At 39.9% G+C, this 72,089-nt stretch overlaps 2 protein-coding genes across 2 annotated transcripts; one reads left to right on the top strand and one right to left on the bottom strand.

The window, feature by feature from the left end:
- LOC109223210 (transmembrane 9 superfamily member 1-like) lies at positions 31,240–39,504 on the top strand. Its single transcript, XM_019387429.1, has 12 exons — positions 31,240–31,568; positions 33,051–33,240; positions 33,325–33,429; positions 33,592–33,609; positions 33,702–33,796; positions 33,890–34,042; positions 34,493–34,627; positions 36,389–36,555; positions 37,152–37,246; positions 37,350–37,723; positions 38,669–38,942; positions 39,068–39,504. Exons 1-12 carry the CDS (start codon positions 31,494–31,496, stop codon positions 39,133–39,135), a joined length of 1,749 nt encoding a protein of 582 aa, XP_019242974.1. The 5' UTR covers positions 31,240–31,493; the 3' UTR covers positions 39,136–39,504.
- On the bottom strand, positions 40,554–47,453 carry LOC109223209. Its single transcript, XM_019387428.1, has 2 exons — positions 47,199–47,453; positions 40,554–40,871 (listed from the first exon to the last, which is right to left on the bottom strand). The coding sequence occupies exons 1-2, from the start codon at positions 47,370–47,372 to the stop codon at positions 40,707–40,709; spliced, it is 339 nt and encodes a 112-aa protein (XP_019242973.1). The 5' UTR covers positions 47,373–47,453; the 3' UTR covers positions 40,554–40,706.

Raw genomic sequence — 72,089 nt, 5'->3', positions numbered from 1 at the left:
TCTAAACTATAACTACTTGTTTACTGCTTTATCTAGCATGTCTAAATCTTGTTTGTTCAATATGTAGTCAGCATGTCTAAATTATGAATGCTTATGTAATGTTTGTCTAGCATGTTTGTTTAAATTCCTGCCTGCTCTTCTTTACTGATGAGATTATACTTAATCTCTTGGGGCTTCGATTGATCCTAATTATGTGCATGATTCTCTCCAATACCCCCTTCTTTCAACATGGTTTTGCTATACCCCTGCTATGAGTCTCAACTACCGACTGTCATGACCAACCTATTAATTCTATAAAGCTCTTGAGAATTCTGTGCATTTTGTTGTTTATGTGTTTCCCTATACGTTGATGTGTGTTCTATGTGTCCCTAACCCCTCTATCCCTGTGTGGAATCTGTTTGCCAAGTGTTTTGAATCTGGTTGTTCTGTGATTTGTGTTCTAATTTCGAAAGTGTTTTAATACTTTTCTCAAACTACTTTACCACCAAACTGGTTCCTATTTTAGAAAACCTTTTCACTCCTGGAGTCATCTCTATACTATTTTTTCCAAAAAAATCTTTCAAAACTATGTCAAGCACTCTCACTTTACTCCTAAGTCAATAGGTTCTGCCCCTCCAGTGTGTGTACTGCCTTGGGATCCTCTTGAGATTCCTTTGAACTCTGGTACACTTGGGCTGGCCATTCCACATTGCACATATTTAGTCCCTATTGTGAAAAGTCTAGGTGTGAGCACTGGCCGGGATCCTTGAGGTCCTTAGGGAACTCTGACACACCTGGACACGAATTTGGCAATGAAATCCTTGGCATTTGAGACTACTGAAGGCCTGGTACTCCCAGGTTTGCTTTGGGCCTGCATCAGGCTCCCTATAGTTTAATCTATATTTTTTTATGTAATTTATTCAATTCTAGTCTGTAATAATCTTTGTAAACAGATATTGGGGTAACTAGTGAAAATGGAGGGTAGTTATTCAATTCTAGGCTTTGCATTATGCAAATCTGCATTAGAAATCGTGTTCTAGGATTGCTGTGTCTATTTGCATTCAAACCATGCCAAACCTGTGCACTAGAAGTCCTGTTTTTAGGGTATTCACGTTTACGACTTCAGCATATTGCATGTTATAGATTACTACTCAATTCCTAGTTCTGCATCAGTACTGTCACTTAGAAATCCTGCTGCTAAATAATCCTGCCTAATAAAAATAGTCATCCCTGTGTGCATTAGATATCCTGTTCATAGGACTCTGTTTGCATATGTTTTGGATCCTGTCTATTTCGACTAAATAAATAACTGTTCATGAAAAGGTTTAAAAACGGCCTCACACATAGGTGTCATATTCTGATGTAAACTGGTATAAATTACCTGTTATAATCTGTATCACCTAGATCAGCATGCCTATAGGTTGAATAATTCCAAATTGTTTAAACAGCTCCTGTAACTATGATTGCATATAGTTCCGCGCCTAGGCAAGCCTTAGGTGATTAATGTCCTTATATAAAACTGATAACTGTGTGATGATTGTTTATAAACTGCTTAAGTCTAACAGATTTTGAAAACCAGTAGGCAAGCCGGATAGGATTCTGCCACTTGCCTTAAAACAAACGCTGCATGTTCTATTCTGTAATGTTCATCTAAATATAATGTTCCTAGGCTTTCTGAATTTCTTTAAAATCAGTTGTTTGAGACGTGCTCCTTATTTGCCTATGTGTATGTGGAGGTAAATATGAGCCTTTCATCTGCTTCCACAATTAAAAGTCCTATGTGTTATTTGTTGTCGCCTAGACTTTTCCCTTTTAATACCTTAGGATTGTCTAGAACTGCCTAAGTCTAGAGGTCCTAAACTCCCCCGGGACCACAAGGAAGGGACGGGTAACAGCACGCTTAGAGTTCGTTAATCAAAACTCGCTTATATAACCGCTAAGGGGTGGGATAATGGGTAGTAAAAGGATAAGATGACTTGTGCGCTAATGCAACGTGTAACCCCTCTCACCGAGGAGTGATTACCGGGCATTTCACGGATATGATCCTATAGGATAAACAACTTAAGACCTCCCTTATCCCTTTTACATATGTGTGCTTAGATTGTTTATCTGTTAAAAGTCTTCATTCCTTTACATATGTGTGCTTAGACTGCTTGTTTGCTAATTGACTAATTCATAACGTAAGTTCGGCCGGCCACCGTTGTGGACCTCGAGGGGTGCCTTTTCGAGCCGCTACCCTAATCTCTAGTAATGCAAACTGGTTACATGATTTAATTGCTCTAGGTGCCCTAACGCACCTTAATCCATTAGGTGGCGACTCTTCAAACACCCAATTCCCAAAAGGAAACGAGTTGTTTCCCCACGAATGTCGAAACCCAGACTTCCCCGTGAAAGGGAAAAACGGGGGCGCGACAGCATGACGACTCTGCTGGGGATATTCTAGGCTCTTACCATATCGAACTTATTTTTTGAATTAGTCTTGAACATGCTTTATCCCGTGCACCCTCCCCCTTTATTTGGTTTTAACTGCTTATTTATGTTTTCCTTTATTTCCTGAAACTGATATATCTCTTTGTTTTCTTTCTCTGTAACCTTCTTTCAATTATCTAAATACTACATTTACCGTTTTTTTACGTGCAAATACTTGACAACATGCTATTTATTGTTGCATAAATCATGCTCCACATCATATTCCACTCGCGCGTATCAAATCCTATAGCAAAGCTTGATGAGTGGTTGCGCTCTTCCAATTTATTACCCTTAAATTTGGAAAGGCTTATTTGCGGTAAAACTAGTCGATCAGCGGTGCAGTCGATGGTTCTGTGCCTTTCTCCATCAAGTTGTCCGCTTGAGGCTACCATTCTAGACCTCCATAGTAACCTTACTCTTATTGTAATTGTGCATGAATCATGGTCAAACCTAGTGAGATTAATATGTTGTCCACATAATAATCCTTTAAGACGAGCCTTACCCAAAGTCCGCCGGGGTTTCCATAATCCCAACGGACATAACCACGTTCTGTGAATTAATTTGGAGAACTAAATACCAATATGCTAATCACGAATGTACAAATAGTCGAGTCTGGTGGGGGAAAAGGGCCTAACCTTTTTGTTTTACAGAAAATGAGGCACGAGGTCCCCAAATTCGGCATGGTCAGCAACATTCCACCATTACTACTAGATTGGTGGGAGGACCTTTCCTCAAGTGACAAGAAACACATGAGAAAGCACTTGGGCAATTTACCATCTTTGCTAGACATTCAGCCAAACAATATGCTGATCGAGGCTGCAACTTTGTTCTGGGACAGTGAAAGGGTTGTGTTCCGTTTCGGGGATATGGAAATGACACCACTCTTAAAGGAAATTGGGGGACTTGCGGGACTGACTTGGGATAGCGCTGGGTTATTGGTACCGGAGAACCGTACTGGTAAAGGGTTCCTAAAGATGATGGGGTTGAAGAAAAATGCTGACTTTGAATGCCTGAAGAGATCCTACATACCCTTCGAATACATGTATGAGAGATATGGCCATAGAAAGGCCTACCGTACCTTCCACAACGAGCTTTCTATCACTTCTCTGGGACACATCCATCGCAGAGTGTTTGTGTTCATTGTGTGCTTCTTGGGCCTGATAGTGTTCCCGATGAAAAGGGGAAGAATCCATACTAGATTGGCCATGGTTGCCAAGACTTTGATGGAAGGGATCAATGGACAGACATACACTATAGTCCCCATGATCATAGCCGACATCTACAGGGCTCTGGAGTGCTGTCAAAGGGGGATCAAGCATTTCTAGGGTTGTAACTTGTTGGTGCAGTTGTGGTTATTAGAACATCTTCAAAGGGGCCAGTATCGCCAAGAACTCCCGCGAAGGGCTTGGAACGACCATATTGCCTTCCATCACCCCAAGCGGATGACTTAAACTCCGGACAGGTTTTCTCAGCCGAAAAGTGCCAAAGAGTGGGTAGAGTTCTTCGACAATCTGACCGAGGAACAAGTGCAATGGATGTTTGAATGGTTCCCAACAGACGAGTTCATCATCAGATCCAGGGACGCTCCACACTTAGTGCTGATTGGGTTGAGGGGAATATACCCTTATGTCCCTATCCGAGTTATGAGGCAAGCAGGTAGGAAGCAGGTTGTACCAAGGGTTGCCAAGATGAGTCACTTCAGAGCAGACTTTCAGGACGACGACGTCCCTTACAAGTGCCAAGCTCAGCACATGTGGCACTGCAAGATCGTTGTGGAAAAGAACACCTTTGAGCCAGACAGGTATCACGCTGTGTGTGAACCTCTCTACCCAGAATGGTTAGAAGACAACCTAAAGGGAATGGTGAGGCTAGGAGCCGGTCAAGGGAATAGGATCATAGAAGAAGATGCTGAGGCTCAAGTCAAATACAACAGACTGCGCAAGAGGGTCCACGACTCTGAGAATGAGCACCGGGAAATACATGAGACAAATATGAGGCTGATTAACGAATAGAAGGAAATGGCTGTCACTTCCAACAGAAGGTTGGAATATCTGGAGCGAGGTTTAGTGGAGCTGGAGGGCAAAATCATAAAGAGGATTGAGGATTTCCAAAATGCTGAAGGAAGCGAAGGAGGACATTTGGCTAGAGCCAACCTACTGCTGGGTCTGCGCGAGCTGGGAAACCTGTATGATGGAGTCAGGAAGATCGAATGTGGGGAAGGTCCTTCTGGGACCAAGTAGGCTAGATTTATTCGTTTTCCTAAATCTAATAAGGCCAAATGCCAATAGTGACTTACTTTTTCTATTATCTTAGTGTCGTTTTGGGATTTGTCTATTTTTATATTAATGAAATGAGGCATTTATTGGCATCTAAGTTCTCCAAATCAACTTGTCACTAGGCCTACCTCGGGCACTACGAGGCTCTCTAATTAGGACGCTAATTTCATCTTTCCACAATACATGTTTAAATACTGCAAGTACTCTTTTCAGAACCATTACTGACTTGGCTACCTTTTATTTTTCTTTTTTTCTTTCGATTATTCCCATTCCCCAAAAAGGTTGGTTCGTGCATACTAGCATCATCAGCTTATCACACCAGATCTAGAGGCCCTTCTCCTCCTCCTCCTCCAAGCAATACGAGAAGCAGAGGAAAAGCTAAGATGGATGACTTAAGTGGTATTCGAAAGGAAAATGCGGAGAATGCAGAAACTTCAGACGGTCGGAGTACTCTGGCACCGAATGACTTGGTTTTGCGGTTGGAACAAAATAGACTAGAGCTACAGGGAGAACTTGAGCAGGTCCGCAACTTAGCAAACCTATCCCTCACCCTGAATGTCCCCGATGTCTACCAACAAAACACCAAAAACCCGACACTTCCCCAAAATACACTGAACCAACACCACAAAACCCTCCTGCACCGCATCAATATGCAACTCCACCTCAAAATCTCAATCCCTTGCCGATACCAACTCTGCCACAACACCACCATCAACCAATCCAGCACCCACCAACCACTACTTATCACACTCCCCAGAACACACCACAACCTATTCCCGACCCTCAAAACTCAACCAATGATCACCACTACACCCAGATTCCAGGCACTCACCAAAACAATCCTATATATGTGGAAACCGTACCTCACTCCACTCAACCAACCTCCTATACACTAGAGTCCACTGTAAAGGACCTGCACCTCAAGAACATGGCTGAAGAACTCAAGAAATTAACAAGTCGGGTTCAGGGTGTCGAAGGAGGCAAAGGGATAGAAGGTTTGAATTATGAAGACTTATGCATACAGCCGGATGTAGAACTGCCAGAGGGTTACAAACCTCCCAAGTTCGAGATGTTTGATGGTACACGTGATCCCAAGGTTCATCTGAGGACCTATTGTGACAAGCTTGTCGGGGTCAAAAAGGATGAAAAGATCCGGATGAAACTCTTTATGAGAAGTCTCACGGGATATGCTTTGTCCTAGTACATCAGCCAGGATCCTAAGAAATGGTCCAACTGGGTGAGTATGGCATCTGATTTCATGGACCGATTCAGGTTCAACACAGAAAATGCACCGGATGTTTTCTACATCCAAAACCTCAAGAAGAAGCCCACCGAGACTTTCCGCGAGTATGCTACTCGATGGAGGTCGGAAGCGGCCAAGGTCAGACTATCTTTGGATGAGGAACAGATGAACAAGTTCTTCGTCAGAGCACAGGATCCGCAATATTGTGGAAGATTGATGGTTATCGAAAACCATAAGTTCTCTGATATCATCAAACTTGGTGAAAAGATCGAAGAAGGCATCAAAAGCGGGATGGTAACAAACTTTGAGGCACTGCAGGTGTTGATACCCAATTTTTCCCTATATTTTTTTACTCAAAATGCTCTCAAAATAGCATGTGTATGCATATATAAGCATGCCCCAAGAGTTCTGATATTTTTCCCTAATTTTTAAGATTTTTAAAATCAATTTATTGTCTATTTCTAGCAGTATAAAATCCAATAATTGCTCCCAGGATTATCATTTTGGGAATAACTTATCTATATTCTCATATTTACACAAAAANCTCATATTTACACAAAAATATAATTAAGGTGATTTTTTGCATATTTTTATATAAATTTAATTGGCATTTTTAAAGCTAAATTGCGTATAATTGCAATTATAGCCTATTTTACAATTAATAGCATTTTACAATTACAAAATTATTCCCAGTATTTTTAGATTAATGATTATATATTATTAATTAGTTCAGTGTTTTTAATTTGTTTTAAAAATCAGTTTAATTATTTTATAAAAATTAAAAGGGGAGAAATTGGTTATTTAATACATAGCCATTTCCAATTGCAATTGTAGCCTCAATTGACCCCAATTCCACCCCAATATTAAACGACCCAATTTTGATTTTGACCCGGCCCCTTAGCCCTATCTTAAACCCGTCCGGTTCTCTTTAAATCCTGACCGTTGATCGTTTGATAAACGGCTGTAACTCGTTCTTTCCTTTTTTAATTCCCCTAACCCCTCTAACCCTAATTCATTTGCACAAAGACGCCGCCTCTAAACTCCCTTCATCTCCCAAAAACCTCTCTAACCCTCCGAAACCCTAACCCTATTCCACCGATCTCCGTCTCACCTCTACCGAAATCCATGGCACCCCTGGCCATGGATGGCCTGTGCTCCCTCTCCCTCACCCTCAGCTTGAGTTACTCAAAGTTTGGAGGCCTGACTTCCACGGTTTCCTTTAGATCTATCTCGGATCTGCAAGATCTATGGCCTCTACGGCCATTTTCCGGCATGTTCAAGGCAATATGAGTCTCTTTAACTCAGGATCCGACTTTCCTCAAGACCTTCTCATTCTAGGGTTTTCTCTGCCATTTTTTAAGCCTTCTAAGGTTCTATACTCGTTCATTTCTTTTAGATCTGTGACATGCTTGGTCCTTGCTTGACGTTTTAGGGGTTTTCCCAAATTTTCTTTCTCAAAACCGTTCAGATCCAATTTTTAGGGTTTCTGGGAAAAGCTTCTTTAAAATGTTTTCTGAATCTTTTGCTCTCTCTTATATGTGTTTATACTCGCTTGTTTATTTCTTATTATGCTCAAGTTTGTTTTCTTATTTTGATTTTGCAAGATCTTTTTGTTGTTTCTTGTGCACATGTTAACTAGGTTGTTTGTCCTTTACTCTTTGCTATGTGTTTGTGCTCTTTGATTTTGTTTCACTTTACTGAGTTTTGTTGGTATTCCTGCTAAGTATTGCTCTCACCTGCTTTGTTTAAACTTCTGAGATCTGTTTCGAATTCCAAGATTTTCTCAAGCATGCCTTTGAATCAATGTGTTTGCTATCGCGTATGTTTGCCTCTCTCAATGATTTCTCACCTCTGATTCTATTTGAAACCCTAAAATTTGTAGGTTTCTCTTTGGGTAGATGGCACTAGGGTTTCACTTTGGAACCCTAGGTTTCCAGACTCACGGTGAGCCTGTAATCAAACTCAAATCCTACTTGCCTGTGGTTTTGAAACTTTCATTGTTAGACTCTTCTTTTGCTTAAACTGTATGCTTTATATATGAGGAAAACTTCCCTTTCAAAAGATTTCACCAAGAATTGATTTTGAAATTCCTTTAATCATGCTAGTGATTCATCACTGATTTATTTCGATTGAATCCCTTTTACCCTACTGGCTGTTTATTTTGATCCTTTTGTGTAAAAATCCTAGGCTTGTGATGTTTTCCTTAAAATACTTGGTCTTGTGTATTTCTTCTGTGATTCTGTACCAACGTTTGAATTATTTCCATAGCTATGACTCTTTCCTTAATTACTTAAGGTTTTTTGTGATTACAATTGGATCCGGGACCCTTTTGATTGATTTTCAAACTGATACCTTATTTTCACTTTATAAAGACACTACGATTCCATCTTTCCTTAATTACCAACTATGTATTTGACCCTATTTGTGCACTACATGGTTTCCTTACCTTTATCAAGCCTTAGTAAACTGATTTTTTCCTCCTTATTCCATTTCGATTAGCCGTTTGACCTAGACCCCTTAATTAAAGGAGTCTAGTTGTCTTGATACTAATTGATTGGTTTCTATGTTTGTGCACTCTTTGTCTGCCTTACTTGTTTTCAAAACTATATAAGGACCTAGTCCTCCCTCTTTCTATCATCAGTCAGTTCTCTCATAATCAGAAACACACGAAAATACACCACTCACACACTGAACTCACTTTTCGAGCAATACTATTTTTCTAATCCTGCTTTACTTGAGATCTTTTGGAACTGCTGTTTGCAATTCGGCTTTTTCAAGGCTATTTTTGATTACTTATTTTCTTTGAAACTGGTATGTCCTTTGTTTAAATATTCTGCTTCACCCCCTATGTGTTTACTTTACAACCTCAGGCTTCTGTTTACTCTATTGCTTACATGCTGTAATTTGTGCTTCATATCTCTTTTCTTTGCTTCTGTTTCTGTCATGAATCCTCCACCCCTATTCCCTTATATGTGCTGAGTTAAGCTCTTGGCCTGACAGTATCCTAATTACTTTCCAGGCCTTGGCTTGATCCACAATGGATCCTAACTCTCAATGTTTGACTAGTAGGCTGGTCAGGGGTGTGCCAGTATCCCAATTGCTGGGCATGACCACCAGCCTGCCATGTCTCTCCATGTTCCCTTCCCCCTATGCACTTACACTTACTCTTAGACTCTAAGTTCTGCCCCTCTTTTATGAGCCTTGATTTGGGACCTCGAGTTCCCTCTGAACTTGGACATCTGAGGGCTAGCATCTCCACACTGCACTATGTTCTTGATTCTGAAATGTTTTTGGGGTGTAAGCACTGCCCGGAGTCCCTTTGAGACTCTTGGGAACTTTGACACACTCCAAATATGAGAAAGTCTTTTGAAAATATGATCCTGGAAGTTGGTTTATCTCATATTGTTGGACTTTGAGTCTGAATTAGGTTGATTAGATGTAGCTGTAACCGTTGATGTAATTTTTACTTTCTTTTTGATTCATTCGGTCTGTAATAACTTTGTAATAACTATTGGGGATGGATAGTGAAAAGGGATGGGGGAATGAATGCATGTAAAGGGTAGAAAGCATGCCTATAGGATCTTTTATAATTCTGCATTTTTTGCGCTTAGGAAGCATGCCTATAGAATCTTCTATAATTTCTGCATTTCTTCATGTAGAAAACCTGCCTATAGGTCATTCACAATTTCTGTACTTCTGCATTTAGAAAACATGACTATAAGTTTTTCTACGCTTCTGCACTTCTGCATTTCCGCATTTTAAAGATCATGCCGATAGGTTCTGCATATAAAATCATGCCTTAAGTTTTTCTGCATATACACACCATTAGGCAAACAATCTTAGGCTTAATAATAACCAATTCATTCTAGACATCATGTCTATAGGACTCTTGCATTTATATAACTGTTTTAAAACTAATGACACTTAGAGATCATGCCTATAGGAGCAAACTAACTGAATCTGAATCGTCCATCTCGTTAGTAAGTCTAGAATCAGTGGTAAAGTAGTTTTAACATCTGCAGAACTTTTGTTTGTTTCTAAAATCAATAATCCTCCTTAAAATTAGTACGCCTTCTGCATTGTTAGATATCATGATCACAGATCTCACCTAGGCAAGCCAGTAGGTAATTGATTAACTGTATCAATTCTGATAACTACATCTAGTCAAGGCTAATTCGGACTCCTCATCTGAGAAATATGTGATGAATCAGCCTATCCTACGCCTTAATTTAATTAAAGACCTAACCAGTATTTGAAGTCATGCTATGTATTTGCATTTAAGTGAGGAGGCCTGTTTGAGCCCTAATTGCTGTTTGTCTCCCCCTATTTGACTATATGTTTTGATTGTCGCCTAGAATTTTATCCTTTCTTGAACTTCTGAAAAATCCCAATTCCCTTCCCTTTAGGACTAGTAGTTCCAATGCCTCCGGAACTGATAGGATCGGGACGGGTAATAGCATGCAATAAGTAACGATACCATTCCGCGCTTTAATACCTTAACGGGGTGGGAAGGGTAGACATGGAGATGATGATCACACGATAACACCATGAGTACGATTGGCTACCGGTGTTGTGTGGATGATCCATGTATTTTACAAACCTAGGACCCCCTTCCTTTATGTAATTATTTTAGATTGACAATTTTCAGTTCTTTAAAATTCTGTATTTTGTTTCAGTCCTCAAATTTGCCCCTTTAATTTTTGCATTGCCCTCTTTTCTAAACAAAATTTTCTGCTCACCCACTTTTGTATCTGATTGTTTATATTCATTATTTGGTCCCTTTTTTCTGCACTTAGACATTCTTTCAAACAACTAGGAAATCACCTAGTCCCCAATTTCAGCATGCTTAGTAACCATTATACATATCTACTCGAGGTTCTTATGTGAAATTGCCTTTCATGCTTACTTGTTTTAAACTCACAATTTTAGCATGGCCGGGAACCACACTAGTGGATCTTGAGGGGTGCCTAACACCTGCCCCTCGAGATAATTTATAGCACTTACCCAAACTCTGGTTTTCCAACTCAAACCCTTCTTAGTGTCCTAATGCACTTAATCATTAGGTGGCGACTCTTCAAACTCCAAAACCCAATTCCCAAAAGGGAAAAGAGTTGTCCGCCCAAATGTCGTAAACCCGATTTCGCCTTTTAAACGGAAAGGGGGCATTCGACAGCAGGCCACAAACAAAGCACTACAATCAGGCGGCATATCGAAAAAGAAAGACGTTGGGGCATAATGGTGGCTCAGGGCCCAAAGTCTCCACTCACATATCAAACACCTCCACCCACATATCAAACACCTCCACCCACATACCAAGCACCCCCACCCACATACCAAACACCTCCACCTACATATCAACCCCCATCCCCCAAATATTCCCAACCAGCCACTGTCTATCACACCTATAACTCCCAACCATCTCATTTCCAGTCACCTCCAACTCGTCAAAACTACCCAAGACCACGACCCAATTTTGACCGCAAACCACCCAGGCAATACACCGATATTGCGGAACCCATCGACCAGCTGTATGAAAGGTTAAAAGTCGCTGGTTACATTACTCCTATTCACGCTGTGGCAGTGGAGAACCCATCCCAATGGGTCAACCCAAACAGAACCTGTGCATATCACTCCGGTATGAAAGGGCACACCATCGACGAGTGTCGAACATTGAAAGCAAAATTTAGACACTGATTGACAACAAGGTCATACAGGCAAAAGAAGCCACACCCAATGTCCACAACAATCCTCTCCCGGATCGTAGGGGTGGTGGAATACATGTGATAGAGATGGATGAAGAATGGGATGCTGAAGGGTCAATCGGGCTTATTCAAGAAGGCGTTGACTTTAAACTTGTAGCCACACTCACCCCAATTGTAGTACAGACGCAGTCGCCAGTCGAGGTTGAGATAGCTGCATCGGTTCCATTTGAGGTAGAGGTAGCTCCACCTGCGGCCGCCCCTTTTTCCATTTGAAGTAGAAGTGGCCACACCTTTCACGGTGACAGTATCAACCACACCTCCTATTGATTCAAAAGCAATACCCTAGGATTACGTTGCTGAATCTAGGCGAAAAGGAAAGACAAAGATGGAGGAATCCGATGCTGCACAAGGAATGACTAGGACCAGAAGAATCTATACACCTGAACACTTGGGAGGACCAAGTAAGGATGCCACTACCAAGCAGCCTATTATTGAAACGGGACCAGATGACCTTTGGAGGAAAGTACAAGCAAGGGAGTACTCCGTCATTGATCATTTGAACAAAACCCCAGCTCAGATATCCATCCTGGCACTGTAGCAAAATTCGGAGGCACACAAAAATGCTTTGATGAAGGTGTTGAACGAAGCTTACGTGCCCAACAATATAACCTGCGGAGAGATGGCCAATATGGTAGTACAGGTGCTGGAAAGTCATAAGATAATCTTCCACGAGGATGAACTACCGCCTGAAGGGTTGAATCATAATCGAGCATTACATATCACGGTACAATTTGAAGACAAATTCATTGCCAGAGTTCTGATCGATGGAGGTTCAAGCCTCAACATTTGTCCGTTGGATACTTTGAAAAGATTGGGTAAAAGTTTCCATGAAATAAGGGCAGGAAGCATGAACGTGAAAGCCTTCGATGGGTCTCAAAGGGCCACGAATGGGGAGATTAACCTTTGTCTGCAGATGGGGCCAACTTGGTTTGACGTCCAATTCCAGGTGCTTGACATATCAGCTTCATACAATCTTTTGTTGGTCCGACCATGGATACATGCCGCTGGGGCTGTGGCTTCCACACTACACCAGGTCGTGAAGTTCAAATGAAACCATCAGGAGGTGATCTTTCACGGGGACGGGAGTAACCCTATTTACACCAGTCAAACCATCCCCTTTATCGGAAATAAAAGAAGGTTAGGAGGGGAAACCTATCATCACATCGAACATGTCAATGCCGTTGAGAAAGAAAAATGGTGGAGTAACAAGACAGAAAGCATACTATCATGGTCTGGGTATGAACCCGGCAAAGGTTTGGGAAGAATCTCCAAGACATCACCAAACCAATACAGCTGAAACGTCACGGTACTACTTTCGGGCTCGGATACCAATATACATGGCAAGAGTATGATGACTGGTCGCCTCCATGGCGTGGACCTTATTACCCTCTCGAGCAACCAGTGCTACATCTGGGTCAGACTTTTCACCAAGTTGATACAATATGGGGAACTACAGAAGAAGAAGCGTTAGCTGGGCTGAGGAATCTGTTCCCGGAGGACGAGGATATGGACTGTAGTGCAATAATTGAGGAGGAGGAGGATGAAGGCCTCACTATTCAGACTGTGGAGAAGGGAGTTGTTCTCAAGAACTGGACTCCCACACCATCCCGGGCCCGCCGAGTCCTTGGGTAGCTTGGAAATCAACTTAATTTTATTTCTATAGCCATGCTAGGCATCTAAGATTTTCAGTAATTTTGTTTTTAAAGACTTACTTGTTTCAAATAAATGCTCGAATCATTGACCCGTACTTGTTTTGAATGTTTTCAATCAATGCATTTCTATTTATCATTCATTATTACCTTTCACACTTTTCTTTCTACAATATTATTATCACTTTTTCTGATGAACCGGTGACTGTGACATATAATGAGGCAACGCAATATAAGGATAGTGACTCGGATGAAGAAGATGAAATACCTAAAGAAGTTGTCAGGGAGGTTGAGAACTTTGAGAATAAGCCTAAGTCCAACCTGGACGAAACCGAAGCAGTAAATTTGGGAGACGCTGAAACCGTAAAGGAGACTGGCATCAGCGTTCACTTATCACCGACAGAGAAAGAGGAGTACATTCGTTTCTTAAAGGAGTATGAGGACATCTTTGCATGGTCATATGATGACATGACCGGTTTGAGCACGTTCATAGTGGCTCACAAATTGCCTACCAATCCCATGTGTCCGCCAGTAAAGCAGAAACTCAGGAAATTCAAACCAGATATGAGCCTGAAAATAAAGGAGGAAGTTACTAAGCAGATCAAAGCCAAAGTCCTCAGAGTGGTTGAGTACCCAACCTGGTTAGCCAACATTGTACCAGTTCCGAAGAAAGATGGAAAAGTCAGAGTATGTGTTGACTATCGAGATTTAAATAGAGCAAGTCCTAAGGACGACTTTCCACTGCCAAATATACACATCTTGATCGATAATTGAGCCAAGCATGAGCTCCAATCCTTTGTAGATCGCTTCGCGGGTTATCACCAGATCTGGATGGATGAAGAAGACGCAGAGAAGATAGCTTTTATTACACCATGGGGGGGGGGGGTATACTGCTACAAGATGATGCCATTCGGTCTAAAGAATGCTGGGGCTACTTACATGAGAGCCATGACAACCATCTTCCATGATATGATACACAAAGAAATAGAGGTGTATGTGGACGACGTCATTATCAAATCCAAAAGGGTCGCGGATCACATAGCGGACTTGAAAAAGTTCTTGGACAGGTTAAGAAGGTACAACTTAAAACTGAACCCCGCAAAGTGTGCATTCGGGGTCCCTGCAGGAAAGTCACTGGGATTCATTGTCAGTCATCGAGGGATCGAGCTAGACCCGTCTAAGGTTAAGGCTATTCAGGAGTTACCGCTGCTTAGGAGCAAAAAGAATGTGATGAGCTTCCTAGGACGTCTCAACTATATCAGTCGTTGCATAGCACAATCCATAGTTATATGTGAACCCTTCTTCAAAATGCTGAGGAAAGATGCCGAAACAAGCTGGACCAAGGATTGTCAGAAAGCTTTCGACAAAATCAAGGAGTACCTGTCCACACCATCGGTCTTGGTCTCGCCAGAGCCAGGTCGACCTTTGCTACTCTATCTATCTGTATTAGATGGAGCCTTCGCATGTGTTCTGGGACAACATGACGAGACAGGGAAAAAGGAGCAAGCCATATACTACCTGAGTAAGAAATTCACACCTTATGAAGCGCGATACTCTCTGCTGGAACGCACTTGTTGTGCTTTGACCTGGACGGCCCAGAAATTAAGGCATTACTTCTGTGCCTATACCACGTACCTTATATCCAGGATGGACCCTCTGAAGTACATATTTCAGAAACCCATGCCGACTGGGAAGTTAGCCAAGTGGCAGATACTGTTAAATGAGTTCGATATCGTCTATATAACTCAAAAGGCGGTCAAAGGACAAACATTGGCAGACCATCTTGCCGAAAATCCCATGGGAGGAGAATACAAACCCTTGAAAACGTATTTTCCTGATGAAGAAGTGTCATTCATAGGAGAGGACATTACTGAAGCATACGACGGTTGGAGGATGTTCTTTGATGGCGCTGCAAATTTCAAAGGAGTGGGCATTGGAGCGGTTTTGGTATCAGAAACAGGTCAACATTATCCGGTATCTGCCAAACTCAGATTTCCCTGCACCAACAACATGGCAGAATATGAAGCCTGTATACTAGGGCTCAACATGGCAATCGACATGAATATTCAAGAGCTGCTAGCAATCAGTGATTCAGATTTGCTTGTGCACCAGGTACAAAGAGAATGGGCCACCAAGAATTCCAAGATATTGCCATATCTGCACCATGTACAGGAATTGAGAAAGAGGTTCATGAAGATAGAGTTTCAACATGTTCCTAGAATTCAGAACGAGTTTGCCGATGCCTTAGCTACCTTGTCATCCATGATACAGCATCCAGATAAGAATTTCATTGATCCCATCCCAGTGAGAATCCATAATCAACCGGCATATTGTGCCCATGTTGAAGAAGAAACGGATGGAAAATCTTGGTTCCATGACATCCAGGAATATTTGGCGAAAGAAGAATACCCGGAGCATGCGAACTATACTCAGAAACGCACGCTCCGGAGATTGTCCAATCATTTCTTCCACGGCGGAGGAAACTTGTATAGGAGAACTCCTGATTTGGGATTGCTGAGATGTGTCGATGCAAGAGAGGCTTCTAAGCTACTTGAGGAGATACATGCTGGGACCTGCGGCCCATATATGAATGGTTTTGTCTTGGCCAAGAAGATACTTAGGGCCGGTTATTTTTGGATGACCATGGAGACAGATTGCATCCAGTATGTCCGAAAATGCTACCAATGTCAAGTGCATGCCGATATGATAAAGGTGCCACCAAATGAGCTCAATGTAACAAGCTCACCTTGGCCATTAGCCGCATGGGGAATGGATTTCATCGGTCCGATCGAGCCCACTGCTTCAAACGGGCACAGGTTTATTCTAGTGGCCATTGACTACTTCACAAAATGGGTCAAGGCTGCATCCTACAAAGCTGTAACCAAGAAGGTCGTTGTAGACTTTGTCAAGGATCGTATTGTTTGCCGATTTGGAGTCCCCGAGTCCATTGTCACTGATAATGCCGCCAATCTCAACAGTGATCTGATGAAAGCCATGTGTGAAACTTTCAAAATTAGGCACAAAAACTCTACAGCATACAGACCTCAAATGAATGGAGCCGTAGAAGCCACCAACAAAAACATCAAGAAGATATTAAGGAAGATGGTAGAAAACCACAAACAATGGCACGAGAAGCTACCATTTGCTCTGTTAGGATACCGCACTACAGTTTGCACGTCAACCGGAGCAACTCCCTACATGTTGGTTTATGGTACCGAAGCTGTTATCCCAGCCGAGGTAGAGATCCCTTCTTTAAAAATCATACAGGAAGCTGAACTCAGCGATGAAGAATGGATAAGGAACCGCTATGAGCAATTGGCCCTTATAGATGGAAAAAGAATGAACGCAGCATGTCACGGTCAACTTTATCATAACAGAATGTCCAGAGCTTTCAACAAAAGGGTCAAACCAAGACAGTTTGCGCCAGGACAACTGGTACTGGAGAAGGTCTTCCCACATCAAGATGAAGCCAAAGGGAAATTCTCTCCCAAATGGCAAGGTCCTTATATGGTTCACAGGGTGCTAACAGGAGGAGCGCTCATACTTACAAAAATAGACGGAGAAATCTGGCCAAAACCAATCAATTCCGATGCAGTTAAAAGATACTATGTATAGACTATTTACATTTTTTCATCAGATGTAATTGAACTACGCTTGACCTGATTCCTGTTTAAAAGGGGATACGTAGGTAGCCTTGTGGGTTCGGTCATATCATAATAAAATTTCCATTTCCCCCATGATCAGAAACTGGGGCAGAATTTTGAGGAGGACCCTCAAAATTCCGGAGCAAGTTCAGCCAACGCCAGCATACGCCAGACGGTCAAAAATTGGTTAAGAAACTGGGGCAGAATTTTGAGAAGGATTCTCAAAATTCCAAAGAAGGTCCAACAAGTTTCGTCACTCGCAAACGGCCAAGGGATCATCTACCAAACTGGGGCAGAATTTTGAGGAACACCTCAAAATTCTAACACGAGAAAGCTGCAATGTCTCTGAAATGTGTTACAGTCACTGGTTCATCTTATTATACTGGATATTTCACCATATTTCTAAAATAACTCTATTTTTCATCAATAATTGCATATTACTTTCGAAAACTCTATTTCTGTAACAGCCAGGTTACCCAGGGAAACTCAAACAAGGCCTCCAGAACGGAGGAGAAAAGCCAGCAGGCAAAGGCACGAACCAACCTCCCCTTACAAAACTTACAATTTTTCTTTTAACGCAGGCATTTGATGTAATAGTAGCATTCGCAAATATGTATGCGCAGCAAAACCACTATCAATCAGGCCACCGGACACCGAATAGATCTCAAGCTAAGAAATACTCTACTCTTATTTGCTACCTGTTCTTTGCATGGGACTAAGCCCTGTCCCGAACCTTGCATGAGGCTAAGCCCTGCCTCCATATTTGCATAAGGCTACTCTTATTTGCTACCTGTTCTTTGCATGGGACTAAGCCCTGTCCCGAACCTTGCATGAGGCTAAGCCCTGCCTCCATATTTGCATAAGGCTATGCACTGCCTTCTCTTTACATGGGACTAAGCCCTGTCCCGCCTCTTGCATGGGACTAAGCTGTGTCCCGCATCTTGCATGAGGCTAAGCCCTGCCTCCTTTCTGCATAAGGCTAAGCTTTGCCTTCCAATCTTGCATGGGACTAAGCCCTATCCCGCATCTTGCATGAGGCTAAGCCCTGCCTCCATATTTGTATAAGGCTAAGCATTGCCTTCTCTTTGCATGGGACTAAGCCCTGTCCCGCATCTTGCATGAGGCTAAGCCATGCCTCCATATTTGCATAAGGCTAAGCACTGCCTTCTCTTTGCATGGGACTAAGCCCTGTCCTGCATCCTGCATGAGACTAAGACCTGTCTCAAATCTTGCATGTGACTAAGACCTGACTCCATACTTGCATAAGGCTAAGCACTGCCTTCTCTTTGCATGGGACTAAGCCCTGTCCCACATCTTGCATGAGACTAAGCTCTGTCTCCACCTTGCGTGAGGCTAAGCCCTGCCTCCATATTTGCATAAGGCTAAGCACTGCCTTCCAATCTTGCATAGGACTAAGCCTTGTCCCGCATCTTGCATGAGGCTAAGCCCTGCCTCCATTCTGCATAAGGCTAAGCTCTGCCTTCTCTTGCATGAGACTAAGCTCTGTCCCCACCTTGCATGAGGCTAAGCCCTGCCTCCATATTTGCATTTGCATGAGGCTCAGTTCTGTCTCCCCTCTTGCATGAGGCTAAGCCCTGCCTCCATATTTGCATAACCTGCCTTCCATCTGCATGGGACTAAGTCTTGTCCCGCATCTTGCGTGAGACTAAGCTCTATCTCCAATTTCTGCATAAGGATAAGCATTGCCTTCTCGTGGGACTAAGCATTGTCCCTCTTGCATAAATGTTGCTCTATTCCGACACTATCTATTTTCTCCTATTTCGGGCTAAGCTCTGCCCTCAACCTCACAAGACTAAGCCTTGTCTTGTTGACTTTAGCATCATATTATTGCATCTCATGGGCTAAAATATCGCCAACCTATCCAAACGCGCCATAGTCTAAAGGCATCATCCTCATAGCCGGAAGACACCATGCCATGGCCTGAGGATCTCTCAAATTTGCATATCATTATTCAAAGGCGACATGGTTCGGAGGCACCATTTTCATGGCCTGAGAACATCATTTCATGGCCTACGAATCTCTTATCTCACAATTCATGGCCCAGGACATCATGGTCTAAGGACGTCATCATTAACCGTCCAAAGACAACTTTTATGGTCCGAAGGGAATCTGCATCATGTTTAAATTGCTGCACAAATACATGTTCGTAGCATCTCTTTATTTGCAGGTGACCCTGTAAGCAACCGCCATCCCAGCAGGAGCGACCTCGCTCCAGTTCCTTCAACTATCTCAAACTTGACCGTTCACCATAACCACTCTTTCACCCATCCCGAAATCTCGTGTCCGTTTCTTGTATTGACTTCATTGTATATTCCGCCAATGGATCTAGAACTACACATGGCCTGATTCCTGTAAAACCAGGGATATGTAGGCAGCTCAAAGACCAGAGTCGGGCCTCTATCTTTGAAAACACCCCATTCAGTCAAAATTGGCCATCATTTCTTTACTCGAAAACTCTTTCATCCTTCCCAGGTAAAGAGGGGCATCTGTTGATACCTAATTTTTTTCCTATAATATTTTAAAGTACATATATACTTTCAAAACTGTGCATTAGCGTCAATTGATATCTTCCCATAATTTCTATATTTTATCCTAGTATTTTATTTACGTAAATAATTACAAATCGCATCACAAATGGCTTTATAGCATTTCATGACTTAATATTGCTATTTATAGTTATATTAAGTTCTAATTATTTCACAAATGGCCAGATTTACACCTTTTGGATACAATGCACTAATTTTGCAATTATAGCCCATGTATACATCACTGCATTATTTTACCAGAAATTGGTCCATTATATTTTTTAAAATATTGAATATTATTTTAAATGCATAAAAATCATTTTTTTGTAATTAGTTAATTATTTTACAAATTAATTTTATTCAATTACTTTGGGTATTTAATAAACAACCTCTTTTATTTCAATTTTAGCCTAAAACTAACCAGCCCAATACCCCTTATAAAATTAGCCCAAACCCTTAGGCCCAATTCCCTACCTGCCCGACCCAAACCCCTTGGCCAATCCTGGCCGTTGATCATTTTTTATCAACGTTCCAGGACTCCCCTACCTTAATTAAACCAAAAGACCCCCCTAACCCTAACCATTTCCCCCTTTCCCCGCCGTCACTCCTCTCTTCGTCTCTCAAACGCTCTCTAACAGAAACCCTAATTTCCCCCCGCCGTCACTAGCCTACTGCTGTTCTATGGTGGTTCTTCACCACCTCAGGCCTCTAATGGCCTCCTATATGCTATGGTATCTCCATCTCCTAGATCCTTGAGGAGATTCTCAAGGGACCAGGGCAAGTCTGCTTTACACCTTTGGGTTTTCTTGCCTACTTCAGGCCATTTGCTCGACCTTGAGTAAGATCTTTCTCATTTTCGTCTTAAATCCATGGTTTCCTAAGTCTGACCTCATCTCTGTTATACTTCTAAAAACCCTAATTTTTACCTTTGATCTTCTCAGATCTGTACAGATCTGAGACCGATTGAACGTATTTCACATGTTTCCTTGAAAGATTCCTGGTTTTTCAACTGATTTTTTCGTTTTTCCTAAAACTAGGTTTACCCTAAGTCATTTTCTCCAAAGATTTTCTGATTTTCGAATGTTAATCGTCTGTTCTTAAGTGTTATTGATTGATTTCCGCTAAGATTGTTTGGACCCTAGTCGATTTATGCTAAAGCCCCAATTTTCTTATACTTTTACTTCGTCTCTGGGTTTTTCCGTGTTACTCGTTGCATTGTTTCCTTCTGTGCTTTGACTTTCATGATTTCTCCTTAGTTTAATTCAGTATCTTGTGACTTTTTACCCTAGTTCATCTCTACTAGGGTTTCTAAGTCGATCTCTCGGCTAATTTATGTATGTTTATGAAATTTTATTTAGCCTATTTGTCTATTTGTGGAAACTGATACCCCCCCCCCCCTTAAATCAGTACTATTTTGAATTTTGATTTACTGATTTGCTCTGTTAAAACTTATGTGCTGATTCTTAATTTATTCCCTTGTTTACGATTTTAATTATTCTTCCTACCTTATTTAATTGCTTGTAATGTTACAGATTCTTCACGATTATTTCCTTAATTAGACTCCTATTTGTTTACCTCTTTCTTAGGTCTGATTTGATTTCTTTCCTTAAATGACTCCTGTCTTTTAACCGTTGAGTAGTTATCCTCAATTAAGGGAAAGACTATGCTGATTTTATGTGTAATTGATCCTGTGATTACCTTAATTGCTGAGTGTTGATTTCTTTTACCTTATTCTGCTCCGCTCCTAAACTGCTATATATACTCTCCTCTATTCTCACTTTTGGGGACACGGACATTAGTTCATAAACACACTTACACTTTAATACTCTCTTGTCTTCTCTGCTACTTGGGATATTCATTGATCTAGCCTGTCGTAAGCCAAGGCTAGATATTGCACTGCACCAGCTTCACACTCTGTGTTCTCTTTCCCTAACTGGTATGTCTCTGATTAAGTTTTGAAACCTCAAACTCTATGTGTTTCATTACTGCACTATTCCATTAACCATGAATCCAATATGTTTTCCCGTTTACTTCTTTGCTTAGCATGTTTAAAGTATTGTCTTGCTCAATATGTAACTAGCATGTCTAAACTATAACTACTTGTTTACTGCTTTATCTAGCATGTCTAAATCTTATTTGTTCAATATGTAGTCAGCATGTCTAAATTATGAATGCTTATGTAATGTTTGTCTAGCATGTTTGTTTCAATTCCTGCCTGCTCTTCTTTACTGATGAGATTATACTTAATTGTAAGGCCCCGTAAAAAAATTTGTGCTCAAAACCTAGCAGCTCGTAGGGTCAGGTTCCGAATATGTGTTGGGAATGTGTAAAACTTTTCTCGCCGCGGTTCGGACCCATTGTACTGATCTAAGTATTTAAAAATCAAAGAACCAAGTTTTTCCAGAAAAGTGTTATTTTGCGGTCCAGAATGCGGTCACAAATCATGTATGCGGACCGCATTTCTGCCGCAGATTGAGTCAGTGGTTTGGTTAAAATTAAGGTCAAAATGCGGTCCATTATGCGACCGCATAACTGATATGCGGACCGTATTTCTATCGCAAAGTGAGTCAATGTGTCAGTCAAATTTGAGGTCAAAAATGCGATGCATTACGCGACCGCAAATTGGGTATGCGGACCGCATTTCCGCCGCAGACCCAAACACTAGGATTGGATTTTTGGAGAACTTTTGCGGTCCATTCTGCCGACCGTATTTCATCTCTGCGGTCGCAAAGTGCGACCGCATATCTGACTCGGGTACCTATTTTTCTAAATTTTAAACCCGACCCCCTTTTTAATAAAACACCCCAACCCCTCATTTTAACGAGTTTTCTGAACAAAATAAGAGAGAGGAAGAGAGGGTTCTTCAGAGAGAAAGTCATCTTCATCAAATTTGATTCTTCAAAACTATCCGGGCCGGGAAATTTCAAAGTGATTATCTTCATCCCCATTCTTGCAGGTAAAATCCCTAACCCTTTTTCATTGATTTTCAGGTTTAAACTAAGGGGGGAGTCTCATGCATTGATTCTTGAAAATAATGGTTGAAAACATACATGCATGCCTTTTAAAACCTAAAATCTAGTAAGAGGAATTGGTTAGGAGTAAAGGATTATACAAGGAGGGTTGATAACCTAAATAAGTTTGAGTAGCAATTGTGAAATTCAATTCTAAGTTATATGTGTTAACTCGTGCACTATATTGACGTTGCTAGACTATTTGGTGAATTGAAAATAGGAGTTAAAAAGGGAATCCGGCTCCAGGTATGTATGGCTAACTTTGACCTTTGTAAAATCACCTTGTTTGGTGTACGAATATTTGGTATGTGATATCTACGTAGATTATGTGTGAAATTCTTGTGATTGGTATGATTTGAGTGTACATGGTTAAGTCTCCCGATATAATGGTGTAAATAATTGGCAATAAACCAAATGGGTGATTGTGAAAGTGTTATGTGGTAAGAGCTGAGAAACAAATGGTGGAAGGAAATCGTAAATGATGCAATTGGAACAACTGTGGTAATAACATATATGGCTTATCGTGGGCAATTATTGTTGTGACATAAAATGCATATGAGTTGTTGAATATGATGGGAATGGTGTTGTTGGTTATGGAAATTCTTTGTGAATTGTTGTTGTTATTCCTTGAGAATTGTTGTTGTAATTCATGAGAATTGTCGTTGTTGTTCTTTGTGAAGTGTTGTTGTTGTTGTGTTGTTTGTGAATTGTGATTGTTCGGTGGGATCGGGTTGCGCGCCGCAACACGAAGTAATAAGGTGTGGGTTGTGGTGATAAGGGTGGCCGAGGTAATAAGGGTGGAAAGTGATCGAAATCACTATTGAAATGAAAATATGAGAAAGTTGTGAAATCATTGATGTGAAAAATGTTGAAGGGGAAATGGAGAGATTGTAAACTTGTTTGGCTTGATTGTTTCCTTTCATGTGTATTTGATTGTTGATTCTATTACTGCTCGTTACTTGTGAATGGATTTGAGTTTACTTGGGGCAAAGTTTGTTCATACATACCAGTACAATTCAAATGTACTGACGTCCCTTTTGCCGGGGGCGCTACATTCGTGTTATGATTGTAGGTGGATCCATAGCAGGTACTCCAGTCCAGCGATCGTAGCTCCCCTTTACTTCCCGTCAGCTGAATTGGTGAGCCCCTTTCCTCTCGGGGCCTTGCGTGGCTCATGCCGCTTTTATTTCGGAGTCATGTTTTAATATTTGTGTAAGGTATAGCCGGAGCCTTGTTACCGGCAAGTATTGTATTATCCTTTTGTATCCTTAGAGGCTCCGTAGACAGTAAATGTGGGTTACGAACTTATGTAATATGTATTTTGTATGTTGGGCGATGTAAGTTGTAAACCACGCTAAGTAACCATGTTTGTTACTGTATATTTCGTAAAAAGGTGTTTTAATTATAATGGCTATTTATTTTGATTAATGAGTAATGAAAACACGGGGTAACACGTGGGATAGGAAAGGCACCCAGGTCCGCTTGACTGGGGCTACCCGGTCGAGCGCCGGTCATGTCCCTCGGTTTTGGGGCGTGACATTAATCTCTTGGGGCTTCCATTGATCCTAATTATGTGCATGATTCTGTCCAATACCCCCTGCTTTCAATATGGTTTTGCTATACCCCTGCTATGTGTCTCAATTACCAACTGTCATGACCAACCTATTAATTCTATAAAGCTCTTGAGAATTCTGTGCATTTTGCTGTTTATGTGTTTCCCTATACGTTGATGTGCATTCTATGTGTCCCCAACCCCTCTATCCCTGTGTGGAATCTGTTTGCCAAGTGTTTTGAATCTGGTTGTTCTGTGATTTGTGTTCTGATTTCGAAAGTGTTTTAATACTTTTCTCAAACTATTGTACCACCAAACTGGTTCCTATTTTAGAAAACCTTTTCACTCCTGGAGTCATCTCTATAATATTTTTTCCAAAAAATCTTTCAAAACTATGTCAAGCACTCTCACTTTACTCCTAAGTCAATAGGTTCTGCCCCTCCAGTGTATGTACTGCCTTGGGATCCTCTTGAGATTCCTTTGAACTCTGGCACACTGGGGCTGGCCATTCCACACTGCACATATTTAGTCCCTATTGTGAAAAGTCTAGGTGTGAGCACTGGCGCCGGGATCCTTGAGGTCCTTAGGGAACTCTGACACACCTGGACACGAATTTGGTAATGAAATCCTAGGCATTTGAGACTACTGAAGGCCTGGTACTCCCAGGTTTGCTTTGGGCCTGCATCAGGCTCCCTATAGTTTAATCTATATTTCATTTATGTAATTTATTCAATTCTAGTCTGTAATAATCTTTGTAAACAGATATTGGGGTAACTAGTGAAAAGGGAGGGTAGCTATTCAATTCTAGGCTTTGCATTATGCAAATCTGCATTAGAAATCGTGTTCTAGGATTGTTGTGTCTATTTGCATTCAAACCATGCCAAACCTGTGCACTAGATATCCTGTTTTTAGGGTATTCACGTTTGCGGCTTCAGCATATTGCATGTTATAGATTACTACTCAATTCCTGGTTCTGCATCAGTACTGTCACTCAGAAATCCTGTTGCTAAATAATCCTGCCTAATAAAAACAGTCATCCCTGCGTGCATTAGATATCGTGTTCTTAGGACTCTGTTTGCATCTGTTTGGATCCTATCTATTTCGACTAAATAAATAATTGTTCATGAAATGGTTTAAAAACGGCCTCACACATAGGTGTCATATTCTGATGTAAACTGGTACAAATCACCTGTTATAATCTGTATCACCTAGATCAGCATGCCTATAGGTTGAATAATTCCAAATTGTTTAAACAGCTCCTGTAAATGTGATTGCATATAGTTCTGCGCCTAGGCAAGCCTTAGGTGATTAATTTCCTTGTATAAAACTGATAACTGTGTTATGATTGTTTATAAACTACTGAAGTCTAACAGATTTTGAAAACCAGTAGGCAAGCCGGATAGGATTCTGCCACTTTCCGTAAAACAAATGCTGCATGTTCTGTTCTGTAATGTTCATCTAGATATCATGTTCCTAGGCTATCTGAATTTCTTTAAAATCAGTTGTTTGAGACGTGTTGCTTATTTGCCTATGTGTATGTGGAGGTAAATATGAGCCTTTTATCTGCTTCCATAATTGACAGTCCTATGTGTTATTTGTTGTCGTCTAGACTTTTCCCTTTTAATACCTTAGGATTGTCTAGAACTGCCCAAGTCCAGAGGTCCTAAACTCCTCCGGGACCACAAGGAAGGGACGGGTAACAGCACGCTTAGAGTTCGTTAATCAAAACTCGCTTATATAACCGCTAAGGGGTGGGATAATGGGTAGTAAAAGGATATGATGACCTGTGCTCTAATGCAACGTGTAACCCCTCTCACCGAGGAGTGATTACCGGGCATTTTACGGATATGATCCTATAGGATAAACAACTTAGGACCTCCCTTATTCCTGTTACATATGTGTGCTGCTTATCTGTTAAAAGTCTTCATTCCTTTACATATGTGTGCTTAGACTGCTTATTTGCTAATTGACTAATTCATAAAGTAAGTTCGGCCGGGACCACCGTTGTGGACCTCGAGGGGTGCCTAACACCTTCCCATTAAGGTTATTTCGAGCCCTTACCCTAATCTCTGGTAATGCAAACTGGTTACATGAGTTAATTGCTCTAGGTGTCCTACGCACCTTAATCCATTAGGTGGCGACTCTTCAAACACCCAATTCCCAAAAGGAAACGAGTTGTTCCCCCATGAATGTCGAAACCCGGATTTCCCCGCGAAGGTAAAAATGGGGGCGCGATAGTAAGTCCATCCGTTCCATCTGGAACCTTGACACGAACTCCCTGAGCATCTCGTTGTCCCTCTGCTTGACCTTGAAAAGGTCTGACTTTCTGGTCTCGACCTTGATGGCCTCGGCATGGGCTTTTACGAAAGCATCAACAAGCATAGCAAATGAATCAATGGAATTTGGGGGCAAGTTGTGATACCATATCATTGCTCATTTGGCAAAATCTCCCCAAACTTCTTCAATAACACCGACTCGATGTCATCGTCTTCCAAGTCTTTCCCCTTTTGTTGCGCAGTATATGAGGTCACATGCTCGTTTGGATCTGTGGTCCCATTGTATTTAGGGATGTCGGGCATACGAAACCTCTTTGGGATAGGCCTCGGTGCCGCACTCGGAGGAAAAGGCTTCTGGATAAACTTTTTGGAGTTCGGCCCCTTCAATATCGATGGTACTCCCGGGATCTGATCGACCCTGGAATTGTATGTTTCCACCTTCTTGTCATCATTAGCCTCAATCTTCTTATCACCCGACTCCACTCGTTTTTCAACTCTTCGAGCATCTTTATCACCTCGGGATTTACCCTAGGCTCGGCTTCACCCGATCTCTCGATAATTTGCTCATCTCTTTGAGTGCTTTCTCGGGATCATTCGGGCTCGACCCTGTTGGGAGCGAGACTTTGATTCTGCAGCTGTGCTATTGCTGCTTGTTGAGCCTGCAACATTTTGAAGATTAGATGTGGGCTTACCCTATCACCTTCGCATTCGGGCATTTCCCGAGTTGTTTGTCGGGGTCCTCCGCGAACACTATTTTCGGGATCAGTTGGCAAATTGACGTTGATGGCCACCTGTGAGTTAGCATCGGCCGGATTGGCAACTGGGACACCGTTGGGATCGGTAGGAGGCACCTCGTTGCTGGGCACCGAGTTATTATTTTCGCTATGATGGCCAAACTCAGCGTCAATCTTCAAGTGAGCAGACTAAGAGTTTGACATTTTTAGGCTGACTTGAAATTAAGACTTCAAAGAACAAGCGTAAAATATGATGTGTTATGGAGATTCGTATTAAATTATTACTATTATCCTTAGCCCCACGGTGGGCACCAAACTGTTTACCCTAAAATTGGATAACAAAAAAATTTGTACGCGGTATATGTGGTTTGATTCAACCCAAATAAGTAAGAATATTAGATGAATGAATTAAAGATGAAATTGTCACACCTCCTTTTTCCTACACCCGCAGGGTGTAAAGGAGTTTTTCCACTTAAAGGACAATCGAAACGGGATTTATTATTAAGATTTCAGAGTCGCCACTTGGGAGATTAATGGTGTCCCAAGTCACCGGTTGAATCCCGAACCAAAGAAATTATGACTCTGTTTAACAGTCCGCGATCCAGAAATCCGAGTAAGGAATTCTGTTAACCCGGGAGAAGGTGTTAGGCATTCCCGAGTTCTGTGGTTCTAGCACAGTCGCTCAACTGTCATATTTGGCTTATTTGTTTGATTTTAGTACCTGTTTTAATCTATGTACTTTTAACTTTGAACCGCTTTTATTATTATTATTTTAAGAGAATTGCAACGTTATTAAAACACGTCTCGAACCACGTCACATAAATGCACCCGTGGTTTTTGACATATTTTAACATCGTTGAGATTTGGATTTGGGTCACATAAATGTGCACCCGAGTTTAAGAAGGTAGATTATTAAAATACGCGCCTAAAGCAACCACGCGTTTGCACTTTGCGAGGGCCATGGAATTTGCTAAATGGCACACCTCGAATTCTAAGGATTAAAACTAATTAAGTGAGGGCCATGAGTGAAACTTTCTTTTATTTACAAACTTTATGGAAATAAACTTCTCCTTTACAAACTTCACGCTTTCCACTCTATCCTTCAATCAGAGAAATTCGCTTCATTGCCTTTTGAGAATTAGAATCTCTTCTTGCGGAAAATGTAATTATCTAAGATTCAAAAAAATAGAATATATGTATGTGATTTTCAGACAATCAGACATTAAAAAGGAAGTTAGAAAACTACCAACATCAAAGAGGTGCAAAGTTGTATCTTCAGATTCTCATGGTTTTTATTCCACAAAATCCTAAACCTTCTAATAGTAACTGGATGCATCAATAAAACAATGAAATTCTTGATATGCCTATTTCAAAATGGCACATGTGTAAATCCTAAATCAGACATGATTTCTATTTACCACCATGCGTACATGGCATTAAAACTATATATATATATATACATAAACCAAAGACCAGAACGTCTAAGCAAGTTTTACGAATTTGAGCCTAAACTGACTTGTAAAAGTAATACTAGTATCTAAACGTCCCAAGTTAACCAATCAACACCCATCAGTAGCTCGTGAAATTCAAACTTATCCTAAAATAGCAGTGCAACAGCTACAACCACAAACGTCAGATCCAAAACGAAATGACGTGAAATTCAAACTCATCCTAAAATAGCAGTGCAACAGCTATAACCACAAATATCAGATCCAAAACGAAATGAAGGAGATTAGAAGTAACCTGGAATTAGCTTTCCGATTAATTGAAATGCAGCAATTACACGGATTGAAACGAAGCGACGATTACAGTCAGAAATCGATACAGCTTCAAACGAAGTCAGTGAAAATCGAACCGGAAAACCAACGGACAGTACCTCGACGCCTCCGGCAACCTCGAATCTTAGTTAAGCTTAACTCGCCGAATAGAACCTCAAACGGAAAACCTCGTCGGAAATCTCCAACCTCGGAATGAGCAACAAACGAACAGAGCTTCGGACAGATTTAACAAACGAGTTCCAAAAATGGACTCAACCTCAAACGACAAACAAAAGAGACTCTATCTCTCTTTCTGTTGCGATTTACTTCTTCAAAATGAAACTGAGCGAAAGAAGATGAAACATCTTAAATGTTTTCTCATTGTAATAGCCGAGCCAGTCCATCCTCTGTTGTGTGTGCGTGTGTGTTCAGCGGCTGAAATCCATGAAGAAGATGAGGGAATTCAGATGGGGAAGGGGTCGTTTATGACTGCTCGTTCTTGTGAGAAGATGGGGTGAGGAAGATGATAAATACAGGGGGGTGGGGTTCTTGGTATTGCGCAGCTCCCCCTTAGATTTTTTTTAAGTATTATTTATAGGTAGAGTCTAGGTCTAGGTGTAATTTTGTTTATTTGTCAATTAGTCCCTAGGTTTTTTGTGTTAAGTCTTTAGGGTCTTTTTTATTTATTTTTTATCCCAAAGAAGAGTCTAGAAGGGTCCCTAGACTACACAATGACTCTTTTTTTTTTTTTTTTGTATTTTTAAAAATAAGATAGAAATTCTACACAATGTCAAAGCTAATCCTAATTAATTAAACTAGACATGAAACTATATATTTTTTTTGTTTTCGAAATTATATAAAGATTAAAATAAGGTACTATTTTTGTGTTGTTTTTTGAATTTATGAAAAATGCACAAACTAAAATATTTTTTGTAATTTTCATTTTTCTTGTACTAAAATAAAGTAAAAGCGTCAAAATTAATTGAAATAGCGCTATTAGGCCTAAATTAAATATTTACATGCTAAAATATGAAAAATCTTGGGGAGGGTCAACAATCACATGTCTACAGAAATAAGCGATCAAACCAATTGTAAAGTTATGGCCACGCCTGGACTTAGACTGAACAGTGACTTCATCCTCGATCAGACTCTCGGCTCGAGCCCGGTCGTGAATGAAGAACAGGACAAGTGAATAAGAACTTTAATAGTAGCTAAAAGGCAGAAAAATAAGTTTGTATTGCTTGGATTTGCATGTTACAGTGTGTCTTACAAAAGGAAAACTTTCCCCTTATATAGTAGGGAAGTTTCATCCCTAGTATAAGTCTAAAAAAGGTAAAAATCTTCATTTATCGTTAATTACTGATCCATAACCGACATCGAGCGAGATACGCGCCGTGATATCCGGTTGGGTGAGAATATCACGTCCCTCTATCCGTCGTCTGTAACTATTTACTGTGTTTCCCGAGGTCTTAGAACTCATTCTTGGCCCGAGGCGCGTCGCTCTATCATACCCGATGACGAGTACATCGTTCACCCTTCCTCGATCTCGATACGAAGGGTTTCTAACCTCAATTACAATCTCATGCATCCATTCCCTTCTTCCGTTTTCTCATCGGGAATCGGGGTAGATATTATCCCCGATTTTACCCATGCACAACTTCAAACAAGTGTTCGACAAACTCAATAAAGCGACAACAAATCATACTTACTTTATTTGTTAGAAAATAATGCAAGATGGAAGAAGAGTACTCAGAAATTTCATAAGAAAAATCTAAGGGAAAGGACATGTATTTATAGCCAAAAAGTGGGATCCAAATGAAAATGTGCAACCTTTCATTTCAGGCTACCACTCCAAAGTGGCTATTTTATGTAACAGCTATTTTCGTAAAATACCTGAACAGATAATGAGAAAATAAAACGAGAGGGAAAACTATATTACCGTTATGGAAGCGATTTATTTGGATTAAAAATATTAATATAATCTTTAAATTAACAAATAAATTTGATCCAAAAAAGACCAAATCCAAAATCGACATGTGACTTGCCTCTTCACAACTCTTTAAGAACTAGAAGAAGTATAATTATATATAAACTCATTAAATTTTTTTTTCTCTAACATGGGACAATGTTCAAAGAAGATAAATTCAAATATTTATGTTTCCTTTTATTTTCTATTCACACAACTTTAAGCCAAAAAAACCTAACACATACGTCACTCACATGTTGAGACAGGGTTTTAATTAGTGTTACGTAGAAGTAGTATATAGTACTTTTTTATAAGTTACGGTAATTACCTTTTAGCCCACTACTCACAATTTCTTTTTTTCCTTTTTCATCATTTATTTTTTCTCTTTGGTTTTTCCAAACAGTTTCCTTGAAACGACAAAAACTCAGATTTGCAGCTTTGTCGAGTCGTTGAGCTCTCAAATTCCTCCCTCCTCCCAAACACCAATTCATAACTTCAGATCCAAAGAACACAGCGAGAGAGAGAGCTTACATTCTGTCGAACAGTAATAAAAGATACAGAGCAAAAAGAATCCGTATTTGATAAACAAAAGAGACGTTTCAAGAATAAATTTTCAAGATCTCACAGCAATGCACTCCACCGTCCGATCCCTCTTTATTTTCATCATCTCCTCTCTGTTCCTTGCATACCCATCTTTTGCCAAGGTAGAAAATTTTGCAAAATCTTGGAATTTCAGTGAATTAATAATTTGATGCACTTTAGTTTCTGAATATTTAAATGGGTTTTTGTTTTTGGGGTTCACCATCCTTGGATCTTGAGTTAACTCTATGATGTGTTTCTTTTTTATTTATTATTTGTTTATGTAACTGCATTTTCTGTAGTCAGAGGCCGATCCGGGATTTGAACTTTACGTGTTTGCCACTGAACCCACTGACCATTTGAGTTACTGAGTTCGACCTTTAATATTTGTAATCAGTAGGTTTCTTAACACGTGTATCAGTTGGGCCGAATCCGTAGCTTCTATTATGCATCAGAGGGTTTTATGATTCGTTTCTTTTCTGCTATTTATGTGTAAATGCTTAGTTTTTATTGATGTTGAGCTTTGTGGAAATAAATAGAGACTTTGTATGATAATGCTATTTGATGAACTGAAATTGTAGTTGGGTAGTGATTTGAAGGTTACAGACTGGATGTTTTATGGTAATTTTATTAAGATTTTATGTTTATAGGTTCTAAGTGTGTAATAATTTTGTGTTTTATAAAAGAAAAAATTGACCTTTTATTTTATAATGATCTGATGCTGAAGGTCTAGTTGGATAATGATTTGAATCTTACAAAATGGATGCTTTATGATCATTTTCTTTTTAAGCTGTGAATGTGTTTACATTCATACTGTTAATGATTTTGAGCATTGTTGAGACAAAGGTTAGAGTAGTAACTCTTCGCTTAGCTGGCTAGAGCATTTTGTTTGACGCTTTTTATGTGAGTTGGGACTCTTATGTTTGTTGGAAGTATAACAACGGAATTCAAAGTTTCCCCTTGGCCCTTTCTCTCTGAATCTGTTCTCAATTTTACCTGATTATTCTGTTTTGAGGTTATTTTTAATTGAGAAACTATAAATCATTATTACTTGAAAGAAGATCTCTTTTCACTTGTGGATTACCTTGCCTTAAGCTTTTTCACCTCTCAAAACAGTGTCTTCGGCTCTTTAATATGTTTAGATCAAAGAAGGGAACGAGAATGCAAAATGGAAAGGAAGATCGATAGATAAGCTCTAACCAGATATATCTTCTTATAATTCTAATCTTTTCAAAAGTTGAAGGGTATGAAACCTTTATTTCACTCCTCCTTAGTCCATACACTCTGTAAGCACAAAACTGGCGCATTTACTCATCGCCTTCCTTTGAATATTTCTTGTTTCACCATGTCTTCTGCTACTTGTTCTTTTATTCTTCTATACCTTCTGCTGCCCTCCTAATAAAGCATATGCGATAGTTGATACTAATTAACATTCAACAATCAACGCAAATGCTGTTCGGTTAGGATATCTTATGAGAGCCTAAAGACTTCTCTTTTAATGTCTCTAAACTCAGATAGGAAAATCTGGTTTCACAAAAATTTTGCTGGTAAGAACGTGGCTTGAGTTTATCTGATGGTATGGATGTCTTTTCTGCTATTTGCTGCAGTATCAAGCAGATGAACCTGTCACTCTTTGGGTAAATAAAGTGGGACCGTATAATAATCCACAAGAGACGTACAACTATTACAGCCTTCCATTCTGTCACCCTGGTGATGGTGGTCACAAGTGGGGTGGCCTTGGCGAGGTTCTTGGTGGGAATGAGCTTATTGATAGCCGAATTGACATAAAGTTCAAAAGTATGTTTTTTTGAAATTTCACAATGGATTTGTTATTCCTCAAAAGTGCATCTTTTTCACCATGTTCCGTTTTTATTACAACAGGAGATGTGGAGAAAAGCACAATATGTGATCTTGCATTGGATGCAGCAAAAGTGGCACAATTTAAGGATGCAATCGAAAATTCATATTGGTTTGAGTTTTTTATGGGTATATATTTTTTTAATATGTCCTATGGTTTTTTCTTTTTTTAAAGTTCTTTTAACGGTAACACATAGCTGCTAGATGAGACCTGCTAAGGTACTGACCTTTTTACTGTATCCGGTGATCTGTATGTATTTTGTGGTTATGACTTTTGGCTTCCTGCATCAGACGATTTGCCATTATGGGGTATGTGCTCAGCTAGTTTTTGTCTTGTGAATTCTGATAACTAGGTACTGTTTAACATAACTGAAATTCATTATGGTGTAATGGAAATTCAGGTTTCGTCGGTGAAGTGCTTCCTGATAGAAGCCGAGACACCAAGCATGTGCTCTACACACACAAGAATTTTCTTATTCAATACAATGGAGACCAGGTAATGTATTATTGATCTTCACTCTTGTGGTCACTTCTCATACCTATTGCAACTTAATGTTGCTATGCTGAGTTAACTTTTTAACTCCGACAGATCATTCATGTCAACCTAACTCAAGAGAGCCCAAAGCCATTGGAGGAAGGAAGACTCTTGGGCATGACGTACTCTGTAAAATGGGTTCCCACAAATATTAGTTATGAACGCCGGTTTGACGTATACCTGGATTACCCCTTTTTTGAACACCAGGTACATGCTAATCACCATCGATGGTCCTCACCTTGCACTCGTATCGCTTTTATTGAAAGAATCAACTGAACAATGAAATGGTGATTGCAGTCTTATGCGCTGTTCATTTGGCTCTATCCTCTATGAGCTATGACCGGGTCAATTATATGAAAGAACAACTTTGATAACTGAAAATGCGTCCAGTAGACAAATCCATACTTATTTCCAACAGATAACTGTTCACATTTCCTTTACTGATATGATTAGAGGCAATACTTTGTTGCCCCGAGAGAAGTCGTAGAATTTAAATTCCTTGTGGCTTTCTTGTCTCATGTGTGTTTTGAAACTTCATTGTCATCTGGTCCTTGTTGAAACAAATGACTAACGGAGAAATCCGCACAAACAAACGCGAGTATCTCCAAGTTACTCTTTCTGTTGCCAGCCTCTGTTAACTTCTTATTCTTTATGCAGATTCACTGGTTCTCTGTTTTCAATTCGTTCATGATGGTTATTTTCCTCACTGGCTTGGTGTCTATGATTCTGATGCGCACTCTTCGTAATGATTATGCTAAATATGCCCGTGAAGATGATGATCTGGAGTCTCTGGTAATGCTTCTTCTTCTCTTGAATCATGTCTTTGCATGATGTCTGTGTGAGAAAAGCCCATATTGAATCATGTCTTTGCATGATGTCTGTGTGAGAAAAGCCCATAGTCCCTTAAGTTCGAGCGTTGATGCAAAATCGTACCTTAAATATATAGTGGGGCACTAGTAGTCCTTCTAGTTTTAAAAATGGTGCACTTTGGTCCTGATAGATGGAACTTGTTAGCTGTTTATGTTACCCGTATTTGTTGCCGCCCAATACAGAATAACCCTTTCCTGATAGAAATTGCAATTGCAGATGCTTTGATGGCATTTCAACTCCTAACTGATCTGTAAAAGCTAGAGGCCTAATGAATCTTTTTGGTTGTAGTAATCTATCCCCTGTAAATAATGTGTTCCCCTTTCTAGACTTCATTAGCTCTCTCATTCTGGCCCAACAGCCAATTTTCTGGTTAGCTCCCTGCACTAGATATAGAACTTTTTATAACTGGTGCTAACACATCTACTCTTGTACTTATTGCATCTTCTTCATGCCAGTAATATAACACCTTACTTCAGAAAAAGAAAAAAAAAAAAAAACCCGACAACACATTTCACCTTTCTTAGTGAAACCGGCCATGTTTTTCTTTTCCTTCTTTTTCCCGAAAAAGGGGCCATGTTAGCTTCTGCTACCAGACACTCACTATTCACCATAAAAACTTCCCGAACTTGCTATACATTTTCGAAGAGATGGGTCTCCTCTGTTAACACAATTAAATTGCTATATATTTTACAAGAGATGGGTCTCCTCTGTTTACACAATTAAAGATACCATCTAATGTTCTTCTTGGCCGACTTCAATTTTTAGCCAATTGTTGGCTTTCGGGTTGGAAGAGCTTTTGTAGATTTTTTTGCATCTTCTTTCATGCTATATTTACTTTTTGTAACTGCACCCTACAAATAATAAAATTCTTTATTATTACTTATAAAAAGAATGGCGTGATCTTCTTGCATAAGCTATGTGGCTTTGGGTCATTTCTTCCTAGAAAAAACAAATATGAAGAAGCCTCCACATTGAGTGGATCAACAACCTGAAAAGAAGGTTTAGTTCTAATTAGCCAGCTTATCCATGAAATGTTCTTCAGTTTCAAAAGCCATCGCCGACAGATCTACAATGCTGCTTTCAAACAATGGTAGTAAATCACCTCAAAGGCTGTTTCATTGGCTGCATTCTTTCCAGGACTGATTCTGCCTTCACACCTTTCCCCTGCTTATCAAGCACCCAGTATTGCTTTCATTCAATTTATTCTTGTCTTCTCTGAGGAATGTGGAAAACTCTCGGTATGGCACCAATCTATTCTCCCCCAGCTAATTCCACCCAGAAGAAGTCTTTAATCCACCTGCAGTGCACTCCCTTATTTGCTTAACAGGTCCCTATTTTCGGACCTCAGGAACATAATGGAATCACCAGCAACAATCTTTTTGTGATTCATGAAAGATGAAAGTACTCCATCCAAGTCAATACGTTGAGAGAGAGGTGCTTTTGTTTAGAAATAGATTATTTTGTATTGAATGGCAAAAAGTAAGGGGTGATATTAGTAGCTAATAGATTCCATCCACCAGGACCAAATGTGCACCATTCTTAGAAACTGTTACTGCTCCAGTCAGTGCATATTTAAAGGACAATTTTGAGTCTTTACCCAAATTTAAGGTACTATTTGAGGCCTTTTCTCATGTCTGTGGCAAATTTTTGATAGTTTATCAAAAATTTAAACTAATTGTACAGGAGAGGGATGTAATTGAAGAGTCTGGTTGGAAACTTGTCCATGGTGATGTCTTCCGGCCTGTACCAAATTTGGCCCTGCTTTCAGCTGTTGTTGGCACTGGCGCTCAGCTTACAACACTTGTTCTCCTTGTGATCATATTTGCTATTGTTGGAATGTTATACATTGGGTATGTCTACGGCCTTCCCCTCTAATTATATGTACTAAATCTGAAGATTGTGGTTCTAGGTAGAGTTTATTTCCGGTTCATTACCTCTGGCTCCCTCTTTAACCTGTTTTTTTTTTTGGGTTTGTGGGGGTCGGGGGGGGGTGGGGTGGGGGTGTTAATGAAATAGTGATACACTTTAATAATCTTCATCCTCTCTATTTGAGTTCCAGTACATGGATTTGGATATTTCCTAGTGAATCAAATTTGTCAGTGCTTAAAATCTTTACTATTTTATCACCAGTACTTGGCATTTACAGTGCTTCTCATGTGGGTATAACATTTTTTTACTATTTTGGGTAATAATATAAATCTTATACAACTAGCACAAGTTTAAAGAACTCAAATTTGTCTAACTAACTTACTATAGTTTGGATTTGATTTTTTTTTTTCAGTAAGCTAAGTTTTCAAATATTAGTTAAATTTTCTTACACTGCTACCTATATAGTATAAAAATCACATAACTGGCCATGGTTAAATAATGTCACATACTGAGGGAGTATTTTTCACCCCCTAATACTTCAATATTGTGCTTATCTGCTGTACTTTATATTGCTCAGGAGAGGAGCTATTACTACAACCTTTATCGTATGTTATGCTCTTACATCATTCATTGCCGGATACGTGAGTGGTGGCCTGTACTCTCGTAATGGTGGTATGTTATCTTTCTGCAGCTGACGTCTCTTCAGTTGATTCAATCAATTATCTCTAATCATTAAGTGATTGAAGGTTGTTTTTTTACCCTTGAATATTGTCAGGTAAAAAGTGGATAAAGTCGATGATCCTTACAGCGTCACTTTTCCCCTTTATGTGCTTTGGCATTGGGTTCATTCTAAACACGATTGCTATATTTTATGGATCGTTAGCTGCTATTCCCTTTGGAACAATGGTGGTGGTTTTTGTTATTTGGGCTTTTATTTCATTTCCTCTGGCGCTTCTTGGTACTGTTGTAGGAAGAAACTGGAGTGGTACACCAAACAATCCGTGCCGTGTTAAGACCATACCTCGTCCTATCCCTGAGAAGAAATGGTACCTCACACCATCTGTAATTTCTCTGATGGGGGGTCTTCTTCCCTTTGGGAGCATTTTCATTGAGATGTATTTTGTCTTCACTTCCTTCTGGAACTACAAGGTAATTTTTCTCTCCTCTTTTTTCTTTTTGGGCTAAATGGAAATAGCATTTTAACAAGATATTGTTCCTTGCACTATTTTACTTGACAATCTTTTCAACTTTATTAGATGTTCATTTGCTTCACTACTCGGTTTTCCACTATGAGCATTGAATTAGTCGGAGACAAAATAATTTTATTGCCTAAGAACTGTTTTTGCGTATGATTATATACCGTTCTGTGATTGTTTATACATGTCATGCATATATAGTTTCTAAGAACTAATTGACAGCTAAAAACTGTTCGAGGAGTGAGTGCACACTTAAGACCTATGACTGACATGTGCGAATAAGTTTCCATTGGTCAAAATTATAAAATAGAAAAGGTACCTAGATGTAACATTGTTTTGGGCATGACGGCATGCCCCAGGACTGTCCGGTGTGTTTACTGTCAGACACTACTTCCGACATGGATAGTGAAACCATTCTAACTGCCCAAGCTTAAGTTGGAAACCATATTTGAACTTTATAATGAGGCATAGTGCAACAGAGACAAACTTGCATTACATATCAATGTCTTTGCCTATAGATGCTGGTGACCATTTCTCTAGTTGCTTGAGATTCTGAAACATTGATCTACTAATGTTTTTTGGTATAGTTCCTTTCTTTTTCCCTAGATTATTAGACAAATCATTTCAACACATAAAGGACAACTTGCAATGGTTACTTCTTCAAAGTAGGAAACCCAACATTGTACAGCAACGATCTTAGAGCATTTAATATGTAGCGGACTTGGATGGTCCTTATCTTTCATGCCATCGACAATAACTACTTTCTTGTCTGTTAATTTGCTGGAAGTTTTGTACTATTTATCTATTGCATTTCTGCTGCGTAGCTGTATTATTTTGTTTTTCTAAATAATGTGTTTTACATTTGTATTTGGCTGCTGACCTTTTTGTTGTTGCGCAGGTCTACTATGTCTATGGTTTTATGCTTCTTGTATTTATTATCCTGATCATTGTCACTGTTTGTGTGACAATTGTGGGCACATATTTCTTGCTGAATGCGGAGAACTACCATTGGCAGTGGACTTCGTTCTTCTCTGCTGCCTCAACAGCTCTCTATGTGTATTTATATGCGATATATTACTATCATGTAAAGACTAAGATGTCCGGTTTCTTCCAGACCAGCTTTTACTTTGGCTACACTATGATGTTCTGCCTTGGCCTTGGTATCCTTTGCGGTAAGCTATTTATTTTTTGTATGTCTCAAGTCGATGCAGAATCTGGCGGGTCTCAATTAAATTCTTATCCCTGTCATGGACTTAAGTTCTGACTTTATTCTTTCTTGATTTGTTTGGAACTCCAGGTGCTGTAGGATATCTCGGCTCTAATTTGTTCGTTAGGAGGATTTACAGAAATATCAAGTGTGATTAATTGCCTAAATGAAGCAATATTGAAACGCTGCGCCACAGTTTTGCATGCCTGTCACTTGAAGAGAGAGTTCAGAGAATTTCCAGATAATACCACAGCAATCTGGCCACCTAATGTGAATGAAGATTATTTTAGAAGAGGATGAGGAAAGAAAATTAGTTTTTATTTCCTATTTTCTGGTTTAGGATGGGTGAAAGTGTTTAGTAAGTTCTGTGGGAGAAAACACTGGAAGATTGTCCAACTTTCTTAGTGCATAGATAATATTACTTACATTTGTTATTACTTGAAAGGACATACATAATCAACACTGTATTTTGGAATACGTTGAGAATCATTTTAAGATGAAGCAACATAGTACTTCAATTGCTTAAACATGTTTCTTAGGTTCCTTTTCTTTCATCCCCCCCCCCCCCCCACCCCCTCTTCCGAGTGCTTTATACCAAATGGTTCCCTCTCCAGGTGCTAGTCCACCTGCACAACCAGCTAGAAGTGGAAAACAAACAGGCGGGTAGAGGTTGTCTTAGAGGGGGAGGCCAAACCCATTGTTATGCTTACAAATGTTCTTGTAGACATTTTGCTATGATTTGTTGAACATTAGGTCTTGCCTATGCTAGTTTTGCTCACATTGCCAATCCAAACCCGGATATAGGAAGAGGGTTGTGACACATCTGCGTAACCATGTCCATAGTGCGAATCATAGTGATCGCCTCTTCTTTTTGCGGATCCCTTTTCCTATCAACAGCAAATTGTCTCAGTTTGACTAATAGTCACGGGTTCGAGCCATGAAATTAGTCACTAATCTTGCATTAGGATAGGCCGCCTATATACACCCTTTGACGTGCGGCCCTTCTACGTTCCTTGCGTGAACGCGAATGCTTCGTGCACCGGAGTGCTTTTTCCATATCACATTAGAGGCCAAAAGAGAAGTAATCTGCAAATAGGACAGCCTAATCATCAATTACTCCATTGCTATATCATAAAACTGTGCCATTGGCCAATGAAAGAGCTCTGTTACTGCCTATAGTTCCAAGACTATGGTCAAATAAAACTTATATCAGAAGGTTATATCATATTATATAATTTGCAGAAGCAGAGCAGCGTGTACGTAGTCTATCTTCATTGTATTTGTCATAATCATATTTAACTTGCCAGAATTTCCAAGGAACTCAATCTCAATTTTCGTTGATCAATAAAATCCCTCCTCAGCAATGAAAGGTGTAACATTTTCAAGGGGAGATTGGATAAAAGAGAACATTATCCACTATCAGAGCACAATAAACAGTTACGAAACACACCAAGTGCTTATTACTTCCTCCCTTCCAATTTATGTGATGAAATTTGACTTATCACGAAGTTTAATAAATAATATTAAAACTAATTATCTTAAACATGTCATGATATTTCAGTGGCTATTACCATTAAAGGTGAAAATATAATTAAATTATTTTTAAATCTGATGTATCATTCTTTTTGTAACGGACAAATAAAAAAACAATACAACATAAAATAAGACAAAGGGAGTACTGTAAAATTAATGCTTCTCGCCAAACATAGTAAGTAGTGTTTAGTAATGCCTATCTCTGTCTTTGATGTGCGTACACTCTATCATCCCCAGACCTCACTTGAGATTTTACTGGGTTGTTGTTGTTGTATCTCTGTCTTTGCTGGCTGATACTCTGATAACAACAATTGCTGAGACTGTTAAGTACAGAGGTGTTACCAGAATGCAATGGCCTCACCTTCACAGCAGTAAAACAATAATCTCAGGGAACATGAAGAGTTGAGTAGACCAAATTGAAAGAATCAATGACAGAATTAACAATAGCATAGACCAAAAAGGAAGAACTGATTAGTAAATCCTCAGCGCGAGTCTTTTGAATATTTGACATCACCCTAGTTACAATGTTCTCAAAGATTGAATCGATCTGGTTACTGAAAGTACCCTTGTTTAACAGTTTTGTGATGCAAAATAAATAAGAAGTCATACAAAGAGGATCAAAGCTACAACTGTTGGAAGAATTCAAAAGCAAAAGGTAAGAATACATGCCGCATAAGCACTAGGATGTGTGTTCTACATTGTCAATTTCATATGGTAGTAATAGCACGGGCTAGCCACTTTTCAGCTCATGTAATTGCAAAAAGGCCACTGTCATGGAGTTTCAAATTCCACAGGTGAAACTACATGACAGTTTGGACTCTATGACAGTGACTATTTTTCAATCACCGGCGCTGAAATGTGGCTATTTGTGAATCTTATCCTTTCATATGCAAAACAAATAACACAGAGAAGTCAACTTGAGGAATCCTCAGGCATTCTCACTCAAAGTGCCTCCACAGCCAAATTTCATGGATAGCTATCCAGAATCCATGGCCAAGCTTTCTTACAAATGTGATTTGAAGGAGAGTAACACCAAGTAATTGTCATGTAATTTGGCGCAGACCTGAACAGAAGCTTCTTGCAATTGTTATTTTAAGCAACACTTCTTTTCTTTTTAGGCTGCTTTCTCTTAGTGCTGCTCTATTTCAATAACAAAGCATGCATTGCCAGTGGGCTTCTTTTAAAAAGCTGTTATCTATATGAGTTTCCAACAATACAATCATTACAGCTCTAGTTGCGCTAAATAAGCTTCGCATGCCCACAGGACAGTGAGAGAAGATACTGTCCCAAGATAAACTAAAGACCTTCCACTTCTCTGCCTAGCAATGCAGAGGAGAAGCTCCAAATTAATTAGGAATTTAGTAATACTATCATATGGCAGAAAGTGGTTGAGGTTTCAGCCAACAGGAAAAAAGGAGAATGGAATTATGGAATATGCTGTGGTGATTGAGATATGCATTCATACAATCAATAATTCAGGGAAAGGAAACTAAGAAATTTCTGCTATTTCCTTCAACATTTACAACAACATCTCAGCGCAAGGAAATGGAAACATTCTCTATTTTAAGTTTTAATTGATTGATAGTAACAAAGAAAAAGAATTGCTCTAACTTGCATATCTTACCAAAAAGAATTATCTCTTAGCACCTATTTTTTAAAGGCATAAACACCTCGCGCATCTCATTCGTAAAAGGTAGCATGTAGCTCTCTTAACACTTTGGTTCAGACCATGACAGGATAGTGTATTAAAGACCTAGCTTACACAAAAACCAAGATTGTTCTAGTAAATCAGGTCAATATCCGACAGTTATCCCTATGATATAATTCAAATTAAGTTCCAGTACTACAATACAACAAACGTAAGACGTGTTAACTAAGAGAAGCCATTTGCTACCAATACTCCAATACCAACAGAGGCGCTTCACAGGATTAAGAGAACAGAAGGCCTAGGCAGCTGCATAACATAGTACGACGACTGAATAATGTACAGTAATCTCCAATTAGGAAAAGACTGGATATCATACGGATGATGAGTCCATTTAGACGATGGTTAAGTAGCACTAACATATTTGGACACATAAGCTGATTTTATGAAATATACTTCAGACGAAACATCAGGTTCTCTTTTACTTTTTACATCCACGGACTACCTCATTTTCCCAGAAATGTGCATTAGTTATTGCTTGTTTGGCCAAGCTTTTAGAAATCCAAAAGTACTTTTTTTAATTAAGAAAAGTGCATATTTTAGAGAGTTGAGGTGTTTGGCCAAGCTTTCAAGAAAAAAATAACAACTTTTGAGTAGTAGCAGAAGCTACTTTTTAGTAGCTATCCTTTCCCCGGAAGCACTTTTGGAAACTTGGCCAAGTATAAATTGTTGTGTAATATTGGCAAAAGTGCTTTTCAAATTAACTAGCCAAACACGAACTGCTACTTCTTGAAAATACTTTTTGAAAAGCACTTCCGACAAAAAAGCACTTTCCAAAATAAGCAGATTTTGAAAGTTTGGCCAAACAGGCTATTAGAGACAACCAATGCCAAATTTCATACGACTAGGGGTGTTCATTAGTCGGTTGGGTATGGTATTTTCAATGTTCGGTTTCTTAAAATGTTATACCAATACCAAACCTAATAAAATTTGGTGTGGTTCGATTTTTTTCTTTTCGGATCGGTAACTTCAGTTTGTTCGGCTCGGATAAAGAATTCTAACTTTCTTTTTTGTCTTTAAGGGTGAGTGGATGGTAGAACAGAAAGGAACCAGAAGAAACCTTCACCAATTTGAGAATACAAAACCAAAAATATAATAGGGAAATAATTGTTAATAAGTACACTTCAACGTATACTTTAAAGTATGAACGTAACTTCAAGGCACTTTATCACCACAATTCTTCATTTCTCAAATTTGGTGTAGAGTGGACACTTCAGCATGACAAGATGAACAATGAAAGTAATCAAATTGGATAGAAATCAAAAACCAAGCATCAACTCTGACGGAGTGAATGGAACGATTTATGAAGTTGGAAATTAAAAGAAAAAACTAAGGGTAAGGCAGTAAAATTTTAGCCCTTTTATATTATTGTTATACTCCCTCCCCACCCTAATTTATGTGAGGATGTTTGACTGGGCACAAAGTTTAAATAGAAAAAGAAAGAGCCATAGAAATTTCTGCGGCTATAAGTCATCTCATTAAGGGTAAAGTGAAAAGTTTAAAGTTAAATTGTTACTAAATATAGAAAGGTGTAATTCTTTTTGAGACTGGCTAAAAAGGCAAGAGTGCCACATAAAATGGGACAGAAGAGTAATAGGATATATGTGTATTGTCAATGTAACTATGTATTTCGATACAGTATTCGGTATTTCATTTTGTTTTTTCTTTCTAAAAAATCGAATACCGTACCAAATACCAAAAATTTTAAAAGCTTAAATCAAGTAATGTACCGAATACCAAAATATCGAAATTATGCACCCCTACACATGACTAAGGCATCAAAAATGAAATAAAGCTGAAACCAAAACTAAAGTTGATATAGTGAAGTAATTTTTCTAGAATTCATCCCAAACTTGCTTGCATCTGAATCTCAATTAACAGTCAGTTTTTCTTTTCTTTTTGGGGCCCCATTTTCACTTTAATACCAATGTATCATGACAAAAGGAGCCATACCATGAAAGTCAGGGAGAGGGTGGTGGAGGTGAGGGTGAGGAAGACGACGTCTATTTCCGACAATCAGTTTGGGTTCATGCCAGGTCGCTCCACTACGGAAGCTATCCACCTTATAAGGAGGTTGGTGGAACAGTACAGGGATAAGAAGAAGGATCTGCACATGGTGTTTATTGACTTGGAGAAAGCGTACGACAAGGTTCCTAGGGAGGTGCTCTGGAGATGTCTTCAAGCTAAGGGCGTGCCGGTAGCCTACATAAGAGCGATCAAGGACATGTATGATGGAGCTAAGACTAAGGTTAGGACTGTGGGAGGCGACTCAGACCATTTCCCGGTTGTTATGGGATTACACCAAGGCTCTGCGCTTAGCCCGTTCTTATTTGCCTTGGTGATGGATGCATTGACACACCATATTCAAGGGGATGTGCCATGGTGTATGCTATTTGCTGATGACATAGTTCTAATTGATGGGACGAGGGCCGGTGTTAACGCGAGATTGGAGGTTTGGAGACAGACCCTCGAGTCTAAGGGTTTCAAATTGAGCAGGTCTACGACAGAGTACCTGGAGTGCAAGTTTAGCGCTGAGCCGAGGGAAGTAGGCAGGGACGTGAGGCTTGGATCACAGGTCATCCCGAAGAGAGATAGCTTCAAGTACCTTGGGTCGATGATTCAGGGGGACGGAGAGATCGACGAGGACGTCACTCACCGTATAGGGGCGGGCTGGATGAAATGGAGGCTTGCATCTGGGGTTTTGTGTGACAAGAAAGTGCCACTGACACTCAAAGGTAAGTTTTATAGAGTTGTGGTTAGACCGGCCATGTTGTATGGGGCAGAGTGTTGGCCGGTTAAGAACTCACATATCCAGAAGATGAAGGTAGCGGAGATGAGGATGCTGAGGTGGATGTGCGGGCACACTAGGATAGACAAGATTAGGAATGAAGATATTCGGAAGAAGGTGGGTGTGGCCCCTGTGGATGACAAGATGCGGGAAGCAAAGGCTCAGATGGTTCGGACACGTGCAGAGGAGAAGCCTTGATGCGCCGGTAAGGAGGTGTGAGCGGTTGGCCGTGGTGGGTACGAGAAGAGGTAGAGGGAGGCCTAAGAAGTATTGGGGAGAGGTGATCAGGCAGGACATGGTACGAATGCGGATTTCCGAGGACATGGCCCTTGATAGGAAAGTCTGGAGGTCAAGCATTAGGGTTGTAGGTTAGGGGGTAGTAGAACTTTTCTTACTTCTTTCCGGGGGTGAGGCGGGGTAGGATTAGGGTTGGCCTTAGACGGCTTGCAGTTTATGTTGAATACACACTATACTTGATGTTTATCTAAGCCCCGGGCCTGGTTACTGTTATTGCATGTCATCCATCTTTTGATTGTTATGCTTCTGTTACTATTACGATTTCTACTGGAGTTTGTCTTTTCTTGTTTTTCTTATTTCCATCTTTCTGAGCCGAGGGTCTATCGGAAACAGCCTCTCTGCCCTATCGGGGTAGGGGTAAGGTCTGCGTACACATTACCCTCCCCAGACCCCACTTGGTGGGATTTTATTGGGTAGTAGTTGTTGTTGTTGTTGTTGTTGTATCTTGACAAAAGGCAATGGTATACGGCTCCTATAATAACTGTCAACAGGTACATGTTACATGTAGAAACATCATGGTCACACTTGTCAAAGCTGAAGAATGTGCTTTTCCAAGACAGAATGAACATTTTAGTCCCAGTCACCAGGACAGGGCAACACAAGAAAAGAAGTCTCAAGTCAAATATAATTGAGGAGCAAAATTATCCTAGAGCAAAGACAACAGAAAAAGAAATTTCAGAGCAAGCACGAAGTGTACTAACCTGACAGAGATAAGCATTCAAAAGTTTAAATCTCATTTACTTCTCTTTAAACAAGCACAGTTTGATTGAAGATGAGACGCGCCTGAATTTTCAGTATTCATAGCTCAATGATGGACCATCAGCTATGAAAAGTAAAAAAGCAGTAATAAGTCTGAGAAGAGCATGGAAACGAAAGTGCAATATTATCAAGGAACTGAATAAACCTACTAGACAATCAATGCTCCGCAGCCACTGTCTCCACTATAAAGACTTCTCTTCTAGCTTCTAGTTTTCATGTATAAATCATACACCTCGGGTATCTTAGCCCTGAAAGGCAGCACATATTTCTCTAGAAACTGCGATTCAGTACGTGTGACAACAGTGTACAGACTTAGCTTCCGTTCTATCAGCTCGTTTTCTTTAAGAATCTTGAAGATTTCATTCCTTGGTATGATCCTCTTCTCCAAGCTTAACTTTAAAAGTGGTGCATGAGAAGCAAGATAACTAGATTCATACCCCAATTCCATCATAAAAAACTCCAATGTGCGTCTTATCTTATCCTCTGATGTAGTCAAACAGTAAGGAAGATTTCGCACCATTGCGCAGATATCAGAATCAGACCATCCAAAACTCCGGAAAATATCTAATTTCCTTTCTAATTTCGATTCATTAAGTGACACGAGTACTTCAATGCCATGAAGAAACATCCGCGACCCCCGAGGCATATGAAAGTCCTTTTCCAGTCGATGCACTACTCTCTCGAGCCACTCAGATTTAATAAGCAGATACCTAGGATGCCTATGAAAAGCCATCACAATATCCACCCGTGAAATCCCAAGATTTTGCAACAATGATATATTGGGTGGTAATACTTTTGATAGATTACTAGAAAGTAACCTAGGCTCCTTCTTAACAACCGTAGCTACAGAATCAAGACTACACAATAACTCCTGGAGATAAACAAGATTAGGCTTTAAAATAGTATGTAAACCTTTTTTCAAGAGATCGCTTTTTTTAATAAAACGATCAAGGTCAGACAGATATGCCAAGTTCTTGTAAAACCTTAATTTTGGGTTTAAGGGTTTTGTCAATATTACAAAACAACAATTCAGGGGAAGAAGAGACAAGGGTTTTGACCTGGGCTTTGTTCATACCCATTTTGTGAAAGAGATCAAGTAACAAATGTGGCTCGTAGTTTCGGGTTCTCGAACGAGTTACCTTGGAGCTCGTAGAAATGGCTTCTTCTGTTGAGAACTCAAGTGAGTTCACCAGGAAATCCACCACTACATTGGCGCGTGAAGTCGCTGCAGCTGTAGAGAAAAGGAGCTGAAATCTGATGTAACAAATGGGAAAGAGATGCTTTTTTGCGCCATTGTTAACAAGTCCAAACATCAGTGCAAAAGCGAACTCTTCGTTCGCAGGCAGTAGCGCAGGTTTATTAGTCACTTCCCACAACCCTCGAGTATTTCTAACGCGAGTCAAAACTTTAGTAAAGAAGAAATTGGGATTTTTAAAAAATGATATTTGGAATTTGAATTATGTTTGGATATGGATTTCACTTGAAAAAATATTACTATAATTTTTTGAGTGAAAAAATGATACAGAAATTAGAGACTTAGCTCGAAGGTAGCTTAAGTGAGTGGAAGCCATTCTGGCGGGAAAGTTTGTTAGATTTTAGTTTAATTTCCAATTCCCTTTTATTTCATTTTCAACATACTTCACACGAGATTAGTTAGGAGTATAAAGTGACTAACACTGCATTGTAATTTCATTGAGTAATGACTAATTAGATTTTTCCCTTGTATCTCCTCTCTTCTCTCTCAACCTCTCTTCTCTGTCTTTATTCCCTGAATATCTCTTCTCCTCTGATCTTCTTTCCCTCTGCTTCTCTTCTCTGATTCTTCTCTACACTCGATACCAATAATTTGGTATCAAAGCTCGAAAAGTCGTGGATATGGTAACTGGCAATCCAGCTATGGATTTACTAAAACAGTACGAGAATTTGAGAGCTCGACAATTAGATCTTCGAGTTGTGATAGAGCAAATGCAACAAGAATTTGCGCGAGGATATGGATCGGAAGCAGGCAGAGCTTATCCAAATACTTAGTTCACTCAAACATTCAATTGATGAAACGCATTTACACCTACAATCGAGTAAGTGGCTGAGAATCACAGGCATTTTCAGAAATTGGAAGACAAATTGAGCGAAAAATGGGTAAAATCTGAAGCGTCATGTGAATACTACTGCAAGTCGTGCTCTATTTTTTTATTCTAGTGCGAGGTACTATCGCCTAAAACATAAAGATCTCTGCTTGTGTTGGAAGTGCTTCAAAAATAGTAAGTTTAACCTCAAAACTTCTCCTTCAGATTCTGTCCTCATAGAGAGTGCTGAAGTTTTGGAGGATATATGTTTAAATGTGCTTTTTATGGAAAATGAAAGTTATAATGATATAGACTCTTTGGAAGACACATTCATGGCTGAACTTTTCATGGAAAATGAGAGCTGGAATATTGCTCACAAGGTGCTTGATAAAATGCCAAAACCGGTTTATGGTGTCGTTGAGAGTGATTTAGATGCTTTAGACGACATGTGTTTACCTGCACTTTTCAATGAAGCTGAGAGGATAACTAATGCTCACAAGGTTTTCGATGGGATGACAGGAAGAGATCATGTCAAGGTAGTACATGTGTTCATAATAAATAAAAGCAAGTTCTCTCTTGTTTTAGTTGGAAATGAGATGGTTGTTCCTCTATGGGATCCAGGAATAGGTTTGACTGCTTTGACTTGTGTGAAGTTAGCTAGTCAGACAAATGATGTTAGAGAAAAATTGAGGGATTTTTCTAACAGATTTTGCTTGCCTCGATCTTCTGATAACATGAGGAGAGTGTGGGATACTGGATGGCAGTTGTTTATGTATCCTAAGGTTGTGGATATTGAACTAAGAAACGTTGACTGCTGGGGAGAAGTTCTAAGGGCACTTTGCTATAAATTGCCTATGGATTTGTGGAAGCTAGTATACTGCAGATTAGAAAAAAGAGGTTATTTGATAATGTTTCTGGGATAAAAGTCAGTGAATTCACTGCCTCTTAGGAAGATGGAGCCAAACATGTTCTTATAAGCAAGATAAAAATGATTGCACTTACGTTTGATATGGTTCTAATGACATTCTGCTACAAATTGCGTATGGTTCCTGAACTTCAAGAGGCTAGTTTTGGACTTTTAGCTGGTATAATAATAGCTTTTGTACTTGGAGATTTGTTGACAATGGAAGGTTATAGCAATCTGGTTGTGGCCTTACCTGAAACTACAGTCACAGAGGGAGCAAGGCTATGTGGTCCTTCTGTTGTGTATATTGATTTTGTTTGTCCAGGTACTGTCATTCCAACATATAACCTTTTGAACATTGGTAAAGGAGACCTCTCCTTACACTTAATAGTGTTGTCCATGAAGGAGAATGTGTTACTTTGGGACTCAATTTTGCAACTTACATTGCATGATGACTCAAAAGAGCTAGCATCAATTGGTTTGTCTGCACACAAATGGTCAATGAGTGAGTGTAAAATCCAGAAGGCTTCTCAAGGAAGGAGTGTAGTCATGGCTAGAAACGTGTCTACTACTGGAGCAAAGGTTTCCTTAGAAGGATATATTCTTCTCTGTGAGGAACCATACTTCAACATCTCTCCAACTCCAGGAATAGTGCATCATGGGTTTTTAAGTTACCAAGGGCATCTCTTACCTATGGACTCTATTGGTCTGTGAAACTGTGGGATATGATTGGAGGGACTGCTGGTCAAGAATACAAGAGGTTATAATTGATAAGGAGGGAACTCACAGAGAGTTATTAGTGAATTCGCCAACAAAAGGTAAAATTAAATTAGGGACATTTAGTCTGGGGGCATTTTGGAAGGCTGCATTTGCGAGGAATTTGATTACAATATCTAGAGTTGAGATGGTTGGACTACATATTTTTTTTGTCAAACACCAATGATTCTGCTAGTTTAAGAGATGGTGTTGTGCATGGTTTGTATTTCACTTTTGACCCAGGTGGTATATTGATTGGCCTAGAGAACCAAGCTGTTAGGTAGCATTTCCAAAAACTGCAACATTTAAAGAATTTACACCAGCACACATGCAACTTCTCTGGATATGTGATATTATTCTTCCCTATTCCCTCATATAGTACAGCACTAGAAAGCAAATGCAACGCTAATGATGTTCATATTATTCTTCTCTTAGTGAAGAAACTTGCACTATACTTTCTACATAAGCAACTAGACATCTTCTATTGGTCTATGTTTAAAATTAATATAGAGGAGCATTGTCTCCTTGCTATGAAATTGAGTTACTTGCTTGCTGCAACACCTGGAATTCAAGGTCTTCCACATCAATTTCCGTTTGATCCAAGCGGCTCCTTCATGTTGTTCTGTTACTTGAGTGATTCTAGAGCAATGTTGATGTTTCTACACCAAATGATTATACAATTGAGCTGGAAAGTATATTCCTATCGCAGAAAGGTGGACTTTCCTATTGAGATAACCATTAAGGAGTGGAGCAAAGCTTTTGGATGGGACATATACTATCCATTCTCCTTGTATCAAGATCTAACCAAAAGTAATCGGCTTCTGCGTGCTAAGCTTGGAGAACATTTTTTTGAAATTTCCTTTTGATCCTGGTGGCCCCAGTTCTATATTTACCATCCTTGAGGACAAGGATGCTGTTCAACAGGGGAGTATTGATACAGAAATTAGAGACTTAGCTCGAAGGTAGCTTAAGTGAGTGGGAGCCATTCTGGCGGGAAAGTTTGTTTGATTTTAGTTTAATTTCCCATTCCCTTTTATTTCACTTTCAGCATACTTCACAGGAGATTAGTTAGGAGTATAAAGTGACTAACACTGTATTGTAATTTCATTGAGTAATGACAAATCAGATTTTTCCTTGTATCTCCTCTCTTCTCTCTCAACCTCTCTTCTCTGTCTCTATTCCCTGAATATCTCTTCTCCTCTGATCTTCTTTCCCTCTTCTTCACTTCTCTGTTTCTTCTCTACACTCGATACCAATAATTTGGTATAAAAAAAAAAAAAATACTATTTTCTAAAAAACTTGAATTTTTGGTTTTTGAAAAACTCATTTTCGAAAAATCGCCAAGAACTTATAAATTTTTACGGACAAATATGTTTTTGATTTTTTTTTGAAAAAATAGAAAAAATCTATGGACAAACGGGTTCTAAGTACGAAAAACAGTTATATATGCTCATATATAAAAATTTACCCCACGTATTTATATCAAATTAATAAATATGAGACATATATCTTGTATGTGCTTAAGTGATATGCTTTTTAATTAATTTATTAAATCTTAGAGTTAATTATTTAGTTTGGTAGTTTAAAAGCACCACTGTCCAGATGAAAAAGTATGGTTATCCAATATATTAAATTTGCCTTATATCCTAACGAAAAAGATACTTGGAGGCGGGGCAGATTTAGGGATGGAAGGGGTTTACCCAAACCTCATTCGTCGAAAAATTATATTGTATATAGGGGTGGAGGCAGAAGTCGAGTTCGGCCAAACCCAGTAGCTTTTGTTCTAATAATGTATTTGCATTAATAAATTTATTAAACATATATAAATATTAAATTTAGAACCCAGTCACTAGCACATGAAGTCGGCGTTCTAAAATCTAGAACCCATAAGATTGAAATCTTGGTCACGTCTCTGATTGTACATATAAGGCTAAATCGATTTTGTGCATCTGTAATATATTTTGAATCGTCTTAACACAGCCCAAAAGCATAGCTTAATGGTCAAAGAGGTTCAAAACTTTTGTGAGCTTATTGGTTCAACCTTTGCCACTGTACACAGGACGCAACTAATTCATTTACAAATCAAACCTAATAAAATTACCCATAACAAAATAAAATAAAAAAGATTTACTCATTTAGAGCCTGTTTGGCCAAGCTTTTGGGAGGTTAAAAGTACTTTTTAAAAAATTTAAGTTGTTTGGCCTAGACGGAGAAGTACTTTTGGCCAGCAACAGAAGCAGTTTTTCTGCTTTTGGGAAGAAGTAGAAAATTCTAGCTTCTTCCAAGAAGCAGAAGCAGAAGCAGAAAATTAATTTATTTAAGACAAAACTATCCTCACCACAAATTTATATTTTCCAAATTGTCCCTTGCTGATTTAAGCTTTTTATTTTCTTTTTTGTTTTTAGTCTCTACTATTCTTTTAAAATTAGAGATATCATATACATGAATCATGTGGATTATCAATTTATAGTAATTTATGAAATAGACTTCCAATTCATACTGAATGATGTACTTTAATTACTCAAATCATCATGTAAACAATAAGTAATTATACTAGATAATATTATTGCTTTGCTATAAATATATATGTTATATTGGTTTAAATCTTTAACATGTATGTTTACTTTATGTTTTATATTTTAATTAAATAAAATAAAAAATAGTAAAAGTCTCTTACAATAAATAGTGAATTTATTTTTCTCTTTAAAATAATTATTATACCTTGATACTATCCTGTTTGGTAATTTGAAACTCAAAAGTACTTTTTAGAAAGATTGACCAAACACAATTTGCTTATCAAATGTTGTAAAATGTACTTCTTAAATGAATTGGCCCACAAACTGTTTTTTTTTCTTCTTCCAAAAGTACTTTTTGAAAAAAATACTTCTGAAAAAAGTACTTTAAAAAAAAACAGTTTTTGGCAGCTTGGCCAAATGGGACTGGGAAGAGGGAAAAAAACAAAAAAGGTGCCAATCTGGTCGAGTTGAAATACTTTTTTAAAAATCTAACGCTGAGCAACATGGATTACCGGAGTATTGCTTGAAATTTGAATCCAAAATGTCTTCAAAGTAAAGGTTGTATATATTTTGGGTAAAACCAATAAATCAAACTGAAAAATAATATTATTGTTATGAACAATAAAAGAAAAAGAAGAGTATTGCAGAGAAAACTAGGAAGGTAACTCTTATTAATTTGGGATGAATCACAATGGAATAGAACCCCTATATTTATAGGGAAAAGTGACTTAGCCACCAAGTAACAAAACCTAAAATCTCTCTAAAATATAGACATTCACCATAAATAAAATTCTATTTATAACACTCCCTCTTGAATGTCTATTCAACAGATAATGTGCCTCGTTAAAACCTTAACTAAAATAAAACCCAGTGGGAGAAAAATTCTAGAGAAGGAGAAAGAGTACACATATTTAACAATACGCCTTTTGGTTAAAAACCCTGCAAGGAAAACCCAGTGGGACAAAGCTTTGTAAGGATAAAAGAGTACAACGCGTATTAACTCCCCCTGATGAGAGCATCAATTCACATCCTTGAGCCTTCGCATTCCAATCTTGTGCACTAGCTTCTTGAATGTTGATATCGATATAGATTTGGTGAACAAATCAGTCATATTATCACTTGAATGAATATGTTGCACCTTGAAATCACCATTCTTGTATATATGTAATCTCTTCATATAATATCGTGGAATAGCCTTCTCAATATCTCTATAGAGGCAACCTCGCTATCACATTATCATGCTTATAGTTATAGCAAGATACATATGTGCGCAAATAGCACTTTGGATATGGTACTTCAGGACCAAGAATTGTATATGCTTCAAGCGATTTAAATCCTTCAAGGATTGTCATATAAGTTAAGTCATATAATAGACTTTAATTAGATCCATATCAAGTTTTCATGTCATGTTAGGCAAATAAGATATCAAATACTAATTGCACATACCATTGACTTTATACTTTTAAGTATTTGAACTACATGTCTTTCATATGAAACCAATTCTATTCGAAATTGTTTCTCCAGACTTAAGATCCTCATATATATTTAGCGCTATCATAGATGTCATCGACGAACATTTTATATCGGTTCTAATATTTTTTCATAAAGACATGACATAGAGATCTCTTCATTCATATTTTCAGGTACCTGAATCTCTCTTGAGATTTTATGAAGTATTATGTCATGTGATCTTCTAAATCACTTGCCTCCTTTATTATGATCATTTTGATCATTTGCTCATCTTCTTTATCAAGAAGTTTATTTGAAACCGATTTGTCTATATGCTTTAATTGTACCATAGACTTTGTCCTTCTATGACTTAATAGGAGCATTTGCAATGAGAATATAATTACTTTCTTTGGGTCAGCAAATGCGTCTGGCATGCTTTGCAATATATTATAAATGAATTATCTTTTTATGAACTTCAAGTTCATAGTATTTTTTTCGAGGATCTAAATGTACAAATGATAATTCATTCCACGTAACATTTTCTCAACTGTTTATCATATCTCCCCTTCATGTTAGAAAAACTAACTTGTTTCCTCAACTTTGAGAACCCATCTTTGTGCGTTATGGTGTTAATCAAAATATACACCCATATCAATAATAATAAGATGGAATTATTTGGTTCCTAACCCTGAATCACTTGATAGGGGAGAAAATAATTTACTTTGGTATATAACGTATATCAAACTGATATAGATAACTTTGTTCTCATAAATAATTGTTTAGCTATTAAGTGGAGGCACTCAATAAATCATTTTGCTAAACCAACTGTGATGTAAACCAACTTATCAAGATGAACTGTCTTGAATAGAAATCTGGAAATTATGCTCTAAATTAAATTATTGAGCAAGTTACCTCGCAAACATCAGGTTGCGGGTTAATAATAATCGCACATGTAACCATCTCATAAATGCATCTTATGTGGTATAAATGGCAGGTGAATGGACCCATATTCACCTTTGATATTTCCAGTATTCATGGGATTCAATCCCAATTTTAGTTGGTCTGTTAATTAATGAGAACAACATAAGAGAGTTCGTACAGAATTTTCTAGTTCTTTAATATTTACCCATGTGAATTCTCTTTTATTTTTGCACATCATACCTAAATTAACATGGCTAAACCAATTACGCCAACTGAATAAATTATCAATATTGATAAAGTTCAGACTTACACCACGACGTATGCAATTATCAATAAACTCCAAGTTTATTATGATTATGATATGGGTTTTTATATTAATAAATATCCACCTTAATGTGGTATTCTTTTATTTGTGTAGTACAAACTGAAGAATAAAACGGGTAACTTTTCACATACATATTACCTCGTTACAAGTTGTAGTAATAGAATATATTAAATCTTTCATTTATTTATAGTCTCAATATAACAAACCGCTTTCGCGAATACTTTAGAAACTCAATTAAGTTTCTTTGAGACTTACTACAACACAATGTCTTATTGATAATCAATTTTAGTCCTCCAAAATAGTAATAATTGGCTCTTCCAGAGCTCTCAATTAATTTGGTACTACCACATATTCGTCAACATCTATATAGTGAATATCTCTTTTAAAAAGAAAGTTATACCATTATGGTCATGATCAAAATTATATGCAAGATTTGTTTCTTGCATTAATGTTATCCTTTAATAATGTGATAACCCGAAAGGTCATCACTCGTTTTGAAAGTAAATTGTGTGTTCCGAGGCCTTAAAATCTCCTTTTTACCTTACCTCGATTTGCGTGCACAGTCCGGACGTGTATCCGGAAAGCCATTATGTGAAAATCTGTGAAAAATAATAAATTTTGCTTTTAAAATGAATTTAGGTTGACTTTGGTCAATATTTTGGGTAAACGGACCTGGACCCGTGATTTGACGGTCCCGGAGGGTCCATAGGAAAATATGGGACTTGGGCGTATGCCTGGAAGTGAAATCCGAGGTCCCAAGCCCGAGAAATGAATTTTTGAAGAAAATTATTTTCTGGGAAATATAAGAGTTTTTGAGAAATGAAAGATGATGAAATTAATGGTATCGTGCCCGTATTTTGGTTCCGGAGCCCGGTACAAGTTTAAAATAATAAATTAGTGAAATCTGTGAAGTTTGGTAAGAATCGGAGTCCGTTTAGTATAAATCGGACCTTATTTGAGAAAATTGAAAATTTTGATGTTCTTAAGTGATTTCATGAATTTGAGGCTTAATTCATAGTGGATGATGTTATTTTGATAATTTGATCGCACGAGCAAGTCCGTATGATATTTTTGGACTAGCGTGCATGCTTGGTTTTGAGCCCGAGGGCTCGGGTGAGTTTTGGATAGGCTACGGAGTGAATTTAGACTTAGAAAAATAGCTGTTGCAGGTTCAGAGAAGTAGGGTCTCTGAACCTGACTTCGCGGTCCGCAGAGCTTTCTCGCAACCGCGGTGGGATTTATGCGGTCCGTGAAAGAGCAAGGCCAAGCCTCCGCGGCCGCGCTCGATATTGTGCGGTCCGCGGTGGAGCTCCGCGGCCGCAACCCCTTTTTATGCGGTCCGCGGTGAGGGTCTAAGAGGAGTATATAAACGGGACTTTTCAGTTATTTTACCATTTTCAGAAACCTAAAACATAAAGGGCGATTTTTCAAGCACTCTTTCTTTCCCCAAAACACAAGTAAGTGATTTTAAACTCATTTCTTTCACTTCTTAACTTCTTTTTACAAGATTTCGTCCTAGAATTTAGGGTTTTCATGGTGAAATTGGGAATTTTGGGTAAAACCTAAGAATAATGAAATTTGGGGATTTAGACCTCAAATTGAGGTCGGATTCCAAAACCAATTATATATCCGGGCTCGGGGGTGAATGGGTAATCGGGTTTTGGTCCGAATTTCGGGTTTGGACCAAGCGGTCCCGGGGTTGATTTTTGACTTTTTGGGAAAAAAACTTTAGAAAACCTATTTTCATGCATTAGAATTAATTCATTTAGCATTTATTGATATATTTAAGTAACTTGTGGCTAGATACAAGCAAATTGGTGGTGGAAACAAGAGGTAAAACGGTAGTTGAGGCTTGAATTGCGTTCGTGGCATCGAGGTAAGTGTTTGGTCTAACCTTAGCTTGAGGGATTAGGAGTCGTGTCCTATTTGCTATGTGTTAATTGTTGAGTACGACGTATAGACATGGTGACGAGTATCTATACGTTGGTGTCAAGCATGCCCGTGAGTCTTTTACTATGATTAATGTGACTCCGTTTTGGTAATGTACATGCCTTATGTGATATTTCTATTGTTGAACAAGGCTTGTGGAAGTAAATTTGGTAATTGAACTTTAAAGAGCATTGGCTCAAGTTGTGAGTTGATTTGTGGGAGTATTATTGGCACTCGAACATTTTAGAGCATTGGCTCAAGTTGTGAATTGAATTGTGAAAGTATCATTGGTAATTGAGCATTGTAGAGCGTTGGCTTAAGTTGCAAATTGAGTTGTGAAGTAAATGTGAAAAAGAGAAGAGGATTATGATATTGTCTCCCTTGCCGGGATGCTGTTGCTTTTGATATTGTTTCCCTTGCCGTGATTTTATTATGAATTTATTTATTTCCTTGCCCTTATTGTTTGTGATTGTTGTTTGGGTGAGGAAGAGTGTTAAAGCACGAAGGGTGACGCCGTGCATTGTTTTCGTGAGAGAGTGATAAAGCACGAAGCGTGATGCCGTGCATGATATTTTGTGAGAGAGTGTTAATGCACGAAGGGTGATGCCGTGCCGCACGATGTACCATTCCGTCCCTTTACATGAGTGATTATGCACGAAGGATTATTCCGTGCCGTGATTATGTGAGGTAAAAGCACGGAGGGTGATGCCGTGCACTTGTCTTGATTTTCTGATTATTGTTGATATTTGAGTTATGGTGTACTTTACGGTTATAAATTGTTTTCTGTTGTTACTTGATTTCCCCGCAGCATGCCTTCCCCCCCCCCCCTCTTACTTTTAAATTGTAAATTTCTGCCTTTATTTTCTGTTGTATATGATTTAACTGCATAGGTTTATTTGGTAGTCTGGTCCTAGCCTCGTCACTACTTCGCCAAGGTTTGGCTAGGCACTTACCAGCACATGGGGTCGGTTGTGCTGATACTACACTCTGCACTCTTTTGTGCATATCCCGGTGCTGTAGCTTTCGGACCGCAGTGAGGTTGCTACTTCTAGTTCATCAGGTGACCCGAGGTAGTCTTGCAGGCGTCCGCAGGCCTTGGCGTCTCCTTCTATCTTTTCATTCTGTTTCTTTCATGTATTACAGAGACAGTGTTGTTTTAATCTTTCAGACCTTTATTTGTAGTATTCCTAGACAGTTTGTGAAATTGTGACACCAGTACTGGGTAGTTTGTTTATGGTTTGGTAATGGTAGCATTATTATAACATTGCATTTCAGTCTTCCGCTTATTAAATTCTGTTGTTTATTAAATGTTGGTTCTTAACTGATAACGGATTAAAATGGAAACAAGGTAAATAATTCAATTGGTTGGCTTGCCTAGCATTCACTAGTAGGCGCCATCACGACTCCCGAGGGTGGGAAATCCGGGTCGTGACAAGTTGGTACCAGATCTCTAGGTTACTTAGGTCTCACAATTCACGGACAAGCTTAGTAGAGTCTGAGGGATCGGTACGGAGACGTCTGTATTTATCCCCTAGAGGCTACAGAGTTAGGAAAAACCTCACATCTATTCTTTCCTGTCGTGCGATTTGGTTCCTCAATACTAATTGAACTTCTACTCTATTCTTTCGCAGATGGAGAGAACACGCGCTTCCTCATCCACTGACCAGCAGCCCGAGCCCCCACCAGCAGCTCCCACGAGGGGCAGAGGGCGAGGCCAAGGCCATGCTAGAGGCCGAGGCAGGGGCAGAGCTCAGCCCAGAGCAGCAGCACCAGCGGCGGAGCCTCAGATTGAGTTTGATGACGAGGTTCCGACCCAGGCAGTTTCGGTGGGCCCAACTCATGTCCCAGAGGGGTTCATTGCTACCCCAGTACTCCAGGATGCTCTGGTCCGTCTAGTGGGCCTTATGGAGAGTGTCACCCGGGCAGGCTTGCTTCCCACAGCACCAACCGTCTCTCAGGCTGGAGGAGGAGCCCAGACTTCTGCTACCCGCACTCCGGAGCAAATGGCTCCCCAGTTTCAGACCCCAGCAGCTCAGCTAGTTAGAGCAGTTCAGGCGTGTGTGGTAGCTCAGACCGGTGATGGAGCAGCTATGTCTGCTGATGCCTTGTGGAGATTGGACAGGTTCACCAAGATCTTCCCTACCACTTTCAGCGGTGCATCTTCTGAGGATCCCCATGATTATTTAGACAGCTGTTATGAGGTTCTCAGGAACATGGGGATAGTGGAGACCAATGGGGTCTACTTTGCTGCTTTTCGCTTATCTGGATCCGCCAAGACTTAGTGGAGAGATTATTGTTTGCCTAGACCAGCTGGGTCGCCAGCTTTGACTTGGGATCAGTTTTCTCAGCTATTCCTGGAGAAGTTTCTTCCTGTCACTCAGAGAGAGAGCTATCGGAGGTAGTTTGAGCGTCTCCAGCAGGGTTGTATGACTATTACTCAGTACGAGACCAAGTTTATTGATTTGGCCCGTCATGGTCTTCTTATACTTCCCACTGAGAGAGAGAGAGAGAGTGGGGAGGTTCATTGAGGGACTCATTCAACCTATTCGACTTCAGATGGCCAAGGAGACGGGGAGCGAGATTTCCTTTCAGGAGGCAGCCAATGTGGCCAGGAGGGTTGAGATGGTTCTGTCACAGGGGAGTGGTCAGGGGTCTGACAAGAGGCCTCGTCATTCAGTCAGATTCAGTGGTGCCTCGTCTGGAGGCAGGGATTCTTTTGGTAGAGGCCATCCTCCTAGGCCTTTTCAGTCAGCACTTCAGGTTTCGCACGGTGCTTCAGGTGGCCGTGGTTCTCATATGCAGTATTTTGATCAGCAGTCCTACAGTGCACCACCAGCTCCTATCAGTGTACCACCGCTCTAGAGTTTTCGGGGTGGTCATTCAGGCCGTCAGCGTCAGGAGTCTCAGCAGCCGAGGGCTTGTTATACTTGTGGCGATACGGGTCATATTGCTAGATTTTTCCCTCGAGCATCGAGCAACTCTCAACATCAGGGTTCCCGTGCCATGGTTCAGGCACCGAGTGTCCCACAACCCGCTCAGCCAGCCAGAGGTGGAGGTAGAGGTGCTAGAGGTGGAGGTAGAGGTACTAGAGGTGGAGGTCAGGCCGCTAGAGGTGGAGGCCAGCCAGCAGCAGGCCATCCCAAGGATGTAGTCCAGGGTGGTGGGGCTCAGCCCCGATGTTATGCTCTTCCAGCCAGGCCTGAGGCTGAGGCTTCCGATGCAGTTATCAGAGGTACGGTTCTGGTTTGTAGTAGGGATGCTTCAGCGCTATTTGATCCAGGGACTACATACTCTTATGTGTCATCTTATTTTGCACCGTATCTGGTCATGCCTAGTGATTCTTTGAGTGCTCCTGTTTATGTGTCTACACCGGTGGGTGATTCTATTGTGGTATATCGTGTCCATCGTTCCTGTATAGTTGTGATTGGGGGTCTTGAGACTTGGGTAGATTTGTTTTTTTGGATATGGTTGATTTTGATGTCATATTGGGGATGGACTGGTTATCACCTTACCACGCTATCTTGTATTGTCATGCCAAGACTGTGACTTTAGCCTTGCTGGGGTTGCCTCGTTAGAGTGGAGAGGGACTCCTAGTCATTCTACCCGTCGTGTTATCTCGTATATGAAGGCTCAGCGTATGGTCGAGAAGGGGTGTTTGGCCTATTTGGCATATGTTCGTGATTCTAGTGCTGAGGTTCCTTCTATGGATTATGTGCCTGTTGTTCGTGAGTTTCCTGAGGTTTTCCCTTCAGACCTGCCGGGTATGCCACCCGACAGGGATATCGACTTCTGCATTGATTTGGCTTCGGGCACTCGGCCCATTTTTATTGCGCCGTATTGTATGGCCCCGCCCGAGTTGAAACAGTTGAAGGAGCAGTTGCAAGACTTGCTTGATAATGGCTTTATTAGGCCTAGTGTCTCGCCTTGGGGTGCGGTGTTGTTTGTTAAGAAGAAGGACAGATCGATAAGGATGTGTATAGATTACCGGCAATTGAACAAGGTCACAATCAAGAATAAATACCCATTGCCGAGGATTGATGATTTTTTTGACCAGCTTCAGGGTGCCAAAGTGTTTTCTAAGATCGACCTGAGATCTGGCTACCATCAGTTGAGGATTAGGGCATCCGATGTCCCTAAGACAGCTTTACGCACTCGGTACGGGCATTATGAGTTCTTGGTGATGTCATTCGGATTGACAGCAACTTTCATGGATTTGATGAACCGAGTGTTCAGGCCTTATTTGGATTCCTTTGTGATCGTCTTCATTGATGATATTTTGATTTATTCCCGCAGCCGGGAGGAGCATGAGCAACATTTGAGAGTGGTTCTTCAGACTTTGAAAGATAGTCAGTTGTACGCTAAGTTTTCGAAGTGTGAGTTCTGGTTGAGTTCAGTTACATTCTTGGGTCACATTGTTTCAGCAGAGGGTATTCAGGTGGATCCTAAAAAGATAGAGGCAGTCAAGAACTGGCCTCGACCCACATCAGCTACAGAGATACGGAGTTTCTTGCGTTTGGCAGGCTATTACCGTCGGTTCGTGGAGGGGTTTTCATCTATTGCAGCCCCGATGACTAGGTTGACTCAAAAAGGTGCTCAGTTCAGGTGGTCGGTCGAGTGTGAGGCGAGCTTTCAGAAGCTCAAGATAGCTTTGACTACAACGCCAGTGTTGGTCTTGCCCACAGGTTCAGGGCCATATACAGTTTATTGTGATGCATCTCGTATTGGACTTGGGGCGATGTTGATGCAAGATGGCAAGGTCATTGCCTATGCTTCGCGACAGTTGAAGATTCATGAGAAGAATTATCCAGTTCATGATTTGGAGTTAGCAGCCATTGTTCACGCGCTGAAGATTTGGAGGCACTATTTATATGGCGTGTCATGTGAGGTGTTCACGGATCACAAGAGTCTACAGTATTTGTTCAAGCAGAAAGAGCTAAACTTGAGGCAGAGAAGGTGGTTAGATCTATTGAAAGACTATGATATCACCATCTTATATCATCTGGGGAAGGCCAATGTGGTGGCCGATGCTTTGAGTAGAAAGTCAGCCAGTATGGGCAGTCTTGCGTATATTCCGGTCGGCGAGAGACCGCTTACTTTGGATGTTCAGGCTTTGGCCAATCAGTTCGTGAGGTTGGATGTCTCTGAGCCCAGCCGTATGTTAGCTTGCACAGTCGCTCGTTGTTCATTATTTGAGCGTATCCGAGATCGGCAGTATGATGATCCCCATTTGTGTGTCCTAAAGGACACGGTGCAGCAAGGTGGTGCCAAGCAGGTTACAGTTGGAGATGATGGAGTTTTGAGGATGCAGGGTCGTATTTGTGTGCCTAATATGGATGGACTTCGAGAGTTGATTCTAGAGGAGGCCCATAGTTCCCGGTACTCTATTCATACGGGCGCCGCTAAGATGTATCAGGACTTGCGGCAGCATTATTGGTAGAGGAGGATGAAGAAGGATATTGTTGCGTATGTGGCTCGGTGTTTGAACTATCAGCAGGTAAAGTACGAGCATCAGAGACCTAGTGGTTTGTTCCAGAAGATTGAGATTCCTGAGTGGAAGTGGGAGCGTATCACTATGGACTTTGTTGTTGGACTCCCACGGACTTGAAGGAAGTTCGACGCAGTATGGGTTATTGTTGATAGGCTGACCAAGTCAGCACATTTCATTCCTGTGGCAGTCTCCTATTCTTCTGAGAGGTTAGATGAGATCTATATCCGGGAGATTGTTCGTCTTCATGGTGTGCCCGTGTCTATCATTTCTGACCGAGGTACGCAGTTTACCTCGCATTTCTGGAGGGTAATTCAGCGTGAGTTGGGCACACGGGTCGAGTTAAGCACAGCATTTCATCCTCAGACGACAGGCAGTCTGAGCGTACTATTCAGATTTTGGAGGATATGCTCCGAGCTTGTGTTATTGACTTTGGAGGCTCGTGGGATCAGTTTTTGCCTTTAGCGGAGTTTGCCTACAACAACAGTTACCAGTCGAGCATTCAGATGGCTCCTTATGAGGCTTTATATGGTAGGCGGTGTCGGTCGCCGGTTGGGTGGTTTGAGCCGGGAGAGGCTCGATTGTTGGGTACGGATCTAGTACAGGATGCCTTGGACAAGGTCAGGATCATTCAGGATAGGCTTCGTACAGCTCAGTCCAGGAAAAAGAGTTATGCCGACCGTAAGGTTCGTGATGTAGCATTCATGGTCGGCGAGCGGGTGTTGCTTCGGGTGTCACCTATGAAGGGCGTGATGAGATTTGGTAAGAGGGGCAAGCTTAGCCCTAGGTTCATTGGCCCGTTTGAGATTCTTGATCGAGTGGGGGAGGTGGCTTACAGACTTGCGTTGCCGCCGAGTTTATTAGCCGTGCATCCAGTGTTTCACGTGTCCATGCTTCGGAAGTATCACGGCGATCCATCCCACGTGTTAGACTTCAGCACTGTCTAGTTGGACAAGGACTTGTCCTATGAGGAGGAGCTGGTAGCTATTCTAGACCGGTAGGTTTGTAAGTTGAGATCGAAGAGTTTCCCTTTCGTTCGTGTTCAGTGCAGAGGTCAGCCTGCTGAGGCATCGACCTGGGAGTCCGAGTCCGATATGCGGAGCCGTTATCCCCATCTTTTCTCCGACTCAGGTACTTCTTTTCTATGTCCGTTCGAGGACGAACGGTTGTTTTAGAGGTGGAGGATGTTATGACCCGAAATGTCATCACTCGTTTTGAAAGTAAATTCTGTGTTCCGAGGCCTTAAAACTTCCTTTTTGCCTTACCTCGATTTGCGTGCGCAGTCCGGACGTGTATCCGGAAAGCCATTATGTGAAAATCTGTAAAAAATAATAAATTTTGCTTTTAAAATGAATTTGGGTTGACTTTGGTCAACATTTTGGGTAAACGGACCCGGACCCGTGATTCGACGATCCCGAAGGGTCCGTAGGAAAATATGGGACTTGGGCGTATGCCCGGAAGTGAAATCCGAGGTCCCAAGCCCGAGAAATGAATTTTTGAAGAAAATTATTTTCTGGGATATATAAGAGTTTTTGAGAAATGAAAGATGATGAAATTAATGGTATCGGGCCCGTATTTTGGTTCCGGAGCCCGGTACAAGTTTGAAATAATAAATTAGTTAAATCTGTGAAAGTTTGGTAAGAATCGGAGTCCGTTTAGTATAAATTGGACCTTATTTGAGAAAATTGGAAAATTTGATGTTCTTAAGTGATTTCATGAATCTGAGGCTTAATTCATAGTGGATGATGTTATTTTGATAATTTGATCGCACGAGCAAGTCCGTATGATGTTTGTGGACTAGCGTGCATGCTTGGTTTGGAGCCCCGAGGGCTCAGGTGAGTTTTGAATAGGCCACAGAGTGAATTTAGACTTAGAAAAATAGCTGTTGTAGGTTCAGAGGAGTTGCAAGTCTCTGAACCTGACTTCGCGGTCCGCAGAGCTTTCTCGCGACCGCGGTGGGATTTATGCGGTCCGCAAAAGAGGTGGGCCAAGCCTCCGCGGCCGCACTCGATATTGTGCGGTCCGCGGTGGAGCTCCGCGGCCAAAACCCCTTTTTATGCGGTCCGTGGTGAGGGTCTGAGAGGAGTATATAAATGGGACTTTTCAGTTATTTTACCATTTTCAGAAACCTAAAACATAAGGGCGATTTTTCAAGCACTCTTTCTTTCTCCAAAAGACAAGTGATTTTAAACTCATTTCTTTCACTTTTTAACTTCTTTTTACAAGATTTCATCCTATAATTAGGGTTTTCATGGTGAAATTGGAAATTTTGGGTAAAACCTAAGAATAATGAAATTTGGGGATTTAGACCTCAAATTGAGGTCTGATTCCAAAACCAATTATATATCCGGGCTCGGGGGTGAATGAGTAATCGGGTTTTGGTCTGAATTTCGGGATTGGACCAAGCAGGCCCGGGGTTGATTTTTGACTTTTTGGGAAAACTCTAGAAAACCTATTTTCATGCATTAGAATTGATTCATTTAGCATTTATTGATATAGTTAAGTAACTTGTGGCTAGATACAAGCGAATTGGTGGTGGAAACAAGAGGTAAAGCGGTAGTTGAGACTTGAATTGTGTTCGTGGCATCGAGGTAAGTGTTGGTCTAACCTTAGCTTGAGGGATAAGGAGTCGTGTCCTATTTGCTATGTGTTAATATTTGAGTACGACGTCTAGGCATGGTGACGAGTGTCTATACGTTGGTGTCAAGCATGCCCGTGAGTCTTTTACTATGATTAATGTGACTCCGTTTTGGTAATGTACATGCCTTATCTGATATTTTTATTGTTGAACAAGGCTTGTGGAAGTAAATTTGGTAATTGAACTTTGAAGAGCATTGGCTCAAGTTGTGAGTTGATTTGTGGGAGTATTATTGGCACTTGAACATTTTAGAGCATTGGCTCAAGTTGTGAATTGAATTGTGAAAGTATCATTGGTAATTGAGCATTGTAGAGTGTTGTCTCAAGTTGCAAATTGAGTTGTGAAGTAAATGTGAAAAAGAGAAGAGGATTATGATATTGTCTCCCTTACCGGGATGTTGTTGCTTTTGATATTGTTTCCCTTACCGGGATATGATTGTTGTACTATGGTTCCCTTGCCGGGATTTTATTGTGAATTTATTTATTTCCTTGCCCTTATTGTTTGTGATTGTTGTTTGGGTGAGGAAGAGTGTTAAAGCACGAAGGGTGATGCCGTGCATTATTTTGGTGAGAGAGTGATAAAGCACGAAGGGTGATGCCGTGCATGATATTTTGTGAGAGAGTGTTAATGCACGAAGGGTGATGCCGTGCCGCACGATGTACCATTCTGTGCCTTTATATGAGTGATTATGCACGAAGGATCATTCCGTGCCGTGATTATGTGAGGTAAAAGCACGAAGGGTGATGCCGTGCCGATTATATTGATATTTGGTGAGGACGAGAGTAAAAGCACGAAGGGTGATGCCGTGCACTTGTCTTGATTTTTCTGATTATTGTTGATATTTGAGTTATGGTGTACTTTACGATTATTTATTTGTTTTCTGTTGTTACTTGATTTCCCCGCAGCATGCCTCCCCCCTCTTACTTTTAAATTGTAAATTTCTGCCTTTATTTTCCGCTGTATATGATTTAGCTTCACATGTTTATTTGGTAGTCTGGTCCTAGCCTCGTCACTACTTCTCCGAGGTTAGGCTAGGCACTTACCAGCACACGGGGTCGGTTGTGCTGATACTCACTCTGCACTCTTTTGCGCAGATCCCGATGCTGTAGCTTTCGGACCGCAGTGAGGTTGCTACTTCTAGTTCATCAGGCGACCCGAGGTAGTCCTGCAGGCGTCCGCATGCCTTGGCGTCTCCTTCTATCTTTTCATTCTGTTTCTTTCATGTATTACAGAGACAGTGTTGTTTTAATCTTTCAGACCTTTATTTGTAGTATTCCTAGACAGTCTGTGAAATTGTGACACCAGTTCTGGGTAGTTTGTTTATGGTTTGCTAATGGTAGCATTATTATAACATTGCATTTCAGTCTTCCGCTTATTAAATTCTGTTGTTTATTAAATGTTGGTTCTTAACTGATAACGGATTAAAATAGAAACAAGGTAAATAATTCAATTGGTTGGCTTGCCTAGCTCTCACTAGTAGGCGCCATCACGACTCCCGAGGGTAGAAAATTCGGGTCGTGACAAATAATCACATTAGCAAAATATTTGGGCGTACAATAGATACGTGACCAATGACCATTCAAGCCATAATAATGACATTATTTTGTTATATCATTTCAAACCTCTTTATAGAGGTGAGTGTAGTAGATTCACTACTACTAGCACATTCATATTCTTCCAAGAATGAATATGTATTCATAAATCACATGTTGTCATATCACATCATGAATGGACCATAATCATCTATATGTGCTTTATAAAATCTTATGTCAATTCGATGACAAACATTACTTTCCCAGAGTGAAAGATTATTTTGAGAATCCTTATTGTTCTCATTACCACAATGATGACGATTATAATTTCGTCTATTGCCACGTTCACATCCATTGATACATTCATAGTAATAATTTTGTCTTCTTTCAAACTTATCACATACTGCTATCATATTCTCTTAAGGGAATGAGAATGAAGCAAATTCAATGGGACGGGTTTTCAATTCTTTGCCCACAATCATATACATGAATTTGATCATGGCAAGGCATAGAAATTTTACCTCTTTGGGTGGTTATAATTTCTTTCAAGTTATAATCAGACTTTGCTGTCTTTGCTTGTATTTAAAATCAAATTATAAATTTCAAGAGTTTAGAAGAGAAAAATAAGGTAAAATACTTACGTTCAATCCAAAATTTAATCATGAAGGAAGTTCATGGAACAATTGACAATCATTATGCTCAATCCCAAATCTTCTACTCAATTGGTTAGAGTCTCGTGCTGATAACGTGTTATGAACAATAAAAGAAGAAGAAGAAGAGTATTGCAGAGAAAAGTAGGGAGAGAACTCTTATTGATTTGGGATGAATTACAATGGAATAGAACCCCCATATTTATAGGGAAAAGTGACTTAGCCACCAAGTAACAAACCCTAAAATTTCTCTAAAATATAAACAACCATAAATAAAATTCTATTTATAATAATTATTTGGTTATTGATAACAATTCAAAAAACGGCATAGTACTATTTTACAATCAAATTATCGGTTCAGGACACTGTTTATCCAATTTTAAGGAATTTTTTCTTACGTATACTATATTATAAATTATTTTATACGATTTAACTATGTTTTGCTAATTACCAAAGTTAATTATATTTTTTAATAAATTATATATATTCCCGCGAATAAGACACTTTCAAGTTGTTTGTTACATTTTAAAATCAATGATCAGCACGCATCAATAATATCTTTTGTTTTCAAAAATAAAAAAGATACGAGGTCAAAAAGTAATTGAAGAAAATAACTGATTAAGTTGTTCAAGCAACTTCAATAGTTGTTTAAATAACTGATTGAGTTGCTTATACAAATTTAAAGCTGTTTAAACAAATGATTGAGAATTAATAACTGAACCGTTAACGATTGAGAATTGATAAATGACAAAAAATTCATGGTTTTGAGTGTAGTTTTCTATCATTTTATATGTGAGTTGTGGTAGATCACATGCTTACAAATATGAAATATGCTCATTCCGTCGTGTTTATTGTGTGTAGGAACAAATTTGAATAGAAATTAGAAAAAATCAAATGATTTGATATTAAAAGAAGTTGAAAGGTAAGAGCTGCAAGCATGCCATAATTAGGGCCCCCGCGAAATGCAGGCACGCAATGGCTTGGAAAGTGAACCAAAGTGAACCAAAAACCATTCAAGTGCCCATACCTGCACGTGAAAGAAAGAATAAAGAAACGCTGGGAGCGTGTAACGACCCGACCGGTCGTTTTGAGTATTTGCATTTCGCTCGCCAGTTCTCGAGCATGACTAGCCCCGTATGATGTATTATGACTTATGTAAATCATTGGTTTTTGTTTTTAGGTTAATCGGATCAGCTATGGAAGAATGATTCTTAGCTTGAAGCTTTAAATTTGAAAGGTTTGACCGAGTTTTGACTTTTTAGTATTCGATCTTGGATTTAGATTTTTATGATTTTGTTAGCCCCGTTAGGTGATTTTGGACTGGGGAGCGCATCCGGAACGTGATTTGGAGGTCCGTGGTAGAATTAGACTTGAATTGGCGAAATTGGAAATTTGGCGTTTCCCGGTGATCACGCCCAACTATGCCTTATAAAAAGGATTCTGCGGACGTTGCAAATATAAACCGAGTATTACGCCCAGGGTCGAATCCACAGAGAGTTAACCTACCAACCATTATCTCCAGACCCACTAATTCTTCAGAACCAGCTTCCCAAATATTCAAATCTCAGTTGAATGTTCTTTAACAACTACACTTGCAAGTAACTAAATAGCTGTAAACTAAACTAATAAGGTTGTAAACAATTATGAGAAAAAAAGCTAAGGCAATGATTTCCCCTATTGATGGAATCCCTTCTGTTTATGCTCATACAAATTTACCAACACATCTCTATCAATCATGAACGCTAATCTTACCGTAAATCTCTCCCGAGTAATCACAGTAATTTACTATTGCACTCTCCCGAGATACACTAGCTTACTTTATTTAGCACGATTCACTTTAGATTACACCTAAGGCTTCGTTATCCCTAATCCCGCCTTTAAACCCGCAATTATAGATTCCTCTAATAATCTAGGAGTGGTGTTGTTCAACAATACCCTAAATATGCTTCTTTTCCAAGTTATGCACACTAAATAGGCACAGCTAATTGAGGATCCTGTCAATTAACTACAACAGACAAGAAGTTGAACAAATAGAGATTAAACTAGCAATTTGTATTCACATAAACAAGAAGTTCATCACCCAATAGGTTCCATCAAAACCTTAGACAAGGAATTTAGCTACTCATGGCTATGGGAAAATAAACCAAGATTGAATTCATCATAAAAATCAAAAGAAAAGAAGAAAGATGTTTGGAGTATTCTCTCACAGTGGTTTTCCTTGCTAAGAAACCTTAGAAATCAATACATGCCTCTCTTGGGCGAAGTCTAATGTTTTAAATAGGGTTTAGGTCTAAAAATCCCGTGTTTTACACTTTGGTCCCTGAAGTTTACGGCTTCCGCCGCGGTTCTGCCGCGGTCGCGGTCAAACCGCGGTCAAACCGCGGCTCTCTGATCTGAAATCATCCGCAGCTGTCTTCCACCGCGGTTCTACCGCGGTCGCGGTGGAACCGCGGTCAAACCAGTGCTCTGAATCTTCGGCCTGTTTTGCGTGGTTTACTTGGGGAATTTCACAGTTGGCCTCTTTTTCATCAATTTTGACTCCAAAACTGCTCCTTAGCCTTCCTTATACATATATCACCTGCAAATCATGAAAAGCACTAATAAGAGCATTTTGTTATCACTTTTAGCATTAAAACTACACAAGAAGGTGATTATTTAAGGTGTGATTATAGTCAAATTCACCTATTATCACCCGGTCGGCAGTGGAAATCCTGATGTCGGGGTTGGAATGGAATTCCGGAAATTGAAGTAGGTCCGTTGTGTCAGTTGTAATGTGTGTGCAAAATTGCAGGTTATTCGGGCGAGGTTTGATAGGTTTCAGCATCGTTTGCGGAATTCGGAAGTTTGGAAATCCTTAGGCTTGAATCCGAGGGTGATTTGGTGTTTTGATATTGTTTTGAGTGTTCCGAAGGTTTGAATAAGTTTGAATGGTGTTATGTGACTTGTTGACATGTTAGGTTGAGGTCCCGAGGGCCTCGGGATGAATTTGGGTGGTAGACGGAAGGATTGGCCTTGAGTTGGTGCTGCTGAAAATTTGCTGCTTCTGTCATATCCGCACCTGCGGATTGGGGACAGTAGGTGCGAGCTCGCATGTGCGAGCTGGGAGCCGCAGATGCGGACGCTGTGAAGTTTGGTCCCTTCCGCAGAAGCGCAAGATTAGTCGCAGGTGCGCACCGCAGGTGCGATGGTGTGACCGCAAATGCGAAAAGTGGTTCATTAAGTGGGTTCCGCACTTGCGATGGAAATTCCACAGGTGTGGTGCCGCAGAAGCGTGTATTTGACTGCAGGTGCGGTTTTGCTGGACAGAAAACCCCAGCTCGAGGTTTGCTCTTCATTTTTCGATTTTGGGCTTGAGGAACTCGGGAAAGAGGCGATTTTTCAAGGGATCTGAAGGAGCAACGTTGGGGTAAGTGATTCTAACCTATAATGGTTTAAATTTCATGAATCTATGGTTTTATTCATCATCTAATTGAGAAGTTAGACTAGAAATTTGGGAATTTAGGGCTTGAAATTGGAGAGTTTAATTTGAGGGGCCATTTGACGTCAGATTTTGATGGTTTTGGTATGTATAGACTCGTGAGAGGATGAGGATTCTAGTTTTATAATTTTTATCGGATTTCGAGACGTGGGCCCGAGGGTCGGGTTTGGCCAATTTCGGGAATTTTGATTTAATTTGATAATTTTCGCGTGGGCTTTGTTCCTTTAGCATGCATTGATGATATGATTCTCATTTTGGATAGATTCGGGGCGATTTGAGGCCGAGTCAAGCGACAAGGGCATCGCGGAGTAGATTTTCATCCGGTTTGAGGTAAGTAACGATTGTAAATCTAGACTTGAGGGTATGAAACCCCGGAATTTCGTACTATTTTGATAAATGAGGTGACGCACATGCTAGGTGACGGGCGTGTGGGCGTGCACCAATAGGGATTGTGACTTGGTCCGTCCCGTGGCAACTGTAAAGTTGCATATTTTGATATACTCTATATGATATCTATGTGTTCTAGAAATGATTCTGTTAACTTGGGCTGAATGCCATGTTTGGGGCCTTGTGTCGTACTGTTTGGATCCTCAGGGGTATTTTACTACTATCCTCACACTGTTTTGATTCGAAAGCATATCCTCAGTCATGATTTTTACCTATTTATTGTTTGATTCAGTTTCATTACTCTATTTTTAAAAATGTGAAAGTTGTTTGGGCTGAGTTCCCTGATTTTTCACTGAAATGCCCGAGTGGCTTGTGAGGTTGATGACTGAGAGAGGCCGAGGGCCTGATGGTGAGGATTGTGTAATTATGGATCGGGCTGCACGCTGCAGCAATATATATATGTATATGGATCGGGCTGCACGCCGCAGCGATATTCGGTCGGGCTGCACGCCGCAGCGATATAGCGCCTGGGCTGTAGGAGCCCTTCCGGAGTCTGCACACCCCCAGTGAGCGCAGTCGACTATATATTCATGGATCGGGCTGCACGTCGCAGCGGTTATTATACGGTACCTATTGAGCGTGAGTGCTGGTTGATGAGAGTTGAGCCACCAGTGACTGAGAGGCTGGCCCGAGGGGCTATATATGAGTGATACTTGCCCGAGAGGCTATATATATGAGCGATATTTCGCCCGAGAGGCTATATATATATGAGTGGTACTTCGCCCGAGGGGCTTGTTTACGAAATTACTGTTTTCACTCCTCTTCTTTTATATTGAGCCTCTATTGAAAACTGTTGAACAAAAAAATGTTTTTATATGTTTTTCATTGAAACTGGAGTTTTACGAGAGATCTTGACTAGGATACTGATTTGGCCTTTGTTATTTTTCACTGAGACTTTATATTGTGAACTTTATGTGATTTTATTGCTCGTCACTGC

Source organism: Nicotiana attenuata, chromosome 3 (assembly GCF_001879085.1).
Source record: "Nicotiana attenuata strain UT chromosome 3, NIATTr2, whole genome shotgun sequence".
NCBI classification, from domain to species: Eukaryota; Viridiplantae; Streptophyta; class Magnoliopsida; order Solanales; family Solanaceae; genus Nicotiana; species Nicotiana attenuata.
Note: the sequence above shows the minus strand (reverse complement) of the source record. Positions and strands in the feature narration are given on the sequence as shown.

Bases quoted from the DNA above. Each gene is read 5' to 3' on its own strand.
- LOC109223210 (XM_019387429.1), top strand. From the start codon at position 31,494: ATGCACTCCACCGTCCGATCCCTCTTTATTTTCATCATCTCCTCTCTG. The intron at 34,043-34,492 runs GTACATGCTAAT...TTCTTTATGCAG, and splicing joins ACCCCTTTTTTGAACACCAG to ATTCACTGGTTCTCTGTTTT. The intron at 34,628-36,388 runs GTAATGCTTCTT...CTAATTGTACAG, and splicing joins ATGATGATCTGGAGTCTCTG to GAGAGGGATGTAATTGAAGA.
- LOC109223209 (XM_019387428.1), bottom strand. From the start codon at position 47,372: ATGTTTGGACTTGTTAACAATGGCGCAAAAAAGCATCTCTTTCCCATT. The intron at 40,872-47,198 runs GTAACTCGTTCG...ACTGCTGTGAAG, and splicing joins CCATTTCTACGAGCTCCAAG to GTGAGGCCATTGCATTCTGG.